The 72,089-nt window shown below is 37.6% G+C and overlaps 5 protein-coding genes, 1 long non-coding RNA gene and 1 pseudogene across 9 annotated transcripts; 4 read left to right on the plus strand and 3 right to left on the minus strand.

The window, feature by feature from the left end:
* Positions 1-9,514: 9,514 nt before the first annotated feature.
* LOC135648852 (uncharacterized) lies at positions 9,515-17,551 on the minus strand. 3 transcript variants are annotated; one of them, XR_010501113.1, is made up of 3 exons: positions 16,813-17,530; positions 15,683-16,428; positions 9,515-9,787 (listed from the first exon to the last, which is right to left on the minus strand). It is a non-coding gene; the product is annotated as an uncharacterized LOC135648852 (long non-coding RNA). The 3 variants fall into 3 exon arrangements; XR_010501114.1 differs by lacking the exon at positions 9,515-9,787 and having other exon boundaries at positions 15,562-16,428; positions 16,813-17,068; positions 17,170-17,525; XR_010501112.1 differs by lacking the exon at positions 9,515-9,787 and having other exon boundaries at positions 15,562-16,428; positions 16,813-17,551.
* Positions 17,552-17,939: 388 nt separating this feature from the next.
* LOC135648541 (uncharacterized) lies at positions 17,940-28,952 on the plus strand. Its single transcript, XM_065166307.1, has 10 exons — positions 17,940-18,295; positions 19,413-19,647; positions 19,919-20,005; positions 20,136-20,305; positions 22,894-23,024; positions 23,110-23,287; positions 23,401-23,989; positions 25,668-25,780; positions 26,702-26,945; positions 28,346-28,952. Exons 1-10 carry the CDS (start codon positions 18,150-18,152, stop codon positions 28,571-28,573), a joined length of 2,121 nt encoding a protein of 706 aa, XP_065022379.1. The 5' UTR covers positions 17,940-18,149; the 3' UTR covers positions 28,574-28,952.
* Positions 28,953-29,717: 765 nt separating this feature from the next.
* Positions 29,718-33,646, plus strand: LOC103998525 (putative disease resistance protein RGA3). The gene has a single exon (XM_018831514.2). It carries the CDS (start codon positions 30,192-30,194, stop codon positions 33,381-33,383), a length of 3,192 nt encoding a protein of 1,063 aa, XP_018687059.2. The 5' UTR covers positions 29,718-30,191; the 3' UTR covers positions 33,384-33,646.
* Positions 33,647-36,442: 2,796 nt separating this feature from the next.
* LOC103998511 (transcription factor SRM1) lies at positions 36,443-42,421 on the plus strand. Its single transcript, XM_009419998.3, has 3 exons — positions 36,443-36,923; positions 37,118-37,683; positions 41,617-42,421. Exons 2-3 carry the CDS (start codon positions 37,316-37,318, stop codon positions 42,113-42,115), a joined length of 867 nt encoding a protein of 288 aa, XP_009418273.2. The 5' UTR covers positions 36,443-36,923; positions 37,118-37,315; the 3' UTR covers positions 42,116-42,421.
* Positions 42,422-42,570: 149 nt separating this feature from the next.
* On the plus strand, positions 42,571-44,733 carry LOC135649486 (GEM-like protein 7). Its single transcript, XM_065167881.1, has 4 exons — positions 42,571-43,649; positions 43,732-43,809; positions 43,994-44,268; positions 44,372-44,733. Exons 1-4 carry the CDS (start codon positions 43,520-43,522, stop codon positions 44,558-44,560), a joined length of 672 nt encoding a protein of 223 aa, XP_065023953.1. The 5' UTR covers positions 42,571-43,519; the 3' UTR covers positions 44,561-44,733.
* A 611-nt stretch (positions 44,734-45,344) lies between these two features.
* LOC135649063 (uncharacterized) lies at positions 45,345-52,985 on the minus strand (annotated as a pseudogene).
* A 3,894-nt stretch (positions 52,986-56,879) lies between these two features.
* LOC135648464 (uncharacterized) lies at positions 56,880-58,426 on the minus strand. Of its 2 annotated transcripts, none has more exons than XM_065166193.1 (2): positions 57,293-58,426; positions 56,880-57,054 (listed from the first exon to the last, which is right to left on the minus strand). In XM_065166193.1, exon 1 carries the CDS (start codon positions 58,229-58,231, stop codon positions 57,425-57,427), a length of 807 nt encoding a protein of 268 aa, XP_065022265.1. In that variant the 5' UTR covers positions 58,232-58,426; the 3' UTR covers positions 56,880-57,054; positions 57,293-57,424. The 2 variants fall into 2 exon arrangements, with proteins under 2 accessions (XP_065022265.1, XP_065022264.1); XM_065166192.1 differs by having other exon boundaries at positions 56,880-57,034; positions 57,293-58,381.
* Positions 58,427-72,089: the final 13,663 nt, after the last annotated feature.

A 72,089-nucleotide genomic window follows, 5' to 3' on the forward strand; every position in this document is an offset into this window, starting at 1 on the left:
ATTTTAATTTATTTTTTAGTGTAATATTGTGTATCTCAAACTGTTACTAATCCACTAGGATATCAATCAGTCAGGATTAATATTTTTTATTTATAGAGAATTTTAGGATAATTAATTATCACTTTATGAAATATTTAGGATAAGTAAGTTCTATGAATGAATATATTTTAATTTATTTTCTAGTATAATTGGATCAACTTCCATCAAGCCAATTCAAACTTTTACAAAACATTAAGACATTATTCTACCATCACTAATATCAATTTTATATATTTTTAAAAATATTTTAGGATAACTAATTATGAAAAATATATTTTTTTAAATAGAAGAGAAGACGGAGGTAGATGAGGAAAAAGAAAAGGAAAGCTGAGTTAGGGGTTTAGAAATTTTATCCAGAATATAGATTAGATGATAAAAGCAGTTGAATTAATCAAGCAAAAATCCTAATAAAAATAAGTTGAAAAAGACCGTAGAATAGGATAAATGTCTCGGATCCTAAAACTATTATTATCTTACAATAAAAAGAGGAATAATTAAAAATATTTTTATAAATATAAATAAATAAGAAAATGAATAAGTAATATTAACTTCAATGGATGTTAAAATAGAAGCCGTTGAATCTCGTATTTTGATGATGAAACCAATTGATATATGCTTATGATTTAATCTGTGTTTTGAGTGACACAGGATGCTTCGATCAGGATGAGACAATAAAAGAAGGAAAAATCATGTTGGGTCGGAGGAACATATCAGAAGATTGGACGTCGGGCCGGTGGATAGATCGACGTATCGATAGAAGGCTTCGGGCCATGGATTCGGGCATCGGGCTAAGAAGAGCAGGTATTGCGCCAAGGATATTGGAGTTGCGGAGTTAACTGGCCGATTGGGCAATAGGCCGCAAGAGAGGACGATGCACCGAAGAGTTGGACGAAGCGTCGAGGGACCAATGACATACCGAACAACTTGATTAATTGCTTAGGATTAATTGTCTAGATCGAAGTGTGTTTTACATGTGCACGATTAACTACGATAGCAAGACATGAAGCAAAATGAAGTCCCGGAGTCAAGATTGAGATCACTTTGGGAGTTCGAGAGTTCGTCGGAAGTCTGAACGTTCGTCGGAAGTTCTATGGGAATTAGCCGAGAAGTCGCGGAGCTTGCCAGAGAAGCTCATCGGAACTCGTCAAAAAGATCGTTGTGAAGTCCAGGAGTTTGTTGGGAGTCCACCGGAACATTGCCGAGAGTTCGTCGGAGGTTCGTCGGAAGAATTGATATAGGGATTTGTTTAGCTTAGAATATGTCTTAGGAATCATAGTTAGCACGTAATTGGGATTAGATTTGGGCCAACCCAATTAGGGGCCAACTAGGCCCATGTAAGAATTGTGTTCGGCCCAATAAGAGGCCCAAACAATGCCCCAAGAAGACTCACCGTCATGACATAGTCTTCAAGACTATGTCAGGCGGTGGTACCGTAAGTCTGAGCGGTGGTACCGCCCAGCACTGGCTCCCAGGCGGTGGTACCACTAGACTTGGGTGGTGGTACCACCCAGGACTGTGTCAATCAAACTAACACTGGGCGGTGGTACCGCCCGTGCTTGGGGAACCTAGGATGGGAGAGTTTTAGGCTCCAAGTTTGAATCAACTTGAAGCCTATAAATACCCCTCCCATCACTGGTTAAAGACAACAAGCACAGAGAGTTTAAAAGTGAAGAATTGTTGCTGCAATCTCTTGAAAAATCCCTCCTCTAGCTTAAACATAGATTTCTGTTTAGAGATGAGTGAGTGAGTGCTTGTAAGGGTTATTTCCTAAACCCGGTAAAAGGAGAAGAGAGGTGTAAAAGGTGATTGACCTTCGCTTATTGAAGGAAAGCCTCTAGTGAACATCGATGACCTTGTTGGAGGAGGAAGCCGAAAGTGGATGTAGGTCATGTTTGACTGAACCACTCTAAAACTCTGGTTTACATTTACTTATTGCTATTACCTTACTAGAAACCCCTTCAATAGCTTACTGCCTTCAATACTTTTCCGTACGCTTTCAATCTAAGCATATTTTCAGAATCGATTTTCAATGTACGAAGAAATCTCTTAAATCGAGTTATTTTACCACTGCAATAATTCACCCCCCCTCTTAGTACCGACCCTGATCCTAACAATTGGTATCAGAGCATCATTTTCTATTTTGGTTTAACACCCAAATAGAAATGGCTCTTTTTGGCTTTCAAGAGGGTCACTCTCTCATTCGTCCTCCCTTTTTCAATGGGATGGACTACACTTATTGGAAAACTCGAATGAGAGTTTTCTTGCTTTCACTGAATCTCGATTTATGGCACATTGTCGAATCCGACTTTAAAAGGTCTTCTCTTCCAATGAAAGATTGGAATGATTTGGAGAAGAAGACTTTTTCTTTGAATGCTAGAGCTATGAATGCTCTATTTTGCGCCTTAGATAAAACGAAGTTTAATCGGGTTTCTTTGTGCGAAATGGCTTTCGAAATTTGGCATACTCTCGAAATCACACATAAAGGCACTAAAAATGTTAAAGATTCAAAAATTAATTTTTTAATGTATGATTTTGAACTTTTTCATATGAAACCAAGCGAATCCATTGTTGACATGTAGACCCATTTTACGGATGTTGTCAATAGTTTAAAAGTACTTGGCAGAAGTTTTTCGGATTTTGAACTTGTGAACAAGATTTTGCATTCTCTTTCCAAGAAGTGAGATTCAAAAGTAACGGCTTTACAAGAAACAAAAGATATAAATATTTTTCCACTTAAAGAACTTATCGGTACATTGATGACATATGAAATGGTACACAATGCACTTGATGAACATTATGAACAAAACTACCTTCCAAAGAATAGGAAGAATTTGGGACATAGAACGTTTGAAGACCACTCGAGCATAAGCTCAAGTGATGGTGAACTTAAACTACAAATGAAACAAAAATTAAAAAGCAAAAAAGAACGGAACTACTTGCTTTGAGCACAATAAGAAGAACAAAAATTGAGATAAATCAAGCTCCTCCGAAGATGAGGAGAAAATCAAGAAAGGCGAGGTGGCAAACTACGCCTTAACTGCTTTCAATGTTGAGGTAATCGAAATCCCTCTAATTTACTTTGAAATTACATAATACTTTTCATGATGCATTTTTTTTTTGTAATTTAGTTTTGAATTAATTTTCTTAAAAATTAAATATTTTTAAAAAATAAAAATGTAAAAAATTATGATCATGCTAGTAATTTCGAAAATGATAATAAAAACATATATTTTATGATAAACAAATAAAATAATTTTGATTGAAAATATGAAATCATGCTATATGTGGTTAAGAAGTAATAATGTGTATCATGTTGATTTCCATTGTTATTTTTTTATTTTGATTAAATAAAATCATGTTTGATTTGAAGAAATACATAATGATGTAATATTAAATATTTTGATACCATGATTGACAATTTTATGCATGAGATTTGAAGTTATACATGATGATTTTTGTGATTTATTGATCTTGATGGTTTTATGACGAAATTTATTTTTAGATCTTAAATGTTGATGCATGTTTTTATTTAACATAAATGAAAAAGCATGCTAACATGAAATCGATCACTTAAAATGAAATACATAAAAAAAAATATATTATTAATGAAATCATAAATCTACTTATATTATGAATTTTGTGAACCATAAAAATAATTTTGATGATTTGAATTTGAAATGAGTTTTATCAAAATCATGATCTTGATTTCTTGGAATAACATGAGATTTCCTTTGATAATTATTTCGATTATTTAAAAGGAGATTTGTAGAAATGATTCATGAAATTTTAGATTCATGACTTATCCTTCATTTGTTTATGAGATGGTTGAAATCCTTGTACCTTTGAATTCTTCCCTTCTCCTTTAGATTTTTGAATTTATATATGTTATATGTTGAAGATTTGAAATCATGTTTTGATAGCATGCATATCCAAGAAATGTTGATTTGACAAAATGAATGAATTGAAAATGAATGATGATTTTTTTCTTAAATATAACTTGTGATATTTTTTATGAATCATCATCTTGATTTCTCGATATTTGCTACATGAAATTTTATTATGAATCAAGAATTTTCTTTAATCGATCTTCGAAAATTTTCTTTTGATTATTTATGAGGAGGTTTTTCAAAAAGAAATCATGCCTTTTAATATTCACATGTTCTAATCTTTCATGATATAATTTTTATGTAATTCTTTGTATTCATGAAATATTTATCTCATCACCAAATAATTCTTCTTAATATTCCTTATGATATGAATGCATAAAATATTCATGAATTTATTTTGATGTATGTGATGCATATGATATGTATCATGAATGTTTTAAATGATGAATGTTTGATATCATAATCAACATGTTGATAAATGCTTAAAAATTTTAATGTTTTAGTATCATGTATGATATGCTCATAACAATAGTGTATGATATGATGTGTATCGTGCATGAAAAATAAAATATAAGATTTTAAAATTATGCATGTTTTAATTTAAAAATATAATTATGTACAAATAAGAGTAATACTTACCCTTGTCATGATTTGAAGATTAGAGTCAAGGGAAATGAATTACACTATTGTATTGTTATTCTCTTCAATTTGCTAGCTAGCAAGCTAGCTAGCTTGCAAATCTCAATAGAAGCAATGTGTGCTAAGTTACACATTTTGAGAAGAAATTACTATCTTGAAACATCACTAAGAGTTGCTAGCTTGAAATCTCAAGAAGAAGCAAAATATGCTAACATGCACATCTAGCAAACTTGCATATTTCAAGAAGCAAGAGTTGCTTTCTTGAATATTTCTAAATGTTGAATCTCGTATTTTGATGATGAAACTACTTGATATGTGTTTATGATTTAATCTGCGTTTTAAGTGACGTAGGATGTTTCGATTAGGATGAGACAATTAAAGCAAGAGGAATTGACGTTGCGCCGAAGGAGATCACGTCAGGATATTGGATGGCAAAACACTTCAGACATCGGGAATCGGGCCAAGGAGAGCGGAATTGCGTCAAGGATATTGGGGTTGCGGAGGTCAACCGCTGATTGGGCAACAAGCTGCAAGAGAGGACGATACGGTGAAGAATCGGACGAAGCGCCAACCAATGACGTGCTGGGCAATAAAATATCAATTTGCGTTGTAATAATTGTCTAGATCGGAGTAGAGTTTTGGCTTGTGTGTGCAGGATTAACTACGATAACGATGAAGACATAAAGTGAAACAAAGTGTCAGAGTCAAGCGCGAAGGGTTCGTTGCGAGTTCGAGAGTTCGACGGAAGTCCAAAGGTTCGTCGGGAATGTTGCCGGAACTAGTCGAGAATGAGTAGGGAGCTTACCGAAGGGTTTTTCGGAAGCTCGTCGAAGAGTTTGTTGGAAGTTCGCGGAGCTCACCGAGAAAGATCGGAGCTTGCTGAAGAAGCTCATTGGAAATCGCCAAGATCAAATCATGAAGCCTAGGATCTTGCCGGGAGTCCGCAGAATGGTTTCCTAGAGTTTATCGGAAGACCACCGAAAGTTCACCGGAAGCTCGCCGGAAGAAGTCTTGACTTGTGGACTTTGTAATAGCTTAGGAAATATCTTTAAATTCGTAGTTAGCATGTTAATTAGGGTTAGGATTATGTATTAATCTTATAATCCAAGTAGGGGCCAATTAGGCCCGAGTTCGGACTGGTTTGGGCTAAGTTTGGAGCCCAACCAGTGAGCTGAAATAGTGTAGGCGGTGGCACCGCTTAGAACCCAAGAACCAAGCGGTGGCATAGCTGGACTGAGCGGTGGCACCGCCTAGCACCCGAGAGGTCCGGCGGTGGCACCGCCGGACTGGGCGGTGGCACCGCCAGTACACTGTCAGTGTCCGACACTAACAGGCGGTGGCACCGCCAACCTCAGAAACCCAAGAGAATTCAAAATTTGGAGCCCAAATTTGAATCCTCTTGGGGCCTATAAATACCCCTCAATTCTCAGTTGAGATTACAACATTTGAGAAGCAAGAGATTGAGATAAAAGTCTTAGCAAAGCCTTTAGCAAGTTTTTGTTTTCAATAGCTTGAGTGTTCACCTCCCTCTTTCTCTTTGAAAATTTGTAAGAGTGTGAACCACTTATAAAAGGTTGTAAGAGGGGTATTTGTCCTTCCCCTTCAAAGTGATTTGCTCGTGGAAGTTGGGAGCCTCTTCGAAGAAGGCTTCGCAAGTGGATGTAGGTCATTTTGACCGAACCACTTTAAATTGGTGTGTTCTCTGGTTCGCATTTACTTATTGCGCTTTACCTTACTACAAACCTTCATACGTGCTTTACTTCCTTATTACTTTTGCTGCACACCTTTACGAATATGCTTTCAAGATAAGCACTTCCGAGTTCGATTTTTTATCGTACGAAAGATTTTTCCAAAACCGAAGTTTTAATCTGCTGCACTAATTCACCCCCCCCTCTTAGCGCCGCTCCGATTCTAACAATTGGTATCAGAGCCATGGTTTTCTACTTTGGTTTAACACCCAAATAGAAATGACTCTTTACGACTTTCAAGAGGGTCACTCTCTCATTCGTCCTCCCTTTTTTAATGGGACAGACTACACTTATTGAAAAACTCGAATGAGAGTTTTCTTACTTTCTTTGGATTTGAATTTATGGCATATAGTCGAAAATGGATTTGAAATGTCTTATCTTCCAATGAACCATTGGAATGATTTGGAGAAGAAGATGTTTTCTTTAAACGCAAAGGCTATGAATGCCTTATTTTGTGCTTTGGACAAAAATGAGTTCAATCGGATTTCTACATGCGAAACAACTTTTGATATTTGGCCAACACTTGAAATCACGCATGAGGGAATTAGTAGAGTCAAAGACTCGAAAGTTAACATTTTATTGCATGATTTTGAGCTTTTTCGAATGCAACCAAACGAGACTATAGGCGACATGTACACCCGTTTCACTGATGTCATCAATAATCTAAGAGTTCTTGGTAAATCTTTTTTAAATTTTGATCTCATAAGCAAGATCTTAAGATCCCTTCTAAAAAGGTGGGATCCTAAAATAACCGCAATACAAGAAACAAAAGATTTAAATATTTTTCCACTTGAAGAACTAATTGGTTTGTTGATGACATATGAAATGGTGCACAATATACATGATGAACATGATGAACAAAATCACCTTCCAAAGAACAAGAAGGATTTGAAACTCTGGACAAATGAATACCACTTGAGCGATGACTCAAGTGACGAGGACAATGATGAACTTGAACTTCGAACACTAAATCTTAATAAGTTTATTAAACAAAAATCTAAAATAAACAATGAACTTGAACGGAGAAAGAGGCCAAAGAAGACGAAGGCAACCAAGGATGAATCAAAAACTTCCAAAAGTGAAACGACGAATTGGGCTTTAACGAGTTTCGACTACAAGGTAAGTAACTCAACTCTCTTTTATTTTGAAATTACATAATACTTTTCATGAGTTATTTTTAATTTAGTTTAGGATTAATTACATGAAAATAAAAAAATTAGAAATCATGCTTATCATTCTAGTAATTTTAAAAATAATCATGAAAATTGTATGTTTATGATAAACAAAATGATTTTGATTAAAAATACCTTATGTAATATGATATCATGCCTAATAAATTTATTTTTTGAAGCTATGCACGATGATGATGAGTTTTGGGTAATTTATAGTTTATTGATTATTGATGATTTCCATAATGATCTTTTACGATTTATGGATTATCGATTTATACCATGATGAAAGTTGCTTTCGAAAATGATGCACGACTTTTGTATGCAAGCTAAGTATGAAAAGATAGATTCACCTAAAAAGAAAAATGTATGACTACAACAAATAACAAATGATTTTGGTTGAAAATACTTTATACTCAATGAAACCATCATTGATGAATATGCTTTATGTTTAGTAGTTTCTTTGGCTTATATGCTCTATCATGATAAATATTTTGAAAATAAATGAAATCATGTTTGATTTGAAGTAATGCATAATGATCATGCTTAATGATGCATTTTTTGATTTGACATAAAAGTGGCTTTAAAAAATGATGTATGTTTTGATTTGACATAAATGAAATAGGCATGCTTATATGAAATAGTGAAGTGTCATGCTTGACAATTGTATACTTAATGATGCATAAAGTTGTAATGAAAATATTAATATTTTAATACTATGATTTGACGATTTTATGCATGACATTGTAAAGTTATATATAATGATGCATAATGATGAAATTGTGTAATAAAAATATTAAACATTTTGAAACCATGTTTTAGTGTCATGCATATTGATCATGCTTAATAAATCTCGAAATTATGCATGATGAATCTTACGATTTATAGATTATTGATTTTTACCATAATAAAAGTACCTTATTGATCTTTGTTGTAATAAATCTTACTCTTTCAGTTTTAAACATGATACATGTTTTTATTTGGCATAAATGAAATAAAATCATATATTTTGAAACAATCGAAAAGAGGGAAACATTCTTGAAAATTATTTTGCTCAATCTTATTGATTTTGATGAATCCATTTGTATCATCTTTGTGAATCTCTTAGATTTTGATAATGATTTTGATGATTTAAATTTGAATAAATTTTTATCAAAATCACGATCTTGATCTCTTGAAATTTATAACATGAAATCCTTTATGAACCAAGATTGTTTTCTATTTAAAAGGAGATTTGTCGAAATGTTTCATAGTCTTTTAGTATTCATGATCTTGATAATTATGTTTTGAAACTTTATGTAAACCAAGAATGTTCATCATGATTCTCTCTTTGAATATTTAAAGAGGAGAATTTTCTAGATGAATCATGATTTTGATTATTGAATATTTGATGTGCATGAATTGAGATCTTGCTCTCCTACAATTCTTTTTGTTATTCACCAAAAGGAAGACTAATTCTAATAAATCATGATATGCTATATGAATTTTATTGTATTCATGAAGTAATATCTCATCACTAATTTTTGTTTATATTCCTTCATGTGATGATATGAATGTATGAAACACTTATGATATGATTTTTTATACAATTCCATGTATTCGTGAAATATTTATCTCATCACCCAATTAATTCCTCTTGATACTCCTAATGTGATGAAGTGAAATTATGCATGAAATACAAATGGGGAGAAGTTTTGATTATGCATGGTAGGATATAATTTGACAAATTGATACCATCATGATATGAAACATTTATGATTTGCAATGATGTATGCAATACTTGTGCCTTCTAATTATGATGTGATGTATTACATATGATGTAAATCATGATTTAAAATATTATGAGTTGTTGCTAAAATGATGTATTATAAATATTGATTTAATGTTTTGTATCATGAATACTCTAAATGATGAATGTTTGATATCATGATCAAAATGTTGACAAATAGTTAAAAATTTTAGTATCATGTATGATATCCTCATAATGTTGATCGATTTATTCAATATCGTGCATGAATGAATATAAGGTTTTTGAAAATGTGCATATTCTAATTTGTAAATATGATGATGCACAAATAAGATTGATACTTACCTTTGTCATAATTGATGTAAAGGGTCTTCCCTTCTTTTTGACAATGACAAAGGGGGAGATAGCTAGCTTGCACAAGTCAAGAAAATGCAAAAACTTGATTGCTAGCTTACCTATATTAAGTAGCAAAGATTGCTAACTTGCTTATTTCAAGAAGAAAAAGTTGTCTTCTTGAACATCACTATCTTGCCTATCTCAAGAAGCAAGACTTGCAACCTGCACATTACAATAGGAAGCAAGAATCGATAGCTTACACACTTCAACAAGAAAGCTATCTTGTATTTGCTTTCGAAATTTTTGCTAGCTTGTATGTTGTAAAACTTGCTTACTTTTTCAAACACTTTGCTAGCTTGCACTTTGTAAAGGAAGCGAAAATAGCACTTCTCAAAAGAGAAGAAAGAACTTACTATCTTGAACATCACAAAAATTTGCTACCTTGCATGATGTAAAATTTGCTAAGATCACTATCTCAAAAGAGTTGCTATCTCAAAAAAAACAAATGTGCTATCTTGCCTATCTCAAAATACAAAACATGCTAACTTGTTACGGAAGCAAAATTGCTAGCTCAAACATTGCAAAGGAAGCAAAAAATTGCTAGCTTGAAACTTGCATATCATGAAAATTGCTAGCTTGTAGTCTAGAGAGAAGCAATTAGTTGTTATCTCAAGAAAAACAAACATACTAAACTTACACATCTTTAATTGCTAGATTGCATGATGATAAAATTTGATACTATGTTTTTCATGCAATGTATGGAACTTTTTATCTCTAAACACATAAGAGTAGGAACTTCTCCTTTTTGTTGATGACAAAGGGGGAGAAGTATGATGACATGACATGTTATGCATAAGTTCATGATGACATGTTGTTTGGATTCTTGAATCCAAGAGTTTCTATCAATAAGCTATACTGATAGGGGGATTTTGTTTAAACTCCGGGAGTTAAGGTTAACTCCGTCATCAAGTGGTTGTCATCATCAAAAAGGGGGAGATTGTTGAATCTCGTATTTTGATGATAAAACCACTTAATATGTGTTTATGATTTAATCTGAGATTGTTGAATCTCGTATTTTGATGATAAAACCACTTAATATGTGTTTATGATTTAATCTGTGTTTTGAGTGACGCGGGATGCTTCGATCAGGATGAGACAAATAAAGCAAGAGGAATTGACGTTACGCCGGAGGAGATCACATCAAGATATTGGACGGCAGAACGCTTCAGACATCTGGCATCGGGCCAAGGAGAGCGGAATTGCGCCAAGGATATCGGGGTTGTAGAGGTCAACCGCTGATTGGGCAACAAGCCGCAAGAGAGGACGATGAGATGAAGAATCGGACGAAGCACCAACCAATGACGTGCCGGGCAACAGAATATCAATTCGCGTTGTAATAATTATCTAGATCGGAGTAGAGTTTTGGCTTGTGTGTGCAGGATTAACTACGATAACGACAAAGACATAAAGCGAAACAAAGTGTCAGAGTCAAGCGCGAAGGATTCATTGCGATTTCGAGAGTTCGACGGAAGTCCGAAGGTTCGTCGGGAATATTGCCGGAACTAGCCGAGAATGAGTAGGGAGCTTGCCGAAGGGTTTTTCGGAAGCTCGTCGGAGAGTTCGTTGGAAGTTCGTGGAGCTCACCGAGAAAGATCGGAGCTTACTGAAGAAGCTCATTGGAAATTGCCAAGATCAAATCGTGAAGTTTAGGAGCTTGCCGGGAGTCCGCAGAATGGTTTCCGAGAGTTTATCGGAAGACCGCCAAAAGTTCACCGAAAGCTCGCCGGAAGAAGTCTTGACTAGCGGACTTTGTAATAGCTTAGGAAATGTCTTTAAATTCGTAGTTAGCACGTTAATTAGGATTAGGATTATGTGTTAATCCTATAACCCAAGTAGGGGCCAATTAGGCCCGAGTTCGGACTGGTTTGGGCCAAGTTTGGAGCCCAACCAGTAAGCTGAAATAGTGTAGGCGGTGGCACCGCCTAAAACCCAAGAACCAAGCGGTGGCACCGCTGGACTGAGCGGTGGCACCGCCTAGCACCCGAGAGGTCCGGCGATGGCACGCAGTACACTATCAGTGTCTGACACTGACAGGCGATGGCACCGCCAACCTCGGAAACCCAAGAGAATTCAAAATTTGGAGCCCAAATTTGAATCCTCTTGGGACCTATAAATACCCCTCAATTCTCAGTTGAGATTACACCCTTTGAGAAGCAAGAGATTGAGATAAAAGTCTTAACAAAGCCTTTAGTAAGTTTTTGTTTTCAATAGCTTGAGTATTCACCTCCCTCTTTCTCTTTGAAAATTTGTAAGAGTGTGAACCACTTATAAAAGGTTATAAGAGGGGTATTTGTCCTTCCCCTTCAAAGTGATTTACTAGTGGAAGTTGGGAGCCTCTTCGAAGAAGGCTTCACAAGTAGATGTAGGTCATTTTGACCGAACCACTTTAAATTGGTGTGTTCTCTGGTTTGCATTTACTTATTGCTTTTTACCTTACTGCAAACCTTCATACGTGCTTTACTTCCTCATTACTTTTGCTGCACACCTTTACGAACATGCTTTCAAGATAAGCATTTTCGAGTTCGATTTTTTATCGTATGAAAGATTTTTCCAAAATCGAAGTTTTAATCCGCAGCACTAATTCACCCCCCCCCCCCCCCCCCCTCTTAGTGCCGCTCCGATCTTAACACTAAATTGCTAGCTTGCATGTTGTAACACTGCTAGCTTGCATGATGTAGAACTTGCTATCTTGAACATTACAAAGAAGTGTTATCTTACCTATCTCAAGAAGCAAAAATGCTAAACTTACACATCTAGCAAAATTTACAAACTTGCAAAAAAAACTCTAAATTTTTGCTAGCTTCAAATTGCATGATGATAAAACTTGATATTATATTTTTCATGCAATGAATTGACTTTTATATCTAAACACATGAGAGTTGGAACTTCTCCTTTTTGTTGATGACAAAGGGGGAGAAGTATGTTGATGTCATGTCATGATTTGATCATGACATGTTGCTTGGATTTTTGAATCCAAGAGTTTCTATCAATACGACATATTGATAGGGGGAGTTTGTTTAAACTCCGAGAGTTAAGGTTAACTTTGTCATCAATTGGTTGTCATCATAAAAAAAGAGAGATTGTTGACTCATGTATTTTGATGATGAAACCAATTGATATGTGTTTATGATTTAATCTATGTTTAGAGTGATGCAGGATGCTTCAATCAGGATGAGACAATTAAAGCAGGAAAAATCATGTTGGGCTGGAGGAACATATCAGAAGATTGGACGTCGGGCCGGTGGATCGGTCAACGTATTGATAGAAGGCTTCGGGTCATGGATTCGGGCATCGGGCCAAGAAAAGCAGGTATTGCGCTAAGGATATCGGAGTTGCGGAGTCAACTGACCGATTGAGCAATAGGCCGCAAGAGAGGACGATGCGCCGAAGAATCAGACGAAGCGTCGAGGGACCAATGACATGCCAGACAACTTGATTAATTACTTATGATTAATTGTCTAGATCGAAGTGTGTTTTATATGTGTAGGATTAACTACGATAGCAAGAAATGAAGCAAAATGAAGTCCCGGAGTTAAAATTGAGATCACATTGGGAGTTCGAGAGTTCGTTGAAAGTCCGAACGTCCGTCGGAAATTCTGCGGGAACCAACCGAGAAGTCACGGAGCTTGCTAGAGAAGCTCGTCGGAACTCGCCAAGAAGATCATCGTGAAGTCAAGGAGCTTGCCAGGAGTCCGCCAAAATATTGTCGAGAGTTCGTCGGAGGTTCGTTGGAAGCTCGCCAGAAGAATTGACATAAGGATTTGTTTAGCTTAGAATATGTCTTAGGAATCATAGTTAGTACGTAATTGGGATTAGATTTGGGCCAACCCAATTAGGGGCCAGCTAGGCCCATGTAAGAACTGTGTTGGGCCCAATAAGAGGCTCAAACAGTACCTCAAGAAGACTCACCGTCGTGGCACAATTTTCGATATTGTATCAGGCGGTACTGCCCAACGTAGGCAGTGGTACTGCCCGTGCTCGGGGAACTCGAGATGGGAGAGTTTTAGGCTCCAAGTTTGAATCAACTTGAAGCATATAAATACCCCTCTAATCTCTAATTAAAGACAACAAGCACAGAGAGTTTAAAAGTGAAGAATTACTACTGCAATCTCTTGAGAAATCCCTCCTCTAGCTTAAACCTTAAACGTAGATTTCTGTTTAGAGAGGAGTGAGTGAGTACTTGTATGGGTTATCTCCTAAACCCGGTAAAAGGAGAAGAGGGGTGTAAAAGGTGATTGGCCTTCACCTATTGAAGGAAGGCCTCTAGTGAACGTCGATGACCTCGTTAGAGGAGGAAGCCGAAAGTGGATGTAAGTTACGTTTGACCGAACCACTCTAAAACTTTGGTTTGCATTTACTTATTACTATTATCTTACTGCAAACCCCTTTAATAGTTTACTGCCTTCAATACTTTTCCGTACGCTTTCAATCTAAGCATATTTTCGGAATCGATTTTCAACGCACGAAGAAATTTCTTAAACCGAGTTATTTTACCACTGCACTAATTCACCCTCCCTCTTAGCCGACCCTGATCCTAACAGAAGCTACAATAAATACAATAATTATCTTTAGAATATGAACATATTATCATAAATTATAGTATTTTACTATAATAAAACACACAAAACTAGGCTAGTATATAGACTTGTCGACTATATTTATCCAAAATGTGTATAAGCTAGAATTCCAACATATCCAAAGAAAAGATGATAAAATATCTGAGTTCCTAAGTAAATAATTAATAAACCAATAAGAAACCATATTTGCTACCCATAATCAGTCCAAAGGTTTGTTCAACAAAATTTAAAATACGATATATTCGTATGCAAAAGAAAACATTTCTATTTGGTGTGAAGTAGAAACAGAAGAAAACAAAGAGGCATGATCAGTGAACTGAGAAATCAATAGAATTTGGAATCCAGATAGAAAAATCAAATAGAATATTTTTTATTTTAAATTAAAAAACGATAAATGAAAACTTATACTATGATAAGAAAAAGAATGAAAGAGAGTATTTTTTATATATGTGATATTTGTAAAAGTAAATTACATAAACAGTCAAAGAAACCATAGAAATAAAAGAAATACATGTAGGACTAAAATATTTACGTCTAAATCAAAATTTTGAAAACAAAGAATATCTTATGTGGGATAAACATAATAGTAAATTATTTTTATGACAAAGAAAAATAATAAACTATGTTATAACTCTATTTTTTAAGAAGACAAAAATGACCTCCCAAGGGTTCAAATCATTCAAAATTAGCTTTCTTTCACTAAAGGAAAAGTAATAATAAATAAAAATTTTAATTATCCATATTTTAGTCAGTATAGATCAATTATAATGTGTTTGCATAAATTAGCCATAAGAATGAGCACATATGGTAACAAACTTACAAAAGAAGAACATTGCATAAATATATATCTTAGCCAAAGTTACCCTACAGAGGATTTCTAAGAGAAAATGATCAATGTGACCTTAAAGTTTGTAAAAGAATTTAGAGTAAAAAAGACTACCATTTATATATGAGAGATAGCAAGAAAAGGGGCATGAAAGAAATTTTATAGTATCAATAAGAATTACATGAATTATCATTTTTAAAAGATAGAAACCCCTCTAGCAGTAACAATAATGTCATGGTCTCAAATAATAACCCAAATAATACCAAAGCCATTATGTCAATCCGGACTATAAAGACATGATCATAATAGATTATTTTGATATCAGAAATTTAAAAGTCAGGTATTTGTGTTGATACAATGAGTTGGATCATGCTTAAAGAAGAAAATCTATATCATATTATCTTAAAAGAGAATTAGTTGAAGAAATAAGCTTTTCATATGGATATATATATATATATATATATATATATATATATATATATTGTAATGATGGAGAACACTGCAAGAAGCTGTTGGTCCCTACAAACAACTACTAGAATAATATGTTTTCAATTTAACTACTAAAAAAATAAAATAAGGTTAATAATATGTTAATAATCAAAATAAGTCTATTTTTTTGCAGCAAAAAATCTAAACAAAATTAATTTAATTTACCTTGCGACTAAGCCACACGGCTGAGGAAGAAGCTTCGCCGGATGCTGGTGAAGTCGTCGAGGGCCCGAGAGCGCGCGATAGCCGCCGGGTCACTGGTGGGTCACTCGGGGTGGAGAGCACGACGGCAGAGGGGGGTTCGGGGCGGAGGGCCCGACAGCGCGACTATGCCAGAGGCTTCATCGGTGACGCAGGTGGGCGACCGAAGTGCGGGGGGCAGAGGATGCTGACGGGACACCGGTGGACGCGCCGTAGGTGGGGCAGGGCCCGCCTCTTCCACAGGTGGGGCGGGGGCAGAGGCATCGGCGTTGAGTAAGAAGGGAAGCCGATGAAGCAGAAAGGTCGGTCGGGGCAGCTCAAGACGCAGGTGGGGTATTGAACGCCGACGATCCATTCGTAAAAGGGAAGAAATCCTCCTGAATCCATGAGGAAGAAGGATTCCAGAGGTTTCAAGAGGCCTTCGCAGTCCGCTCGCGCTGAGGAATCCGACTTGCCGTGCTGTGTATCCATCAAAATTACGATTGAACACGTGTCCGACATGTGTTCGATCGAGTCGATGACGAATTCGTGTCCGACACATGTCGAACACGGCTATGCCACTGAAACTGCCATGTCCGAGCTTCCCACGAATGAATCGTCTTTTGAGCAAGGAAAGTCTTGTCAATTCCAACATCTCCTCGAGCAACCACGAAAGAATCGGTCTCCTTCAAAATTTGATCCAAGTTCATTACACCCTCCTGGTTCTCAACCTATGCGCACAAACAACAACAACAAAAAGGTAAAGATTGTTAAGGTTTTTGAAGAAAAAGTAAAAAATCATCTACAGCGAACAAAAATTCGCCACTGGACTAAAAATATCTGCATCATTAGTTTAAGCATCCCTAAATATGATCTCAGCTTTATGAGCAGAATCCGAAGACAAAAGAAGGATAAAAAAAGAAGAAACAAGAGAACAGATCGAAACAGAAAAAAGAGTCTTTAGCTAGAACGTGGAAAAGTACTTGTTGAAATGAAATTGGCTTGGATAAATTTATGCATAGAGCGATTTACTTTACTACTAAGGCTATTTCTGTATAAATATGAAACAAATCAAACACTTTTCTTTCAGGTAATTGAAATTTTATGTTGCTAACCAAGTAAAATGAAGAAATAGACCCATGAAGTTGTCGAGCATGACGGCACACAGGATTCCAGAGTTCTGCACAGCGATCCTAGGTTGTCGATGCTCTCCTGGTGGTACTCATGAAGTTGAACCTGGCGACGTTCGTGCCAGATCTCAGCAGCTTCTCCAGCATCGCCACCGATCTGGATGCCGGCCCCAGTGCGCACACTATCTTCGTCTTCGGCAACTCCTTCAAGATCCCGTCGATTCTATATTCGCCATCGATCCTACCAAACAACATCAACCACAATCGCCACAACAAGAAGACATAATCAAGAACCAAAGCCGAGGAAGGACTAATCAAGTTCGATCATTCCACTGAACATACAAAGATCTAGAGATAGAGATCGCTTCAAAGCGAGATCAGAGAGAATCAAGATCAGAGATCAGAGTTCTAGTCTTAAGCTGATCAGTGCTCTTGAAGCAGATATCGAGGTCATCAAAGATGAAAAACGAAAGAAGAATGACGCTTAAATGTCTAAGCTAACTTTCGGTCCTCCGCCTTCCCTTCTCCACCTCCCGAGTACAACGAATTGAATCGCGCTGCGTCGGCGACTTGTGAAAGAAGACGCGCGGCCACAAAAGATATCCGGCTCTTTAAGAGAAACGGTGTCCCGGAAACGAGAAGACAGGATTCCTTCACCTTTTAGACGGCGATTTCAACCATACCTCTATCGGAAACGTTTGATTCGGTGGGACTCTCAGTTGGAGAGATTTCAACTAACAGCAGCCGTCCAATGAGCTCCGTCGTGAGATATACTTTTAGATTATTTTCATATATATATATATACATATATATTTATATAAATATATATACATATATATATATATACATATATATACATACATATATATACATATATATACATACATATATATACATATATATACATACATATATATACATATATATACATATATATATATACTTGGGATGGGGAGACAAGGGCCAGGGCAGGAAACACGAAGTCTTCCTATGACAGTCAAAGAAACTGGTACGCCATTCAGGTTCATGACGTAAGATGAAGGGATCCAGGCCACCTGATCTCGTGATGCGCCGTTGATGACATCTACGATCGTATTGTGACGATGGGTCGTCGAGCACCCGCGCGACCCGCGAAGTTGGTGCTTTGTTCGGAGACGCTGGCAATGGCGAGGATTTCTCCTATTTGCTCGCCCGCTCACTCGATCCTTCGTTGCAGGGAGAAAGAGAGAGACAAAAGAGGAAGCTTCTGGTGGAGGAAGGAACAGTGGCCACATCCTGAGCCGGGAGAAGAATCGGCGGGGTAATGAACGCGACCTCACGGAATGGGATTTTTTGAGGACATCTTTCTCGGCGAGGACGAGAGGAAGAAGAAGGAGAATGCGGCGGAGATGGAGGGCGGTCCCTCCGAACCCCGTCTCATCCCCAACCTCTCCTCCATCGCAGATTCCGTCGTCCGCCGTTGCTCCAGGTTAGGACCCCCTCCACCTTTTAACTTTCTCGGTCGATTCTTTCTGTTACTTTTGCCGTCGGTTCCGAATCGTTGGAACTGTTATTGAAGATCTGATAATACTTTCTTTTTCCCCTCTCATTTTCTTTGGGCAAATTCTCGAGCAATTGACGACGATGTGAACGGCATTAATTATTTGGTAGTGTAAGCGGCATTGCCATGTGAAAAGAAGTCTGTTTTCGACAATTGACATTCACTGCCTGGATAGGTCGAGCAATTTATCATCTCCTGTAATTGTGATCATTACACAGTCTATAGGTTTATTGGAAATAAAGAAATCTTGTTTTAATGATTGCTAGTTGATCTGATGTCAACCCTCTGGATCGCAGGCCAAGCACAATTTTCAGACAAACCTTTTGTTGTTCAATCATGAAAGAGAATAGAAAAAGAGTGCAAAAAAGACAGCTTACAGCTTATGCACTCATGCAATTCCTAAGCACTAAGAATGCTAAACTGTGATCTTAACTTTAGATTCTTTTGGCATACAGAAACCTTTGCGAAAGATAAAATGAACCGAAGATTGTTTATAATTCTCTGTTTGATTCTTTTACAAGAGATTGCAGAACTGTGAACTCTTGTTCCTAAAATAATAGTACACAAACACAGTCATCCTAACATATACCTTTTCATTTACGAGTTCCATTGAAAGTCTAATGCAACTCATTGTTGGCCTTCTTTCGCTAATTTATGTAATGGTTTAGTCCCAACCTCCTTTTTGTTTTTAGCTATCTGACCATTTTATTATTTTTCCTAGAATCTTGTTCCTAAAATAATAGTACACAAACACAGTCATCCTAACATATACCTTTTCATTTATGAGTTCCAATCAAAGTCTAATGCAACTCATTGCTGGCCTTCTTTCGCTAATTTATGTAATGGTTTAGTCCCAACCTCCTTTTTGTTTTTAGCTATCTGACCATTTTATTATTTTTCCTAGAATCTTATTGGTGCTTCTTACTATTTTACTTCATACAAAAAGTTGCTCTGTTGAGGTTTATAGTAATAATTTGTTTTGTCAAGGTATTGAATTTTGTAGACCTATGGAATTCAGGGCATAATTTACAAACATATGTTTCAGGATTCTTCTCTTGTCGATGGAGCAACTGCAGCAGTCTTTTGAGGCTGAGATACCTGATCATTTTAAGCAACCAACATCTTATGCTAGGAACCTTGTGGAATACTGTTCTTACAAAGCTCTTTGTGTGGAAACTCAATGCCCAGATCATCTGGCTGATAAAGAGTTTTCCCTTTTAACTTTTGACATGATGCTTGCCTGGGAGGCACCCGATACAGAGACTGAATCCTTACTCAAAGTGAGACACTTAACCACTTTTACAGCAGGGTATTTGCAAGAACCTCTTGAATTTATCACATGGCTTTCTAATTCCATATTTTACTTCAATTTTTCATGTACAAGTCATGGTAAATATAAAACTATATACATATAAACACTCTCTTCTCTTTGCTTCTTTCTCTCTTCTTGTACTCCTTCCTTTATGTTGTGATTTGTATAACATAAATTCATGGTGGTTGAGATCTATAATTTCTTTTGTTATTGTAAAAGAAATTCGTTCACTGTAATAGGCAAATGCTTGCTCTAACCATCCAGAATTTGATGATGACAATGAGGGATCATTATTTTATGCATGTGCAACAAGAATGGCTAGCCAGGTTTGCCATTCCTCTTAAGTTATCCTCTATTTTTTCCACTTACTCCATAAAAGTATCATATCATATCATGTTTGACAGAATGCCTATGGAATATATGTAAACTTAATCTTTGGTGTCTCTCCTGTGTCAGATTGATGGCAAGATGACTGTTGGACTGGAAGCTTTTGCCCGAATAGCTTCTGCTTGTGCTTCTGTAGCAGATCCAATAACCGTTCACAATCTATTTGATGCACTTACCAGCTCCTCAGGTGGTTGCCTCCATTTTCTTATATATGACAAGTACCTCAAAAGCCTTTACAAGTATGCAGTCTCTTCTTTTTTCAAATATTGAATCTGTTGATTATCTTGTTTGTCAGAGGAACCGTACTGGATTTCTTTTTCATGATTCAATATCTTGAATTGATTAAAATTACCTTTGATTCACCAAGTTCTGGGTGCTGTTTCATGATCTTAAGTTTACAATATCGGTTGCTAGCTATTGGTATGAATCTACAATCAGAATCTCACAGTATCTATTTGGAGCTCGATGTTATAAGTAGCTCATCACATTCTCTCATGTCATGTGTAGACACACACAGAAACACACAAATGGAGTGAGAGAGAGAATCTTGACAATGAGCGAACAACTGAGCCCTGCAGACTTGGACTTGTACAATCCATTCCAAGATACTGCAACTGGGAAAAGTTCCTTGGAACATGTTGGCTTGTTACTTTCAGTCATGGCAGGCATACTTTACTGTAAAAAGAAAAGACCAGAAAAGGTGTAAGAGGGAAAATGCTTTACTGTGGATAGTTAGTTTTTATTCTGAAAATCTGCAAATATTTTGCATGCGGATGCTGAGTTGCATGCACATTCATGAAGTATACTGCAATTAGACAATAAAGGAAATATCCAATGAAACTGTCAGTTTGTTGGATAAGTCCAATGATGAAAGGAAATCAGCAAAGTAACCACAATAACGAACCCAGTGTTTTGACAATAGCAAGATTTTTTATCACCATAGAGCTCCAATCGGAGGTGTGTTGCTAGATAATCAAAAAATTAATTCTTTCTTTCTATTTCTAACAAAATTATTTTTGCAATCCCCATCTTTCTTGTCACCTCTATTCTATATTTTCTTATCTCATGTTTATCAATGAATTCATAGATTTCCTCTTGATATGTCCCACCATTTCAGTTGATTTTTCTTATTTTAATTGTCACTTGTATTATTGTTGAATTTTCATTAAAATAAGTGTTTTGTAGTCTATCTTTTCTGTTAACATTACATGTCACATCTCAATATCCTTATCTTCGCTGTCTAGCAATGTTTCTCTCTATATCATTAAAAGGAAAAAATGACAAATAAATTATAGAAAATTATATTTTTAGAAATTAGGATTTTGTGATTTCAGAAGAAGCATTTGGTTTTAAGTTTTTAACTATATACAATTAACTACATTTCTCTTTCTTAAAAGAAATTATGCTACTATCCATCTTTCCTCTGCAAAGTAGAGTGTGTATGCTTGTTTATAATGGCTTAACAGTCTCAGCTATAAATATAATTTTCTTTTTAATCCAAGAGGCATTTGACAAAGTACAACACTACAGATAAGCCTGTCTGTTTTATCATCTGTTTGTGACCATATCCTTATTCAATTCCCTTCTTGCTAAATAAGAGGCCCATTATTTAAAAAATTTGTACTTCCTTTACCATAACTTCTAAACGTATTGATCTTTTTTCTCCTCTAAGCCTGCATATTCATGTCTAATTTTTTGTATAACAAAACCGATGATTCTATTTTGAACTTCACGACTATACCTTTACCTGTATATATGAACTCTGACCACTTGCCCTATCTGCATATACAATTTAATAATTGTGAAATAGGAGCAAGGCATCACAAATTGATAAAATCCTATGTGAAAAATTGTGAAATAGGAATGAGATATCACAAGTTTATAGCTTTATAATTATCAATATTTTAAATTTACTCATAATAAAAATTGAAGGAAATTTACATAGATTTATAGTTGTATAATTAATTTTGATGGAAAAAAATTCTTTAATGGTAACAGTATTAAGTATTCTGGATATGATATTCGGTCGAAAGACAAGCTTGGTGAATCTGTTATTTATAGAGTTAAATCAAGATGATTTAATTGGAAAGGAGCATCAAGAATTTTGTTTATTTAGGATAATAGAAAAAAAATTTAGATAGCTATTTTATATCCAGTTATGTTTTATTATTTTCACTGTTGGACATTTAAATAGCAAGTTGTATAAGGAGTTAATATTGTATAAATAAGAATTTTAGTATCAAATACGTATGTAAAACTACTAAAGAAGAAAAATTAAGAAATTTTTACATTTGCAAACAACTAGATGTAGCTCTAGACAGGGATAAAATGAGGGAAAACTATTAAAAAAATCCATGTCCAAGGGAGATGTATCGATGCACCAACTAGACAAAATGAATTAATTATAGATAGTGGTGAGGAGAGGTAAAGGACCAAGAGACCTTTCCTTATCAACCCTAAAAAATGATTTGTTTGTTATTTGTTTGATTATTGATATTGCCCTGGACATAATTTATTAAGAAATATCTATGTAGGTCGCCTCATGTTGTTATAAGATTATTAATTTAGCTATTTTTAAAAAATAAATTCACTTTCTTCATAAGATTATAATAAAGATCAGTTCTTTATTATCTGTAATGCCACAGATATTATAGATGTTGATCATTTTCTAGACCAACCACCTCTTATATAAGTTTTTGGCTTATGCTAGTAAATATTTCTCGAAGTATGCTGAACCTTCACATTAATTATCATATGGCTGATGACTTCTCTAGAAGTTGTGTTTTTGGCTTGATCACATTACTTATGTGACTTCTGTTTATTGTAGGGTGTTCAAATCAATGAAGCATATATCAGGACAACACCGGAATTTAAATTTTAACCTTGCTGATGGAGAAATTATCCTAGAAGTTGATGCTAGATCTATTCTTCAACACAATGGGATATCTACAAGGCCTGGTTAAGCATCTTTTCCTGGTAGTCATTTTTTCTGCAGGATAACTGTTTATCAAAATAAGCTTCAGAAGGATGTTTTTAATGGCAGGAAGGCTGACACTTACCAGCCATGCTCTATATTTTGAAGCATCAGGCATTGGTTCATATGATAAAGCTGTCATATATAACTTGTCCAAGGACTCGAAGCAGGTGGTAAAGCGTGAGTTAACTGGACCATGGGGTGCTCGTCTCTTTGATAAGGCTGTTATGTACAAGTCTGATTCTGTGTAAGTGCAAGTGCCAAATTTTCTTGTTATGGTCTCTTAAATAATTGATAATAACTATAGTTGCCTTGGTAACTCAGAGAATTTAGTCTGCAATCTAAATCATTCTTTTGCAGAGCAGAGCCGATCTACTTAGAGTTCAGTGGCCACTCCCACAGGGACTACTGGTTTGCAATCATTCAGGAAGTCCTCAATGTTAATAAATTCATAAGGAAGTACAATCTTAGAAGTTTCCAAAAAGCAGAAGCGCTTTCTAAGGCTGCTTTAGGCATCTTTAGACATCATGCTCTGAAAGAAGCTTTTCATGTCACACCATCGCACTTTAAGAGTATACTTGCTTTTAACTTAGCTGAAAAACTTCCAAAAGGAGACAAAATCTTGGAAGCTTTATATAATCACTTGGAGCTCATGCAGGTTGGATATCAGAACAATGCTGACGTTGTCACTGCATCTGAGGAAAAGCCATTAGCAGGTCCTTTACCAGATTCATTGTATACACTTATAAGAATAGGCTTTCTGTTACCGAAGGAAGATAATCCTGAAGGAAATGATATTTTGGTTCATAATATCCATGTTGGTCAGACATGTCCATTACAGATGGCTGTTAGGGAATCAGTTTGTTACTCTGGCAGAGTTGAAGCAGCACGTGCAACATTATATCAGGTCAAAGTGGAGGATATTGATACAAATTTAGCTGTGATTAAGGTATACTGTAAGGATAGAGGCAATTTTCTGGCTTCTAAAATGTTCCATATGTATGTCTTAGAAGGAGTATTTCTGTACTCTGAATATCTAGGTCTTTTAAAGAATGCTGCGCACTTCCATAACCATATTTATTCCAGCTTAGACTTCTATAGTCATTTAGCTTATCCTTGAAAATGAAATAGAACGAAGCCGTTTGGAATCTTGTAGGTGATCTTAGAGGCAAAAGAAATCCTGTATGTGAATTATATTTAGACTACTAATTCTTGACATGGAAGTTCCTTTACTGCTTAGGTATTAGATTCTGCATATGGATAAAAACAATTTATTTCTTATCATGAGATATTTCTCTTTTACAGTATGTTTGTAATTCTTTACCACCAAAATAGTGCTAGAAAGACAATTATTTCGTGAAACATCGATTTTTTCCTGAGCCAAAGCAAGGTTTCTGTATTCTTGTGGGAATTTAACTTAATGTTTAGCTCAACTATGATACACTGCAGCTTTTATGGTGCTTGTACTAGCACTCTGCTGCGGCCACCTCGTTATATCAGGCTTCTTTTATTCGCTCTCTTGGTGTCTCATGACCATTTAAATTCGACCAAGACACCCTTGGAATAATTGTCCTTTTTAACTCTCATTAAAGAAATAATTGAGACACTTTCATACAAGGTATGCAATTTCGTATCGTACCGGAGTTTTGATGTTCGCTCGGTACGGTATGATACTATATACCGAGCGATATATCGTTTGGTATATATATATATATATATATATACATACATATATATATATATATATACATACATATATATATACATATATATACATACATATATATATACATATATATACATACATATATATATACATATATATACATACATATATATATACATATATATACATACATATATATATACATATATATACATACATATATATATACATATATATATATATATATAACATTTTTATAAAAGGCAACATGCCTTTTCCTTCTCCCACACGGGGCAACGTCGCCTCGTTTATATATATATATATATATATATATATATATATATATTTATTTATTTATTTATTTATTTATTTCGTTCCGTTCGATAATGGACGGTCCGTGTACCGATAAATTGACGGACCGGTACGTACCGCCCATACCGGACAGCATTATTCGAAATTTCATACCTTGCTTTCATATATGTTCATCAAGATGTGATAATAGAAGCAAAATATTAAAATGCTAAGTTAATCATGTGTGTTTTCGATTTTTTTTTCTCAGGAGCATATACTGCTATGACGTTTTTGGAATTTTGTCATGCTTAGTGAATTTTTAGTACTTAAAAAGTTTTAAATCTGCCACATTTTTTCATATCAGAAGATCAAATTGCTTGTAGCAATCATGGTTCAAATTTATTGTAAAAAGTAACTTTTAGATAACTTTGGACGAATTTTCACTTCTATAAAACTAACAGGGTTTAGGCTACTAGTATCCTTCGTTCTGTAGATATCCTTCTTTCTGTTCGATTTTTGAATCCTGAGAATTGCTTTTCTGAGTATCTGATGTGGTTTTTACTATGGTTGGATAATTTTATGGTCTTGAATTTAAAAGGTTGGGACCAATTATAGAATACTAAACATACATGGTAACAAGTTAATATTTGCCAATGATCTTTTAATGCAGGATTTACTCTTTCCTTTGTCTCAATTGGGCAAACTACTCAGTCATTTAGCTTCATGGGAAGATCCTTTCAAGTCAAAAGTCTTTCTGTTTTTGATCCTGTATCTCCTTTACAGGTATTGCTTCATTTTTTCTGAAAACTTACTATGTCATCATATAGATACAAATGGAGCATATTCATTTTAATTTTATATTTTGTCATTCTTCCATGTAGCAAATGTTATGAAGAATTAAATGATCTAGATTATTGTTGCTTGCCTTTTCTTGCAAATATTTTGGACAGATTTTCTTCCATGTAGTAAAGTGTTTTGCCAGAGAGTATGTGATATCTATATCTTTGTTCTGATAGTTTGGGATAAGAACAGGTGATCAATGATCCAAATCAGAAGCACAAAGGATTTCCTGAGTAAGGAGACAAATATCATGTTGTTCCTTTCATACCAGAACTAACATATTAGCTCTTCTGGCTTCTATTAGTTTTTCTCAGAAATAGTAGTTCTTCTAAGTTACTAATCTTCAAAATTAATTACTTGATGGAATTTGAATTACAACAAGTCTTTACTCCGCTAATTCCAGAAATCTGCCATGAACTCACTTTTATTTGGAAAATAATGCTGAGAGAATGAGCTGATTTTGACTAGGACTGTATAATAAAATCCATGCATTCGTCTCCATTAAAATTTTCACTAAGAACAGAAGAAATGGTTGAGAAAAATAGTTATCCTGCTTCTGTGAAATATGCTTGTGAAACTTATACCAGGAGAATGTGGATCATCTTGTTACCTTTGTACTTATAATTACACAGCTTCACTATCCATTTATCTTAAAATCTGAACTTTGGGCACATGTATTCTTTCTAGCTTGGTTTTATGTCTACCCTTGCTCTACTGGCAAGAGTAGCCTTGCTGTGTTGGTAAATCTCAGAGTTGCTCTGTTGGTTTTATTCAGTTTAATTACTGCACAAATATAACTATACAAATTCTTTCCTTTTTGCTTTACTTCCTTTCCTGAACTGATGCTTCTGACTGTGATCCTAGGGGTTGGGTTTGGTACATCTTGCCATGTGCTTTGGTATCTGCTGCCGTTTGCATGTTCTGGCATAAGCATCATGGCAGTGGAAAACCAATTAAAGCCTTCCAGGTTACACCTCCGCCGAATAGGAATCCTGTTGAGCTGCTCTTGATGTTACAAGATGGTGTTTCTCAACTTCAAACAAACGTCCAGGGAGGAACTATTGCTCTTCTTAAGCTAAGAGCTCTTCTTATAGCAGCATTTCCTCAGGTTTGTTTCCATAAATTGGATCAGACTAGAATTATTACTTTTACTATATGCTATTAAGATCATTTCATTGTTAAATTTTCTACTAACTGGACCTGCTGTGGATGTATTGTGTAAAATAGAGTACCAATTGCAGTGGTATGCAATTACTACAGATCATGTCATTGTTAAATTTTCTTGTTGCTTCAGATCTTTCTTCTGTTGTTTCTTGATCAAACAATATTATCCATCTTAGACATGTATCTAAGATAGATCTAATCATGGTGGCTTGTCTATGGTACAAATATCTGCCTGTGTACCAAAATTTAGTATGTGGATAGTTTTAACCTTGTGTAGGTGCTCAACTTGTTTAAGTTAGCATCAAGTGTTAAAAGTCCCTTGAAAAAATTACAAATTGCATTCTAAGCATCCTTTTCTATCAGAGGCTGAATTCTGCCAAAGGTTATAGTGGAATCCCTGGTAGAATCCTTTCGATAAGATAACACAACTCTCCGTTAGGCTAAAATTGGCATGATGAAAATCATACAAAAAAAAAAACCCAGAGTCATTAGTTGTAAAATGACTCAAAACAGTTCATAGTTAACCTAAAACAATTCACGTCATCAAATCATTGTTGAATAAACCCAATTATTTTTCGATCTAATCTCTTCCACTCATCATCTATCATAGTTGTGGGTTTTGCACTATCGTCCTGCAAAGGTCCATACAAATCTTTGTAATACAAGAGATCTTTCATTCTTGGTTTCCATATCATCCAATTGTTTCCATTTAAACTAATCATGTAAGAAACATTACTGGCCTCCATGTTCAAATAATATTATTCATCGTAGACATATATCTAGGATAGATCTAATCATGGTGGCTTGTCTATGATACAAAAATATGCCTGTGTACCAAAATTTAGTACGCGGATAGTTTTAACCTTATGTGGGTGCTCAACTTGTTTAAGTTAGCATCAAGTGCTAAAAGTCCCTTGAAATCATTGCAAATTACATTCTAAGCATCCTTTTCTATCCGAGTCTGAATTCTACGGAAGGTTATAGTGGAGTCCCTGGTAGAATCCTTTCGATAAGATAACACAATTCTCCGTTAGGCTAAAATTGGCATGATGAAAATCGTACAAAAAAAAACCCAGTCATTAGTTGTAAAATGACTCAAAACAGTTCATAGTTAACCTAAAACAATTCACGTCATCCGCCAAGCGAAGATGTTTCTAGTATTGTTGTGGCATGGGGGCAGGGTAGGTAAACAAATTATAGTTGGAGCTCCTCATCTTGAGGTGAAGATATTGCTTTTTCGGAGTCATATGACTGATAACTTTATGTCATGCTTCTTCCTTTTTTCTTTTTGTCTTAATGTGACTTGTGACTTAACCTTTGACTTTGAGATTTTTTGGATTTCAGACAACAAACAAAGTGGCTATTACCTTGGTCATCGTGGCAATAGCAGTCAGCCTGGTGCCTTTCAGACACCTGCTAGTTTTAGTGCTTTTGGAGATATACACAAGACACATGCCGCTGAGGAAAGAGAGCAGTGAGAAGTTGGTAAGGAGGATCAAGGAGTGGTGGAGCCGCATTCCTGCTGCCCCTATTCAGATAGGTGCACAAGAAGAGCACAATAATTCAAGATGATATAGCATAAACCATTACAATTTTGGCGATCACCTGTAAATGCATTATTACTCCACAGGGGAGTTTTGTTTTGGTTGCTTCTGTTACCTGAATCTGGTCCCTTCTTGGTCTATGTGGCAAATCCTATCTTCAGTAACTGGAGAAGAGACTGCTGCCAGAGGCAGAGGCAGTGGCAGTGGCAGTGGCAGTGGCAATGCCAGTGCACATTGGTTTAACTTGTATCCTACAATGTAATCCTTTCCCTGAAATTTGATAAATGGATACGAGTGACTTGAAGAGAAAATTCATAATCCTTCATTCTGTCTACAGAACAGATGTGCTTCTGCCATAATAAACACAGAGTTAAGCTGCACAAGACATCTCTCTTACAGTGACTTAATCTTTTACTTGCGTATCTTGGTCTTGACAAAAGAACAACAGCTGCTTCACGTTAAAAGGATGTCGTAGTTCAACATAAAAGAACAACAGCTGCTGACTCGAGATTTCTCAATGCAGACAAAAATTTGATCTTCGGCAGAACTCTTCATCTGCATCACAAAGTCTCTTCAGAGAAGTTTTCATCTCTTCACCAATCAGAATTGGACAAGTGCTTTGCATGTACTTCAGGATCACTTCACGGCAACAAGGTCATGGAAAGCAGCCGCCTACGTTACAAGCAATTGACAATTCCTCCATTTATTCACGTCACTAAACTCCCAGTCAAATGATACATATTGAATACAAACAGCAAAAGAAGCTTCCATTTATTGTGGTGATGGTGGAAAGCCTTAAAAGTCTGAATGATCCACCAACCTCGATCTATTTTGTATCAGGCACACCGAAACCTTCACCAAAGTCAAGATTGCATGCCCACAAAGCCCCCCCGCACCATGCGATACCATCCTTAAAAGCCAATGGAACAAATCTGAAGCGGAGGCTGCAAGAGCATAGCTTGAGAGTCCCGAACATGGCGGAGCAGCACAGAGTCCACCCGGTGGACGTCGAGTCTCCACCGCCGTCGGCACCGGAGGCTCCCAGCGTTATACCAGGGCCACAGAAACACGACGGTGCTGCACGTGTTGCTCGCCGGAGAAGCAAAGATCGGGAGCGAGTTGCTAACGGAGCTGCAGCAGCAGCAGCAGACCGGGACGATACCGTTGGCCGTCCGGGGAGTCGTGCCGGTGAGAGTGAAGCTTGGGAAGTTGAAGCTGTGGAAGGTGAGGTTCAAAGTGAGGTGCAGTCTGGTGGTGAACAGCCTCAGCGCCAGCGGCGATGTCAGCATCCGATCCAGCAGCTGCAAGTTCAAGCTGAAGCTCTGATTCTTATTTCTTGTTCGGTTGGAGCTCCGAGGATTCCTCGACGTTTTGGGATTTTGATTCTTTCTCTCTCTTGCTTCTCTTCTGTCCTCATCATATGAAATAAGAGATGTGGAGGTGGTAGCTTCATTGCATGAACTTCATGTATTCTTCCCGTGAATTGCACGGATATGCTTTGCTTGTGCATGGATATGCTTTACTTGTAGATTGATATGCAGCAGCAAGGAATCACACCTTTGCCTGCAAACAAGCAAAAGTACAGTCGTCGCTTCTATTTAAGTAAGAAGAGGTGACGCCATTTCCTCCATCACCGTCTCAAGAAAATGGCGATGTTCCTTGAGTTCTTTGTTTCAAGGTACCTTGGAAAACTAGCAGAGTTCGTCGAGGGAGAGGCATGCAAGGTGCTTGGTGCAAAGAAGGAGATCAAGAAGCTTCAGAGAAGGTTGGCGAGGATCCAACCTTATCTTGAGGATGCAGAGAAGAAGAGGCATGAAAATGAAGCCATCAAAGGTTGGGTGATGGATATGAAAGACCTCATGTACGACGCTGATGACGTGATTGATCTTTGCATGTTCGAAGGTGGAAAATTATTGGAGGCTCGGACATCAGCTTCTTCTTCAGGTGTATGCTTGCCTTTTCATTTGCTTTCTTCTTGTTTTACATGTATCAGATATCGTCATCAAGTAAGCAGTAGAATCAAAGAACTTAATGATAAGTTTAGAGAAATTACAGAGGATAGTCTGATAATATCTACATTAGTGAAGTCAGACCAAGGTTCCTCTTCCCAATCCCAAGATAACATGCTAAGGTCTCGCGAGACACATTCGCTGGAGGTTAAGTCGGACATTGTAGGAACACAAATCGAAGATGCAACCCAAAATCTAATTAATAAGATAATGCAGAATGACAAATCTAAGTGTCAGATCTTTGGAATCGTTGGGATGGGTGGGATCGGGAAGACCACACTAGCACGTAAGATATTCAACGATGAAAGGATCAAAACCAAGTTTCCAAAACGGATATGGTTGTATGTTTCTAAGAATTATGCTGAGAATGATTTGCTAAGCAAGATTATTAGGAGTGCCGGAGGAAGTGTTGAAGGAGGTGAAAGCAAAGAACAACTGGTAGAACAACTTGTGTCTCTCATTTCACAAGATTTCTTTGTGGTATTGGATGATGTATGGGGCACAGATGTATGGGAGAAATTACTCAGGGATCCTATGATGAGTGGAGTAGCTAGCAGTAGGATCGTAGTTACTAGCAGATACGAAGACGTGGTCAAAAGAATAGGAAATAAACATATCCACCATGTCGACAGAATGGATAACGAGAGTGGCTGGGCATTGCTCTGTAAAATAGTTTTTCGAGAAGAGGAGGATCATGAGATTGGGAGGTTAAAAGAAATAGGAAAGAAAATTGTCGAAAAATGTGATGGGCTTCCTCTTGCCATCAAGGCCGTGGGAGGAGTTTTAAGATCCAAGGAAACAAGTCAGGCAGAGTGGAAGAAAGTTTGTGAAAGTGATTGGTGGCATATGAAACAGATGGAAGAAGAAGTACCGAGGGCCTTATACTTAAGCTACGAGGATTTACCATATCATCTCAAACTCTGTTTTCTTTATTGTGCTCTTTACCCCTTAGATAATTCCCAACCACTTGCTCTACTTTGGGTGGCCGAAGGCTTTATAGCTGAACAGGGAGAGAGGTTAATGGAAGATATAGCTCTTGACTACTATATGGAGCTAATTCAGAGGAACCTATTGCAACTCGATCCTTATTCTGCGGACCAGGTAACATACGTCATGCATGATCTTCTGCGATCTCTTGGTAAAAGTTTGGTACAAGGAGAAAGCATTTGCATGATAGATGACGAAACGTTGAAAATGAACCCCCTGATGAAGATTCGCCGTTTGTCAATGTCAAATATGGGGGAAATATTAACACTCCCCGGTGAAGTCATGAGACAGAGTGATTGTTTGAGAACGTTGCTTCTCTTCGACAGCTACCAAACAAAGACCGTCGAGGATGATGTGCTCAAAAGATTAAGACATCTACGAGTCTTGGACTTGGCCTACACATCCATCGAGACAATTCCCGATACCATCGGAAAATTGATACATCTGAGATACCTACGCCTTGCAAGAACAAAGATCCATGAGATACCAGAAACCATAGGGCGCCTCGCAAACCTGCAAATGCTGTTGGTGCAGGGGTGCCAACAATTGCATGTACTACCCAAGGCCATCATCAGATTGCATAACCTACGATGTCTTGCTCTTTCTGATACTCCACTGACTCACATGCCCAAAGGAATAGGGAGATTGAAAAATCTTACCAGTATCACGGGATTTGTGGTTGGCCATGATGAGTCGAGGAGCAAGCCGGATGAGGAATGGTGTGACCTGGAGGAACTGCAATCCCTATCCAAGATGAGACATCTAAGCATTTATCAGTTGCAGAGGGCAACAATAAACGGAGTCTCTGTGCTCACAAGCATGTCCATGCTTAGGGAACTGACATTAGGATGGACGATGTACGTAGATCCGTGCAGCAGCGAAGATCAGATCCAAAGAGCGGAGAAGATATTCGACCAGCTCTCTCCTCCATCAAGCCTGCAAAAGCTGTCGATCGAAGGGTTTCCTGGTCGACGATTTCCCAGCTGGATGACGCCAAAGACGACTCCCATGGGTGATTCTTTGCCCAACCTGAAATTCTTATCTATTAGGAATCTTCCATCATGTGTGGAGCTCCCTCCAGTGAGCCGATTCCCCCAGCTCAAATGGTTTTACGTTAAACGAGCGAAAGCAATCAAAACTATCGGCCCTGAATTCCTCGGTCTGGGAGAAGCAGGAGGAGAACCCACGTGTCGCAAGCTTGAACATCTAAAATTCAAAGACATGCCCAACTGGGAAGAATGGGAGGAGGAGAAGGTCGATGGTGATGATGGCGGACGAGCCCTGAGGCTGAGGCCACTTCCTAATCTAAAATCTTGTCGGCTTGAATACTGTCCCAAGCTGAGAGCTCTTCCAGATGTCCTACGCCATGCTCCCAACTTAGAAATACTCGCCATCCGGAACAATCATTTCATGAGGGAAATTGATGATCTCCCATTCTTGGCGGATAAGCTAATAGTCGTACAAATGGAGATGCTGCAAAGGATATCCAACCTCCCCTCAGTCGAGGGGTTGCATATTCTTCACTGCCCACGATTGGAGTCGGTGGAGAATCTGAACATACTGCAACACCTGTGTCTTCTATGTCCACCGGAAACCGAGCACCTTCCCAAGTGGCTACCGGAACTGATAGAGCAACATCGAAGTGCACCTTCCGCTCGCCGGAGCTTCAAAAAATTTGAGCTCTACTGTGGCTTGCCACTACTCAGCAGCTGCCTCAAGGGGGAGCCAAATTGGCACATCATTCAACAGATTCCGGAGGTCAGAGTTCAAACCTATGACAAGAGGAATTTCTTATATGCAAAGGATCATGACATCTATGAAACAAATGTGGGTTCAGAATGAGCAGATTCAGCTTCCTCGATCCTAAGTTTGTGTGCCTCTCTTTCTCCCTTCGGTTGCTTGTAGCTGCTGCATATTATGCCGCGGTCTTCGTACCCACTCTCTCCTTCCTTGCAGGATCAATCGATAATTATTTGTGGTGGGCGTTTTATCAATAATTTGTAGGGGAGAGTGATCGAGTTTGAATGCTTCCTTCTATCATATTCGGCAGTTGTTATCTATGTGCAATCTTATTTCAATTCGAGAACAAATTTTATTTTCTTGCATTATTGTTATAATTATGAAAACATTATGATATTCATGATGTAATTACGAAAACAACAACAGTGTGATGGTGTCTGCAACTTTTTAGACAATAATATATTTTTCTTCGAATCATTCAAACAAAAAAATAAAATAAAATAAATGATGGTATCACTTTGCTCGAATTGCTTGTAATTTGGTATTCAACATCGTATTTAGAAAACAATTTATGTGATCAAGAAAAGCCTTGTGATTGCTTGTACATAGATGGTGTCATTCCTCGATAGCTTTGGATGTTTGCTCTTCAAATATGAATATCCATGTGCCAACTCATGTAGGTCACGATCATGAAAAGAAAAAATATATAAATATTCCATCAAGTTTTGTAGCGAAATTAATTTATTTTAAGAAATCTTATCTTGGCAATGTTGTAACTCGATATGTGTGGATCGAGTTCCCTCCAGTGAGATTCCTTGATACTTGTTAAGGGAACGGAGGCAATCAAAATTATCCGGCCTGAATTCGTCGATCAAGCAGGAGGAGGAGCAGCCGCATTTTCCAAGCCTGAATATATGAGATTCATGAGCATGCCCAACTCGGAAGAATGGGTGGGAGAAATGGTTGATGATGGTGGTGGACGAGCCCTGGATCTACTTACTGTTCTAGAATCATTGCTCTCTACTAGACTGACTGTCCCAAGCTGAGAGCTGTTCCGGACGTCCTACACCATGCATGCTCCCAACATGAAGGAACTCGTCACGGAGATCAACTTTTGCGTGAGAGAAATCAGTGACCTCCTATTTTTGACGGATTCGTTTGAAATCATGGTCCATTGGTTGGTGTAGTATTTATTGTATTGGTAGAGCGCTTGGAGATCAACTTTTGCGTGAGAGAAATTAGTGACCTCCCATTCGCTTCAAATCATGGTCCATTGGTTGGTGTAGTATTTATTGTATTGTATTGGTAGAGCGCTTGGATTTAAAAGTTTTCATCCTATTATTTCAGACGTTTGCTACTTGTGTGCTATATCAGATTCCAAATACTCTATTTTGATAACAATTTCATTTTTTTTGTATCATTCAATAAGTGCGATGTAATAACTATGCAAACAGTATGATATCCATTCGCACGAGTTGCTATGCATAGCTTAGCTGCAGGCAAGTCTAGCGAGTGCTAAAAGCATGCATATGATGTGATTTTCCGTGATAATTGTTTGTTATTTTTATCCTTCGAAAAACATAAGGGAATCATGAACATTGAACGAATTGCTTGTATCTGTATGTATGTATGTATGTATGTATGTATGTATGTATGTATTCCCTAATGTCAAAGCGTAAACTACTTACAGCATTTGATTTCAATATCGAATCTATATTCCTTGAATCACTTTGTACGGATTATTTATATTTCTTTTATTACTCAATCAAATATGATGTTATTATGGAGACACTAAGCTTTGGATGTCTGCTGGTCAATGATGGACTTCTTCGTGTGCCAACCCATCTAAAGCACAGTTATAGAAAAGAAAATTCATAAACTGGCTATCAGATTTTGCAGCTGTAATTATTTTTGGATTGTTTCTTAGTGTTTTAAATCGAAGTGATAGACATTTTGTATGACATGTGGTGCCACTAATCTTCTTCGTTCCGCTAATGGTCATCACCTCCGAGAACGGTTGCCTTTCATGAAGAAAAGGGAAGCTCCCATCTCCATTTTGTGACCGCTGCAGTACCTCCTCGATCGAGCCATGGCCTGAAGGATAGCATAATTACACATGCAAAGCCTAGAGAGATCTCCGGACTCAGCACGGAAGAAGACTTCCCTGCACCGTGAGTGGAAGGTATGATGATGAAATGGAGCTACCAGTTGCTTACGATGCCAGGGAGAGTTGCCTTTTACTCGGTTCTACTTGCTCCATGGATAAGATTTCCATGGTCGCAGATTAAAGATCATGGTGGAAATGTTGTGGATGCGTGTGCTTATGAAGCATACACGGATTTTAGCTTGACAATTGCAGTTTAAGCAGCCCATGACAGATCAACAAGTCTTAGACGGAATGACATGATTGGTGTTTAACGTATCAGAAAGTCTCAAATGATGCGTCCGACAAAGAGCCATTTCTATTGCACGGAATAGAGATGGTTGACCCTAGCGGCACCCCTGCACTCGTTCGTGCCTGTCGACGACCTACTCCACCGATCTACCTTCCTGGAGATTGAAGACAAAGAGTCAGCCGCGCCTGGGACGCAACTGGCTCGAAGCACCCGGCGGCATGTAGTCGTCGCGAGTAAGACTTTGCGGGTGGGACGAATCGATACACATGGACGCACAAATTAGAAAGCAAAGCGAACGCAATGATTCGGTTGTGATTTCTGAGCCTTCTTTGTTCAGATGTTAAGTTAAAATGAAGTAATGCTGCTTCACATTTATTATGCTTAATTATGGCAGCAGTCATTTGTTTTTCCTGAAATATAAATCTTAAACATCCCTACTTCATATTAATCGACATAAAGTTGCACCTCCATAATCAATAATTTCCATATTTATCTCTTTAAATTTATATTTTATACATAAATATTTATATATATAATACTTAATGTTCGAAGAATATATCCACTGTGTATCTTACACATAAGATAAGAGCGTGTGCGACACCCCGAGTTAAAGGAATCTCTGATGGCAAACATAATATTGTGGAGATTCCGAATGGCTAATGAGTCATTATACTTTGCATGGATCTTTCTAGCTTTTACTCTGGATTTTTTTGGATTGAGTTGGGTAGTCTTTATCCGCTCTGAAAGGGAATACAGAATCTGTTGGATCTAAGGGTTTGTCCAGTCTTTGGTGGGTGGACGAGCAGGTGGGGCCTCCTCCTCTGCCTCTGCTCCATGGATGATGATGATGATGATATCCGGAATTCACTTTGAGTGTGATGTACAACTGCTTGGTCTCATTTGTTTGGTTGGTCTCATCGTTTTGTGGAAGGAGGCTGAAATGGCGAATCAGATCTTCTATCACTACCCTTGAATGATTGAGTTGGTGATGGTTGTGTAGATGCGGCTTCTGGTACCAATCAGAGGGGGGGTGGCAAAAAATGCATCTTTTTGGTTGTTTGGGTAGGGAAAACTCTTGGTTTTTGCTGTGTAGGGAGGGTGAGGGATCATTCGGAATTCTTGTATTGATTTCTTTGGACTTGGGACCGTGAGCACAAAGATTTCCAATCATTTACAAGGTTCTTTATTGTTCTTTGTCTGGCTTCTCTGGTTCCCAATTTCCCTCTGGTTACCGCTGTGTCCTCAGGTGAGAATATTTTTCTTTCGTTTTAATCTTGGTTGATTGCAGAAAGCTCTCTTTTTGTTGTGGAGTGGTGATTTTTCTTCGTCTGTGTTGTTTCTTTGCATTCTGGCGTTGGTCCCTTCGATTCTTTCCCACATCTGTCCTTCCCCATGCCGGCAATATTACTTTACAATCTCCTTTCTGGATGATTTTTCCAGCTGCCAGTTAGCCAGCAGGTGTCGATTTGCTGTTCAAGACATAGTCCGGATCCAATTTTCCATCAGTTAATTCGAAATAATTTAGTGGGACGGCTGTTTCAAAGGAAAGATCCGATCATGTGCTCATAATTTGATGGATTTGGAGCATCCTTTTTGCCGCTTGATTTTCTAGTTATATGCTTAATTGGAGAGACGGCGATGGAAGAAGAAAGCTGCGGTTCATCATGGACGAGGGAGCAGGAAAAAGCATTCGAGAATGCCTTAGCAACTCACCCCGAGGATTGCAGTGACCGGTGGGAGAAGATTGCAGCTGATGTGCCTGGGAAAACCATCGAGGAAGTGAAGGACCACTATGAGCTTCTGGTTGAGGATATCAATGGCATCGAGTCTGGCAGAATCCCTCTACCCTGCTACCCCTCTTCCTCGGAAGGTGGTGACCATGCTAATGATGGTGGTAGTGGTAAAAAGGGAGGAAACCCACATGGTGATCACGGTCACACTGGGAAGGCATCGAGGTCAGATCAAGAACGCAGAAAGGGGATAGCTTGGACCGAGGATGAACACAGGTTAACTCTGTACTCTAAAATTGGTTGTATTTCTTCGATCTGTTTGCTTATTAGAGAATCATTTTTTCGCACGTAACCTCTAAAATATTGAGATAATAAGGGGAAAAAAAATCTGGCACCTGCTTTTGGATTCTTAGGTCAGGAAATGATTCTTATAACAAAAGACAGCAGAGGATAACTTTCTTGTCGAATGGAACTTGTGTGAGTACTATAAGCTTCAGAAGAGCTAGTTGATTTAGGACTCCCAAATAAATAGTGCTTTGTGTTTTATAGGGTGCATCTAGATTTGTTCTTATTGCTTCTGGGGCTAAGCAATGAATCAAGTTTGTGGATCTTGTGCACTGAGACTGAGCCAACACTCATACTATTATCTTCTCGAATTGTGTCTTCATGTTATTTTTTTAGTGGTAAGATAATGGTTATTCCCCTACGGAATGAAGACAAATGTTGGGTTTCTGCTGTAACTTATAATTGATATTAAGCTTGTAACTTCAACTATCTAATACAGGGTCTTGGATCGGTTGTGTTGTCACATGATTTGGTTATTATCCACTTGACTTCTGTGGACTTTGAAGATGTAACCACAGTATTTTGTCTACGATCATTAGAAACCCAAGATCTCTGTGGAAGGTTGTCACATACCATAGGTTCAAAAAGATGATGCATCCAAGAAATAAACTTAAGTTCTTGTTCAGACAAGCAACTATGAAAAGTCACATTAGCAACCTACAGGATCGATGTTGGGGTGAAAATTTGTTGATAATTCTTTTGCTTTCAATAATGGTATGCCACTGACTTCAGAATAAGTCATATCTAGTGTAAAATGAATATAAAATCAGTATATTTGCCCACTATGAAGACAATATTAGCAGAGTATCAATTTTTGCTTTTAGATGGAGTAGGATTCAGTGGTGTTTGACCAAGCTATGTCCTAATTCTCTTTCATGGAAAAAGGTTGATTTTGTTTGGGGACGATCTCCGCAGACTAGCCTGTTTCCATATATTGAGTAGGATTCATATTACAAGCCGAGCCATATCCTAGATCTCTTTCTTTGGAAAAAAATTCTGAGTTTTAGTTTTGGAATGTGAATATCCTTTTCATTAATTTAGCAATTTATTCTAGTCAAACTTCTTTTCCTTTACTTTCTTAAACCGGAGAAAAATATCTTTATGTCAGGTTCTGCCAAACATTCTACTCCAGGCAAGTAAGTTTGCTATACTTGTTCAATTGCATCCACATAGGGAGAAGGATGTTGATGCTTGTTCTGATGTGCTAAAGTCAAGCCAACTATTTTGAGACTGAATCTCTCTGCAACCTAAGTTGCCCTCCTCACCATAACTTAAGGTGTGCAATTAAACTATGTTACCCAATTTTATCATTCAGAAAAAAAAAAAACAGCAAGACTACTTGGTAATTGTTTAAGAACAAGAAAAGAGTAATCCTGTTAATAAATGTCCCAGTGTTGAGGAAGTCTTTAAGAGACAATATGTTTGCTCCAATGGTCCTCTCTTGTGTATTGTACATGCTCACATATAGTCAACTGGATTCTTTGAGAAGATTTGCAGATTCCAAATGCCATTTTCTACCATTATTGTAACCATCACCTTAAATCCTCATTTACGATGCCTCCTCATAACAGAGAAATGCTGATACAACTCCATTTTAATAATCCAACAGCAACGAGGAACAAAAAACAATAGTTTTTTTTTAGCACTTCTCATGTTTACTAATTTGTCATGTATTCTGTTAAAATTATAGCATGGTGTACCACGCACTAACTGTTTGTGAAGGCTGTCATGGAGAATTATAGCATGATCTAGTAACTGAAAGCAGGACTATAATCATGATCTAAAGATGCCAGTGGTCTACTAGTTATGGATTAAAAACGTCCAATAATGTTTAGCTACTATAAAGATGCCAGTGGTCTACTAGTTATGGATTAAAAACGTATTGCTTTGTGAGCAGGTAAATGTAAGTAATAACAACTAACTTTATTGTTATATGATTTGAGAGATTATCAATGGATAATTGCTTCTTATTTTATGTGTTATTAATGCCAAATGGCTTGATTCAACTTTTATACTATATTTTGGTGGATATGATATGTCTTCTAGGCATCTTGCATTACATTCATAGTTTTCATGTGCTATGAACTTTTGTCTTTTTCATCATATGATTTATTTCTACCAGAGACAAGACAACCTTTTCTTAATGCTGTGAGATTGATCTGTTGTCAGTATCTTGCTTCTCTTGTTCGCATGGTGGGGAGTGTAATCTCCATCGTAATGTTCTCCATGCTTGCTTTACCCTTTAGAAGTATTAAAATTCTGTCTGGACCAGTTTGCTCTATAAAGCAGATAGGCGAGTAAGCCAACTGCTTATGTTGCTTTTCCATGGAAGTGCCTGTGTGATCAGATATTTAGTTGGGGCATTTCTCTAAGTAAGTTTGTTTAGAAATTTGTTGACATAAAATTGGAACCTTATAATTTGTTGAATCCATGATTTAAGGTAGACTGCCAACCCTGATTTGTTACACAGCCTCAAGAATTGTCTACATTACCTTCAGATTTAGTGGCATATTTATCCTACTCATGTTGTGACTTCAGTTGAGATACCATCGCATGGCACTTGGATTCTGCCTTCTTCTATGATGAACTTTGACCTTTGGGATTATTTATTCATTTTCAAAACTAAGGAAAAATACTTAATTGATATAGGATTTCACTCCTAAAAGAACTGAGAAGGAAGATGATATAATGTCTCAGCTGTTCAGACATTTGCTTGTTCTAACACTGTCTACCACACAAATATTGGTCTTACAAATTTATGTTGTTCGATGGTGGTACACCCAAATGTAATTCATATTTGACTAAGGACCATACAGCTTGTATGGTGGTCCTTGGTAAGTTGGTATTTAATGAATTGACACAGAATAAATTTGACAATCATTGGAAACTATATGGAAGGCCTTACTAGGGGAAGCCTGCAAGGAAAGCTCAAACCAGGACTACGGCTTCTCAAGTGGCATGCTAGTTTCTTGACTAAGGTTCCCTGACCAAGCAAGTCTGACATAGGCATATATTATTATTTGGAGTTATCTCATGAAATAAACTTTTCTCATGTGAGCAGCAAATTTTATTTTTTGTTCTGTGGGCCAAAACTCTTTGTGGTTTGTAAGGGTAGACTGCTTTTGATGTAAGTTCAGTATATCGATTTATGAATTGTAGGTTTGAACCATTAAGCCATGGCCTAGTTTTGCTCAGACCATGGAATTCACATATGAGATGGGGTATTGAAATAGCAAATCTGTTAGGTTTCAGATCCCTTCTTTTGTTATCATGGAATCCACATATGAGAATGGGTATTAAAATAGCAAATCTGTCGGGTTTCAGATCCTTTTTTTTTCCCTAGTTGTATCTTAAAAGCATATTACAACTAGCTGTAGTGGGAACCAGAGATTATAATGCTCTCTCACCTTCATGAAGAGAAGTATAACATGTCCTGAGTCTTATCCCTACAAGATATATTTTACTTGTACTTCTGGATTGTCAACTAAGCAGTAAATCATTTGTGGTTTTACTGTTTACTGAATTCACCGAGTTACACAAGTCAAAATTAGGGGTCAAGAAGGCCTCTGACTACAACATTTTGGTTTCTTCTTAGCTTATTATTCCTTAAAATGTCAGTTATTGGTCCAGCGCTAGTATAAGATAGAAACTTCTCATGAGTGTTGACTGCTTCACATGAGGTAACACAAGCTATATGAACAAGCTTTCTAACACTTGCAAAAGCCTAATAGTCAGCAATATGCTTCCATGTTTTGTTTTAGACACTAAAATGTTTTTTCGTCTTTGTAGTAGCAACTTATTCATTATGTTTGACATCTAAACTGAAGCAGTTAAAATCTATTACTATTGATGGATCTTCTACAGATTGTTTCTTCTTGGACTTGAAAAATATGGCAAAGGTGATTGGAGGAGCATTTCTCGAAACTTTGTAATATCGAGAACACCTACGCAGGTCGCAAGCCATGCACAGAAATACTTCATTCGTTTGAATTCCATGAACAAAGAGCGCCGAAGGACCAGCATCCATGATATCACCAGTGTCGTCAATGGCGATGTATCAGCTCCTCAGGGGCCAATCACCGGACAGAATATCGGGTCGGTTGCAAGTACAGGGAAATCTATCAAGCAATCTCCTCAGTCATCAAGTGGTGCTCCTGGTGTTGGCATGTATGGAACCACCATTGGACAGCCTGTTGGTGGTCCTCTCACAGCAGTAGGTACTCCAGTTAATCTTCCTGTTCCTGGAGCACCTCATATGGCCTACGGCATGCGGGCCCCAGTTTCTGGAACTGTGGTCCCTGGTGCCCCAGTGAACACCCCACCAATTCCACACCCAATGCCTCCAGCATCATCCAACAGATAGTAGCAGTATGTTCTTGTGGACAGAAGACAGGAAGGGCTACTTGGTCTCATGCATTCTCATCATCATCAATTCAGATCAACTGATAGGTACAAGGACATATTCTTCTAGTTATGTTGTAGTCTCAGAGTTAGATATTGTTTAATTGTTTCATGTCTAAATGGCAAGGGGAACGTCGATTTATGTACTTGATGTGTTCAAGAGTGGCTGCAGATAAAGACAGACAAGAGCAGCTCTTAGACTAATGTTAATCCTGTCTCTTGTATGGTGGCTCTTTGATCCTAATGCAGAAACAGAAGTGCAGGTTCAGATGCTGTTGCACCAGTCAATTTTTCGAGACCTTTTTTTGTCTCAACTCCAATAAGACTAAATCATATACAATATATATGTAGAGATTGCACTATTAATCTCTGGTTATGTTCTGGTTTTAGTCTCACAAACTGAAATAAAATGAATAGGTTCCAATTACCTCAACATACAGAAATAAAGATGACTGGACAACTCTCTGCAGTAATTTATGGGTCCCATGGATGATTTATGAACTGATAAAGATAACAATGGTTCAGACATGGGTGTTAATTGTGGCCCCAACAAATCTTATCTAGACTTTTATATTTCTTGGTTGGAAGAGACAAGTTCTAGTGGGAGGCCTTTAGGATACCCTTCCCAAATGCAGATGGATAGAGAAATATTTGTGTTGGGTCTCACAGTGCATCTGGTTTTTCTGTTTCCACAGATTGATCACAATCAGTTTCCTTTCATCAGAAGTCTGCCTTGATCACTTCCTTCCACCAATCTGATTCAGCATGAACTATTTACACTTCTCTCCAGCTAAGCAAAGAAATCTGAGTCTAATCTCTGGCTGAAAAGCTTCTACAAAGTCACCAAACAAGGACAGCTTAGTGAGCTGCTGACTCACTCTTGGGTCAGCCATGCTGCATGCTGCCATGGAGCATAATATGATGACTTCAAGTAATTAGTTTCAAAAAGAGACTGGAGGTGCCTTTGCTCGATGTAAGCACATGGCATGTCTCTCTATGTTATGAGCAAGAGACTTTATCTATTTCTAACTTCATAATAAGATGAGAAGATTCATCAATGCTAGCTGGATGCTTTGATGAGAACATGTTCACTTGATTAATGCTGCAGGGTTGATGATGAAGATCAAGCGCATGAGAGCTTTGGGGACTTTCCTTTTCTTCTCTTGAAAGTTTCTTTAGCTGATGATGAATTGATGATTCACCTTTATTTTTCTTTTCTGGCTTCATCATATTGCCTTTATAGCTGATGACCCCATGCTGACTCTGCTTCACCTTATAAAAGACTTCCTCACTGGTCTATTGGATTCAAGAATCTCTTCCTCTCTCCTCTCTACTAGTGGAAGCAGTTCTGGTGCATCATCTCAGCATGAAGAACACAAACCATGATCAAGCTGTAGGCATTCCTATTAGGTCGATCACAGCAGAAATGGTTGGAAAATCTCAGCTCAACAGACTCTGTCTGCAATCCACTTCATACAACTCCCAGTATGAACAAAGTAATATCATCTTTCTCATATGAAGTTGTTTACATATTATTTATATTGTGTTGGAGAAACTCAAAGAGTTACTTTGATGCAGAAGTGGATTCACCTATTGCTTGGATGAGCAAGTTCAGCAAAAAGGCAGACAGCTATGTTAAGGGCATCAAAGATCATGGTGAGTTTACAGCTTCCCTACGGTGAAATGTTCTGCAATGCTGTCTTTAGTATGTTTTGTGTGGCAACTACTTGGGAGTTCATGTTTAGAGGTAGAAAACAATTAGTCCTGTCAAAGATAGTTTCCAAGTAGCAAGAGACTAGCATCAGTGACTCGCATCTTTTAATTTCATGTAAAATTGCAGTGAGTTTAGGACCCAAAATCTCAGAGATTGTGAAGGGAAAACTGAGCCTGGGTGCAAAGATTCTTCAAGCCGGAGGTATTGAGAGAGTTTACAGGCAAAATTTCTCAGTTGAAAAAGGAGAAAAGCTGCTGCAAGCATTCCAGTGCTATCTGTCAACCACAGCTGGTCCTATAGCAGGACTGCTCTTTATTTCAACACACAAGATTGCTTTCAGGAGTGATAGATCCATCAGAATCACTTCTCCCAGAGGAACTTTGGCCAGAGTTCCTTACAAGGTACTTCCTTTTGGAATCCAATCTTGGTGAGGCTATGATTGTAGGAAACAGAGCTGAAAATTGTTCTGAAAGTTCAACTGAATTCAATGACTTCCATTCACAGGTTTTGATCCCAGTAGGCAGGGTGAAAAGAGCCAGCCTCTGTGAGGACTCACAAAAGCCTAACCAAAAATATATCCAAGTAGTGACTGTGGATGAATTTGAGTTCTGGTTTATGGGATTCCTCAGCTACCAAAGATCCTTGAAGTATCTAAGAAGAGCAATTTCAAGATCACAAGGAGTTCTGCAGTAAAACTATTCACTAGATTTTGGAAGCTGCTTTCCTTCATTCTACTCTTTTTGTACATGTAAGAGGTGAAAGTATCATTTCTTCTTCTTGTACTTCCTACTGAAACTACTTTCGGTTTTCGGAAAGTCAGGTTCAGTTCCATTCAGAGAATAGAATCCTTCATCCATCTCCTGCAACCACTAATGCATAATGCTTAATCATGTAAAACTTCAACTTGTCCTTGGTAGAGTTCATGCTGACAATTTGTGGGACACTTCAATCTTAAGAATTAGGTAGAGAAAAAGAGTGGTAACAGACACAACAAGAGAAGACCATTGATTACAGCCATATTTACAGCCAAGAGAAGACCATTGATTAGTGGTAACACAGAGAAAGTGTGATTGCCATATTTACAGCCAACTAATGGATGAATTTCACAAAAGAGAAGACAATTTGATTAGTCATTAATAGGATGCAGATGACAGCATAAACAGTGTTCAATTGTTTTTTATCATAATTGATACAAGTTCAGACATATGGCAGGCAATTGTCTTTGTACTTCATCTTACTTCAATACAACCTCAAGTATCTGCAAACTTCACTAAGCTCTTTCCTTTTTCTACTCCACTAGTTAATTATTCTCACCAGCATTAACAAATGACACATTTCCAAGTTCTACACATATCGTACTTGTATGTCCGGCAAATGGTTTGCCACTCTGATAACACCCACTCGTTTCTCCATTCAATAAAACGCATGCAATAACATCAATTAAGAGAGCACTGCAACAATTTCAAGAGCAACAAAAAGTTCAATAGGAAAGCGAGAATCTTTCTTCTTTTGAATAAATGTTCTAAAAGTATTCACCAAAAGAAATGGTTTTCTGTAATCTGATGATGCCTGGCATGTGTAAATTAATAGCCAGGAAAAGAATGATATCAATGTAAAAGACAAATCATGATAAAACACTTTTTTATGAAGAATCTCTGCAACAAGTGATAACACAATCCTCCAGAAAGTTGACAAGCTGAGAACTGTAGAGACCTGGATGGCTTCTGAAGTGATCAACATGAGGCTACGACAAAAAATCACATGCCCTGACCTCATGCCCAGCTCTTCTTTGTCTTTCTACAAAGGACTCCACAGATTTTGCAGGAATAACTCTGTCAGCAGAGCTATATATATACAACTGAGGGCACTTTGGTTGCTCTGATGTTAGTAAATTTAGCACATCAGACAATCTCCTGTAGAAGTTGCCAGAAAACCATCAATTAGTTACTGGATTTCCATGATTTAGCAGTGGACAAAGATCATAGCACACAAATGACAGCAAATGTTATCAAATATTCAAATGTTCCCATGGCAACAACCTAAACATCTCAGTTTACACGATTTATCCCTTCAAGACTACTTTTAATTTACGATCAATTTATTTGCATGCGATGTCTAGACTCCTCCAGATTGTTTGAGCTTCCAAAGAATTATTCCACCCTCATATTAGCAATTAAGATGAATCATATAATAGATGCTGATAATTTGCTTGCAGATGAAGACCACACCATTCAATCTGAAAATAATTTCTACCTGTTGATAGTGGGAAAGTCTAGAACCACCTCGAAGAACTTCTTCAAGGCCACTAACAAAGCAGTTTCGGTGACTGTAGGTTTAGGATCCCCATATGAACCATCAGCAGTTGTCGTGCCCCTTCCTGTAACATCTGAACTCACCATTCCCTTTGTTGCTACACACACATCTTTTTCAAAAGAGCAGCAGAAAAGCCTGAAGCCCAAACCTACACCATTCATGGGTGAAATACTGTTGGGTCCAGCCCATATGTGCTTGGACAATTGGGCCTTTTGAGCCCAAATCATTAATTAAAAGGCAAAAGAGATATAGGGCAAAAAAAGAAAGAAAATGGCAGTACGCGAACGTGCAGTAGCGGCGGCACACAGAGAGAGAGAAAGAGAAAGATTAGGATCTTGAGTTTTCTGCTTGACGATCAGTGGCCAAACGTTATCAGTTTTGGCCCAAATTTTATGTAGAGAATCCTTGCAGCAAGCTCTACAATCCTAACGGTGTTGATCTGCAGTTTACCCTCTTCGAGGTACTTTCCTACTATATCCACTTTGTGAGACCTAGAATTCTCTTTTGATGAGATCTATCATATGTGATGAAGATATGCTATTCTTGAGCCAAGATATATGATCTTGTTGTTATTGTGATCCTTTTACTATTTTAGAGAAGACTTATTGTAAACCTGTTATCATTACTATTGATAGTGGAAGTTTGAGGTGGACTACGGTCCCGTGGGTTTTCCACGTTAAAAATTTGGTCTCACTGTGTGATTGATTTATTGCTCTACTGTTTATATTGTTCTGGTTAATATTAGCATTTTGATATCAAGTTAGTATTTTGATAAGGAACTCATTTTGATACACAAAGAGAGAAAAGAATTATTCCGCTTTAACAGGTTTTTTCCCAACAAGTGGTATGATTAAATTGAACTCATCAAATTATTCCACTTGAAAGCATATTGATGAAAAATTTACTCTATTGCAAAGATTTGTATAAGCCTATCAATGGTAAAGATAAACCTTTTACTATGAACGATAAAGAATGAGAAGTTCAACATAGAAAAGCTATTGCCTATATTAGAAGATGGATGGATATAAACTTACATGAGCATATTTTTGATGAAACCAGAGCTGATGTTGTTTGGCAAAAGTCAGAAAACTTCTTTGTGAAAAAGATAGTGGGAAATAGAATTTCTCTCCTTAGAAGGCTTGTAAATTTAAAGTATAAAGATGATGGTAATATTGTTAAGCACATAAACCTATTTCAGAGTCTTGCAAATAAGCTGGTTGCTATGAAAATGAATATAAATGATAAGATGCAAGGATTATTACTTCTCAACTCTTTACCAGAAAGTTGGGAAACGTATGTGGTGATAATTTGTAACTCTACGCCAAAGGGGACTATAACTATAGATATGGTTAAAGACATTTTGCTAAATGAAGATGCCAGAAGGAAAGAACAGGGTGAATCTTCTTCTGGTGCATTTGTTACTGAAAAATAAGAAAGGCGTAGAAGAAGTCATAACAGAAATCCACATTGTTATAGAGGAAGATCTAAATCTAGAAGAGATATCAAATGTTTTCACTGTAATAGGCCAGTTCACATGAAAAAAAAGTATAGGTTTTGGAAGCGAGAACAGAATGAAATGAAGAAAAATGAGAAAGAGACCAATACAGTTGCTGCTAAAGGTAATATCACTATTGTTTGTGATGATGGTTGTGTCAGTCTTATAACTCAAGACAGTAACTGCGTGATTGACTCTGGTACTTCAGTTCATGTCACTTCTCATGGTGATTTTTTCAGATCTTACACTGCTGGTGATTTTGGTAATGTTAGAATGGGAAACAGTGGTACATCTAAGATTATGGGTATTAGAGATATTTGCTTAGAGACCAGTATTGGGAACAAATTGATACTCAAAGATGTTAGGCATGTTCCATATATTCGTCTTAACTTGATATCTATAGTTAAACTTGATGATGAGGGATTTGCACATTATATTGGTGAAAGCAAATGGAAACTCACTAAAGGTTTTCTAATTATGGCAAGAGAAAAGAAACTTAACTCTTTTTATGTCATGGAAGCTAAGCTACACAAAGGAGAGATTAATGCAATTCAGAATGGTAAATGTATAGATCTTTGGCACAAGAAGCTTGGTCATATCAGCGAGAAGGGACTTCAAACTCTTACTAGAAAGCAGTTCTTACCAGAGTTACAAGGTACATCTCTTAAATATTGTGATTATTGCGTAGCTAGAAAAACATATAAAGTTGCATTTCATACATATCCATCATCTGGAAGATCAGATGTTATTGATTTGATTCATACTGATGTATGTACTATGCAAACTAGAACTCTTAGAGGTGCTCTTTATTTGGTTATTTTTATTGATGACCATTCTAGAAAAGTATGAGCTTTTGATTTGAAATCTAAAGACCAGGTACTCGATGTTTTCAAAGAGTTACATGTCAGTGTTGAAAGAGAAACTGACAAAAAGCTAAAGTGTGTTCGATCATATAATGGTGACGAGTATAAGGGTCCTTTTGAGAATTATTGCAGGTTCCTTAGTATCAGGCTTGAGAAAACAGTTCCTAAAACTCCTCAGCAGAACGGTGTGGTAGAAAGGATGAACAAAACCATTGAAGAAATGATTAGGTTTAGGCTTTCCCACGCCAAGTTACCGAAGTCATTTTGGGGGGAGGCTATAAGAACTACAGTTGATCTGATAAATCTTTCTCCATCAATTCCTCTGAAATGTGATGTTCCAGATAGAGTATAGAAAGGAAAAAATATATCTTATAATCCCTTGAGAGTCTTTGGGTATAAAGCATTTGTTCATATTCCCAAAGATGAGAAGTCCAAGCTTGATGATAAGGCAAAAGCATGTATTTTCTTGGGATATGGTCATGAAGAATTTGGGTATAGATTATGGGATCTAGTGAACAAGAAGATTATTAGAAGAAGAGATGTTATGTTTCTTGAAGACCAATTATTTGATGATGGTGATAATGTTGAGAAGCCAGAAACCTCTGTTTATATTCCTTAGAGTTTGGGTCTAATTCCTTCACCTGTAGTTCATGATAATCATGGGGGAGATGAACAAGAAGATTGTGGTGAGAATGCAAGTGATGATACTCCTATAGTTGATGGTGCTTAACCAACTGAACAAGCACCTCCACCACCAGTTGAGATTCCATTGAGAAGATCCACTAGAGAGAGACAACCATCTACCAGATATCCTCTACATGAGTATGTTATGCTTACTGACGGGGGAGAGCCAGAAACTTACCAAGAAGTTATTCTACATGAGCATAAGAATGAGTGGATTAAAGTCATGCAAGAAGAAATGAGATCCTTGCTTGAGAACCATACCTATGACTTGGTAAAGTTGCCTAAAAAGAAGAAAGCTCTCAAGAATAAATGGGTTTACAAATTGAAGTCTGAAAATAATAGCTTACAATAAAGATATAAGGCACGACTAGTTGTAAAATGATTCAGTCAGAAGAAAGGTATTAACTTTGAAGAAATATTTTCTCCAGTTATGAAAATGTCCTTTATCTGAGTTGTTCTTGGTTTGACTGTCCGTTTAAATTTAGAAGTTGAGTAACTTGATGTAAAAACAACATTTCCTCATGGTGACTTAGAAGAAGAAATTTACATGGAGCAACCAGAAGGTTTCAAAGTCAAGAGAAAAGAAAATCTAGTGTGTAAGCTTAAGAAAAGCTTATATGGACTCAAACAGGCACCTAGACAGTGGTACAAGAAGTTTAATTCCTTTATGATGAGTCAAAGGTATGATAGAACCATATCTGATCATTGTGTGTTTATGAAGAAATACTGTAGCAACACTGTATCAGAACTGTAGCAACACTGTAGCTGAGTGTACCGCTCGGTACACCATACCGTACCGGTACCGAGCCCGGGTCGAAACGCCAGTACGGTACGAAACGACAGACCTTGCCTGTAAGGAAGCTTTATTGATAAAAAAGTTTCTACAGGAATTGGGCTTGAAATAGGAAGGATATACTGTTTACTGTGATAGTCAAAGCGTCATTCACCTCTCTAAGAATTCAACATACCATTCTAGATCTAAGCATATTGATGTGAGATATCACTGGATTCGTGATGTACTTGAGTTGAAAGAATTACAATTGGAAAAGGTACATACCAATGATAATAAATCAGATATGTTGATAAAGTCTTTACCTAAGAAAAAACTTGAAGCATATAGGCGAAGAGCAGGCTTAGTATAGCCCACCATATAAGCTGGAGGGGGAGAATTGTTGGGTCCAGCCCATATGTGGGCTTAGACAATTGGGCCTTGTGAGCCCAAATCATTAATTAAAAGGCAAAAGAGATATAGGGCAAAAAACGAAAGAAAGTGGCAACAAGCGAACGCGTGCAGTAGTGGCGGCACGCAAAGAGAGAGAAACGAACAGAGAGAGAAAGATTAGGATGTTGAGTTTTTTGCTTTACGATTAATGGCCAAACATTGTCAGTTTTGGCCCAAATTTTATGTAGAGAATCCTTGCAGCAAGCTCTACAATCCTAACGATGTTGATCTGCAGTTTACCCTCTCTGAGGTACTTTCCTGTTATATCCACTTTGTGAGACCTAAAATTTTGAGATCTATCCTATGTGATGAAGATATGCTATTCTTGAGTAAAGATATATGATCTTGATGTTATTGTGATCCTCTTACTATTTTAGAGAAAACTTATTGTATACCTGTTATCATTACTATTGATAGTGGAAGTTTGAGGTGGACTACGGTTCCGTGGTTTTTCCCGCATTGGGTTTTCCACGTTAAAAATTTGGTCTCACTGTGTAATTGATTTATTGCTCTACTGTTTATATTGTTCTAGTTGATATTAGCATTTTGATATCAAATTGATATTTTGTTGACGAAACCATTTTGATACACAATGAGGGAAAAGAATTATTCTGCTTTAACATGTCTTTTCCCAACAAATACTTAGCTCACCAATTTGCAAGAACTAGCAACAATACCAAAAACTGCACCATGACCCTTTCCCCAAAAAATTGCTAGCATAAGCAGATAGCACACATAATGTGTCCTTATATTTGAGCATGACAAAGCTTAGCTTAGTACCAATAAAACATAGGTGAACTTTCTAGATGTGTAACCATTGGCAATAAAAAATAAAGACAATCAACAAAAGCATGATAAATATAGTAAGTCAATTTTATTGAACAATATCAGTCATTTTTTTCTTTCAGAGAAACATCACTAATTGGAAAATGATAGAAGCTGACAATACAACAAATAACAAGAACAAGTTATAACATCTCAACTATGTGCGATTGACTACATATATCATTGGCCATTGAGTTCTATACAAAGCAATGTCCTTAGTGATATTAAGGATATTTAAATCCTTATTTATAGTTTACAATAAAGTCTTGTTAGTTTTTCCTCTACCTCTATCTCTGCTCAAACCACTACTACTACTTGTCTCACCTCTTCTAACTACAACATTTTATCCCCTGATAAGGAGATAAGTCTAGACACAGACAGCGATAAAGAGAAAAGGATATGTCTGAGTTATGACATAAATCTACAAGGCAAGTCTAGAATTGAAGTGAACACAAGCAGATTGCCATTGAACTATACACTAATTATCACAGGTCACACCAATGCAAAACATCAACATTGAATACCCGACTAATACTCAAATCGAATGAAGCATAAATCAGAAAACTAGTCCAAATAAAGCCATTACCTTAGGATCGAGCGCGGCAACGGGAGCTGAGTCCACAATGCAACCTTTGATCTTTCCAATTACAGAGGGTTCCTGCTTCTGAAACTTCTCGAGTAATACACCATATCTACGATGCGAAAGGAAAGCATGTCAACAGCAAAATCTCCCGGAAAAAGAAGAAAAAGGAAAATGCAAGATTCGTGAGAGGACACACATCAACCAGCCTGTGTTACTGAAGGTGTGGAAAAGCAAGCTCTTGCCACTCTCCTCCGAGACCCAATCCACCAGATGCTCAGCAAGCAATTCCACGTTCTGCTCAATGTTGCTCCCAACCTTGTAGCTCACGATATCGGACAAGGGGAGCGTGAAAGAGACGACATGAAACCCCCTCGAAGTGTACCAATCTGCATACTTCTTCAGATGCTTCTGCTTAGCTCCAAGCCACCCGAGCAAGATCACCGCAGTCTGAGACTTTGCTTTCGAGCACCCGTTGCTCTCCGCGACTCCGTAGGCTTTGGGGTCGGGCAGATGCCATCGGTAGAGACCATCTGGTTGCGAAGACGCAAGGGTCAGTGAGCACTCGTCTTTCTTTCGAGGGTTAGCTAGCTTCGCGTACTGGTACGGGGTGAGTAAGACAGCCGGCGAAGCAATGGTAAAGGAGGAGCGGACGGAGCGCTTGTTATCGGCGAGCAAGAGCGAGACGTCGGAAATAGATGTTCGACAGGCTGCAGGCTTCGAACACGGTGCTGGGACAGCCGGAGGCAAGGCGTCGGGCTCGGACTGCTTGGAGAGGGAGAAGACGTGGTCGGGCAGCGCCGTGGCGACGGCGACGGCGGCCGCGGCGGAGAGGGGCCGGTGCAGAAGCCCGTACAGGGAAGCCAAGAAGACCCAGCGAGAGACAAGTCGCTCAACTACTCGGCACGGAGAATGCAACCACCGACCTGCTCGTGTAGGAGAAAGAGATCGATGTTTGCTCAAATGGGTTGATAGATTTGAGCGTCGGTTGGGGGGAACGGCGACTCGCTCGAGGGAATCGGGGGCTTCTAGGAAGAGCGGATGTACAAGGACTAGCTGTCACAGGATGTTGACAGCCAAGCCCAGCGTCGCCGTACCCAACTACACCTCGAAGACCTCTCCTTCTCCACCGCCATCCGGCAAACGAAAAAGGCAGATGAAATCGATTGAAACAAATCCAATCAAATAAACAAAAAAGGAATCGAAGTATTATCCAGAACAATCACGCATCTCATCAGAATCCGAATCAGACACAGAGAACACAAAAGAATCGGATGATCCTATGGTCTTTTAATTATTTTAATGGAAAAATATGGTCTTTTTAATTGTTTTCGACTCAAAAATGTATTTTATTGGGACAGTGAATCTGTTTTTGTTCGCACGAAGCAGATTTGACGGTGGCGGGGCGACAGTGACACATCATGCATCTCCAAGATCTCATAGACCGCTGGATTTTAATCGGACGGCTAAAGTAGAAGCTAATCCCCGACATAGAATACCTCTTCCCCTTTGTCGTCGTCGGAGGAATAAAGATTAGAAAAATAAGCAAATTTAAAGGTTAATTTAATAGGATTAAAATACCATATTTACCCTTTTAATTATATATATATATATATATACACACTTTTAAATATTTAAAAGCTTCCCTGGAAATTAATTATTCAATATGAACATAAATGTCATGCATGTATATATTATAATAATATTTTACTAAATATCATACATATATGGAGGGAATCAGATGTAGGATAGTAAATTGGCTTAACCTCCCTTCTCCTTTTGATAAACAAGAGATTAGGTGTTATAGAATCTTGAAGAAATAAATTTATTTTTTAAAAAAAGAAGAATTTAAAGACTATTGCATACTTAGATCCCTCATAGTCTATTGTCTTTGGTTGATTTGGAAGAACAAAAAATGAGCCAACCTTCAATGGTGTTAAGATTAACCCTTAAATGATTTTGCTTAAGATAATACCCTATGTGTAAATATTCATAATTATCTGATGAAAAAGGAAGAAAAATCATATCCTTATAACTCAACAATGAGTGGATTAAACTCAATGCTTGTGATAAGCAAGAGGAGGGTGAAGCTATCGATGATCAATGAGTGGATAAAACTCACACTTGATTGACTATGTCAAGATTATTTGCATCAAGCATAGTATTTTCAAGGATATTCTTTTGATCATATTTTCTGGGAAGAGAACCAACTTATTAGCACATTTTGTTAGGAACAACAAATATCTTTTTAGCCATTTTTTGTGCCCCAATAATACACCTTTATTTTATATTTTTAAAATTATATTTTTCTTTTTCTTTGAAAAATATATATGTAAAGGCTTTCCAATATGTGTCACTCTCATTAACATCCATCCAATAATATTAACTCAAAGAAACTAATATTAACTAAATTTTAATTATCTAAAATACCTTTCACTATTTTAACTAGTTATTTAATCTCAATTTTTCTAGATATTATTATACATGGATTTCAACATCATTATACTAATGGATTGAGATAGTTCGACGATAATTGAATTTCTGTAATGCAATATATGCTCAACTAAACTTTAAATTGATAAATACAATATATAACTATCAGTTAATTATAACAAGCAAAACTCCACATTATTATCAGGTGATTTAAGCATTTATATATCCTTTTAATTCAAACCAGTTAATGTCAACTATAATTACATGTGATCAACCTGATTTTTAGATGGATGTTAATGGAAGGAATGCATATGAATGCTATATTAAAAATCTGTAAGGACACATATAGGAAAACTATATGATCCGAAATACTTTCTCATTTATTAATGACATGTACTCATTATTAATCCAAAATCGTTGTTTTAGTACTTACACGTGAGTACAAACACCATAACGTTTGCAAACTATGGCATACAATATTTGCAAACACCGTAATTGATGTTATCATTTATTTATATTGTATAGCAAGACACAAAGGTTGTATCATTAAAACATGAATGGCATTCGTCATAAAGATTAAAATGATTAAAACATGATAAAAAATTATATTAGATTTTTTTGTTATGAAAGTAAAATATTTAATCATGTTTCTTCTCACACAGAAATACCACATGTATTCAGTGGTAAATCGAAGTGAGGTTGAGTCAGCATGTACTCAATGGTAAATCCTATAGTATTTTTTTCAACAAAGTTAATAGCATGAGAAAAACAAAGTTAAATATTTGACCTTCATAAGTTTAAAGTTCCCTATATAACTTTTGAAAATATAATAATCGAAATACTAAAAATAACTAATTAAATAGGATAATATATAATTAGTACTTAAAAAAATAAAAAAAAAGGTGATGGTGACTCTATTAATAGCCTTTTCATTATTACTTATTTATTTATTTTATGACTATTAATAACCTTAAAAATGCAAATAAATTAATTCAAGTCTCATTTACAATGTAGGATTATCACTATATATATATACATTTATATATATATATATATATACATTTATATATATATATATACATTTATATATATACATATATATATATATATACATATATATATATATATATATATATATATATATATATATATATATATATATATGTGTGTGTGTGTGTGTGTGTGTGTGTGTGTGTGTGTACATATATATATATATATAATATACATATACATATATATGTGTATACACATACATATATATACACATACATGTTTATATATATGTATACAATTCCTTATTTTGGAGGGATATAAGGAAGACAGTGATACCTAAATGTAGCATGAAATGAGAAGCTGTCCTGAACTAGCTAATGTTGAGAATATTCTTGTCATGATGGATGATCAAGGCAGACTTTGATGGGCAGAAGAAACCAAACAATCAAAGAAATGACCTCTTGTGCACACCTCTCTCACAGATGTCTTCTCAGATGTTGTTCCTAAAATTACACAAGAATCTTCTAAAAGAGTTGAAAACAGATGAATTTAAAGTAGTTCTCTTCTGAACAAAATAAGTGTAAAAGCACAAAACAATAGTTCATTCAAGAACACACATAAAATGTATCTTTAGGACACAAGTAGTAAACAAAGGTTCAAAGCTTCTGAAGACCACTTTATGCTCAGAAAAATATGCCAAGGACAATCTTATAAGTACTGTCATCTAGTAAATGCATTTATCTGCAAATTAAATCAATCAACCTTAGTTCCAGAAATTAGGAAGAAGATATATTCCTCTCACCTGCTGTAAATAGGTCAATGGACGACGGCAGTCAGTGCTAAAGAAACTAGAAAGTTGTAATTCACCTCAGGACTAAGGAAAAGATTACACTGGCAATTTTTTGTCTAACATCAAATACTGGACATATTAGTTTCTGGAGCTTCTCTTCATTGGCTTTGCTGGTATTTGAAACATGTTCTACCTAATCAATGTCCATCAATCATTTTCATCTTTCATGTCGATTATATACATCTGATTGGTACGATCAGTGCATGATGATATCAAGCTCTAGTATCTTCTTTCAAGGAAGCATTTGCATGGAAAGAATGATAAATTTGGACTACAACGACAGTATGGATGCTCAATTTTATGTTCATGCTTTCCTCGATGAGTTCATATGTTGATGTGTGGTGACTGCAATGAAAGAGTTCCTCGGTCTAAGAGGGGTAGCAGGTCAGATGGGTTTTAGATGATATCATGTGTAAGAGGAATTACCACCTCAAGTGATTGCAGCAGTAGTCCCCCCCTTTTCAGTTCAACCCAAATGCTTCAAATCAATAGGAGGTGAACTGCTTGTACCGAATAGTATATATCATAGTGTCTGACAATGTAATATAAACAGAAATAAAAGCATGTCTGACAAAAGCCAAGACATCAAAATCTAGGACCATAATCAAATATGGAAAAATGTGCTGCAAAAGCCTTAATCTAAAAGCAGAAAAACCACACAGTAAATTAGATACAACCAACTTATATCCATAATTGCAGTGTTCTAAATGCACTTCAAATCATTGTCTGGACATAATCCTGTATCATTTAGTAAGCAAAACTACATCAAACAGTAAGCTCAAAGTACCAAGCAGAAGACCAAAAGGTGAGACTGAAGGCTACCAAACACCCCCATCTATCAGCACAAACCACTAGCCAGTCTAATCAGCAACACCAGTCCAAAAGCAAGTCCAGCATATCAAAAAGAACCTGCAATTCCCGCATCTCATCTGTCAGAGTAACACAGAAGAAAGAAGGCATCACAACATATGGAAGAGGCAATTCATTCAAATTTTGAATGCTTTACTTCAACTCGAGTAAGCAGAAAGAGAACAGAAAAGAGGGCAAGATGACTGAGAGCAATCAATTATGTCTGTCTGAAAGCAATGAAATCTCTGGCATAACCAGGAAGTAGCAGCGTTCAATGGCTAAAAGTGTTCATTGGCCAATGAATCATACAGTAATTACCTGAAAAATTGGATTTTTAGCGGCAGAGCAGCCTCCCTCCTCCACTGGAAGCTTTCATAAGAAGAGCTTAACGAGCTAGTAAGAAGATTAAGCTAATGGAAATCGGTATAACATGTGATTTGCCGTTTCCGGCTACCGCCGCCGGCTATTGAGAAGCCGAATCTGCTCGTGGTTCTTCTTGATGAAATCGTCGAATCGCCGGTTTAAATCGTCGTGACCCGTGGATGGGGGAGGCGGCTCCGGTTGCCTAGCGTATTGCCTCGACTTCGCCGCCGCCGGTGGCACCGCTGCTGCCCGAGATGACTTCTTCGCGATCGCTTTCCATGTGACCTCCATGGAGTCATTCGCCATCCCTGCCACAGTCGCCGCAGCTACCGCCTCATCCTCCTCTTCCATCACCGTAATGCTGCTCTTGGACTCTGGTTCGGCGCTCTTTTTGGCCATAAACGCGGACGAAGCCGTGGACCTCTCGCCGGACTCCGTCGTGATGCATGACGCTTCGGACGTCGAGGACTCACCGGGATCCACCGACGGAACCCCCACCTTCGTCGCAGACGGCCAGATCTCCGGCGTGGGCTTGCGTAGAAGGGGCGCCGTATGCGAACGGTTGAAGGATTCGACCTTTGCAGGATTCCCAGAATCCGTAATGTGCTCCTCCACCGCCCATTCCTCGCAGTGATGCTGGTGCTGCTGCTGTTTTTGATCAGAGAGCTTCCAGATGACGAGGATTATGAAGTGGACGGCAATGAATAGGTACGGCCGTGCGAGCCAGGACCGGAGCGACCCCCAGAAGCCGGGTACGGCGGAGGCCAGGGCGCCGGCAGCGACAGGGACGGCGGCGCAAAAGGAGAGAATGCCGATGACGCAAAAAGCGATCTTGGCGGCCCAAATCGCGGTTCCGTATCCATTTTTCTGAGAATTCCATCGCGGATTCGCCATCTCCGTGAGCAATCTTACGAAGAACAAGAAAACGCTCGAAGCCAAGAAAGACTCAAGAAGAAAAAGATACAATACGACGCCAAGTCTAACAGCAGGAGAGTGCCATTGGCATCGGAGAATGGAAGGGAGCCGGGCAACCCTCGATCCTTGGCTGGGTTCGAGAGAAAAGGATAATTCGAGTTGATGGAAGCAGCGTGTGGGCTATTTATCACGGAGACAGAGACAGAGAGAGACGGAGACGGAGGGAGGTGTTCCTTTGATTACTGCGCAAAGAAGAAACATGAATACGAAATGCCTATCTATATTAACATCGGTCAATAGGAACCGTTGGATGATCGATGGACGGCTGATAAAATTTGACGGGAGTGTTTAGAACTAAAAAAAGCGAAAAAGAAAAAAAATAATCTGATGCTGATGTCGATGAATACTATATTTTAATTAATTCACAATATAATAAAAATATAATCCCTGATCATAACTTGGTCAAGAAACGAATCAAGAACAGTAAGCTGGAGGATGGTGAAAACCCAAGCAACAAAGTGAGGAGGAATGAGTGACTGACCATATGTAATTATAAGTTACCGAATATCCTAAATCTTACATAAAATATTGTATCGCTTTAATGAATATCCTATGCATACATGACAGCGTTGTTTATGCATTGTATTACAAGTATGAGAGAGAATAACCAAATGAGAAGTAAAGTTCATACATACATTATATAGCTCAGACACAAATGCACGCCATCTGAAAGCCTTTCCTGCCACATCAGTGAAGCCATTTCGATCTGAAACTGCAAATATTAATTACGATCATCGTTTTCTCTCTGTTATTCCTTATCAATCCATTAACAAGTAGGAGAAAGAATGATCAGATGAACATACATTATATATAGTCTTCTGAGCTAAAGACACAATGCAGGCCATCTGAAGTCTTTCCTCCGCAGCATTAGTGAAGACACTTTGTCTTTCTTCCTTAAACAATCCCAATAATAAGTAGGAGAGGAAAAATAATTCAGATGAACAGGAAAGTTAATACATTATACTCTTCTGAAGTCTGTCGTCCAGCATCAGTTCTGAAGGCACTTTGACACACTTTTATCTTTATTCCTTGCTTGGCACTGGATTGACAAGTAGCAGAAAGACCGATCACATGAAAACAATCAGTACCCCGCTCACTAATACTCTCTTTCCTTTGCACCAAAGTGGGCACTCTATTAGTGGGGTCAGTTGCATGCAGCCACCATGGCTGAAAAGTGAGGAGGAAGACAAGGCCGGTGGCTCTTTTCTTCTCCAACTTCCTCCTCCTCCCTACTTTATGTGATTGGTTCAGAAATAGGAACCCTAATCTATCAACCATTTACTATTCCAGAATGGTGTATAATTTACCTTCGGTTATATCCATCGTACGTATGTATAGGATTTCTTAATTTAAGACTGATCTCATTTAATAAGTTTTATTAATTCTATTAGGATTTCAAACTATTAATCAACTAAGAAAAGCTCATGACTTGGACTTCATTGTGTTTTAGAGAACAAGGCAATGGCTATAGAACAGGAATCACAATTAAGTTACAGCTATAAACCTAAGGGTGGGGGGAACATCTAATGATGCTTCCCTCCCAACCAGCAATTATTTATGGACGAAGAGGATTCTTCTTCTTTAACTGTGTCATTGACACAAAAGCACTAGAATTCACAAGCAATCTATACCCTACTTGTTCTATGATACAAACTTCATCCAACGCCTATGTTTCTGTTGTCTTCTTCACAAAGAATATAATGTTTTAAAGACAGTTCAAAAGAAGCCATTGATGCAGCGGCCAAGGAGGGAAATGTTACATAGAAGAAAACATCTGCAATCATTTGATTTAGTTTGGTGCAGAAGCTCTTTGGCCAAGGGAGTACTGTGGGGATATATACTGAGGGAACCGTTGTTATTACTCTGATCTAATCACAAGTGAATCATGAGACCCAGCATCCAAGGGGGGACATGGGTAGAGTCCAAAGCTTGTTGGATTCCATGTTATTACATCTTGCCTACTGCAAATGACAACATAATAGAGCAAGAAAGAAGGAGATGATGTGCATGCTTGATCATAAAACTAGTCTGATCTGATAAGGCCAACAAGCAACTGTTAGGAACCATAGGATAAATATAATGATTCAAAGTGATAGTGATGACAGCACAGACTATGATAACAAGCAGAAAAGAAAGCAAAAAATTCATCGGTTTCAGAAACAAGCAATGTTGATATCTCAACAACTGAAGCCACTCATGCAGCAGCTTTGTTGGTGTCTGTTCATCATCTTCTGAATGATACAGAAACTTGCCATGGTTTCATCTCCATCGAAGAATTACCAGCATTTTATGCCATACAAATGCAAACAAGCCGGTCGTTGGCTAACAAGCATTTGGGTGAAGGAATATGGCATATACATTTACTTCTGCAGCTGGAAATAAACCTAACAAGCCATTGATGTAGCGATTAAATATTTAAGCAAGTGTGTAAAAGAACACTTGCATGCAAAAACCTACGTGCAGTCACAGGTTTTAGTATCTTTCCTTCATCATGGAAAGTATGCAACTTGCCAAAGGAAAAGCTATTTAAACTATTCGGAAGAGTATTATTTTTAGAGTTAATTGTATTCGAACTGTTCGGATGAGTCTTAATTGTATTTAAATTAGGAAGAGTTTTTACATAATTAATATTTATTCATATAAATACACTTTGAGTCTAAAAAATCTTGATGAAAGAGAAAGGAAGAGGCAAAGTACTTTGGGTGCCCTTGAGAGTTTTTCTCTAGTGAATTTAGAAAGAGTTGAGAGAAAAATTCTTCATATTTACATAACAGAATATGCAAAGGGATTGTTCGGATAATTTAAAGGTCTTGTAATTGATCTCTATTGAAAAATTTAGTTTTCTTCGTGGATGTAAGTAGAGAGTTGTCGTTAAATCTTGCATCGACTTTTTTAGTATATTTTTATTATTAATCTTTAGAATAATTCTTTTAGTTTTGATTTTTATTTTCTCTCCCTCTTTAACAAAGTGGTATCAGAGTCCAAAAGATTCGATGATTAGATATTCAATTAAGATGTTGATGGTTGATCTCACTGAGTTTACTATGAAGAAATTTGATAGAAGAAATAGTTTTATCTTATGATAAAGAAGGATAAAAGATCTTCTTAATTGATAAGGCTTAGCAAGAACGTTAAAGGAACAAATAGACAAATAAAAAAAGATGAGCAATAAAAATTTAGTGAAACATAAGATAAGTGTGTCAGTATTATTTGTCTTTGTATCGCCAATAATATTATGAATAATTTTATTAATGATAACTCTATTGTGATTAATTAGGATAAATTTAAAAAAAAATTATTGGGCTAAAAGTTTAACTAATCAATTATATCTATTGTAGAAATTATACAGATTGATGATAGAGGAAGGTAGAGACTTAGTAAAACATCAAAACATATTCAAAGAAATATTTGATAAATTAAAGAAAGTTAATATGAAGATTAATAAAGAAGATAAGGGCTATTTTTTTTACATCGCTAACTAGCTCTTATGATAACTTTTTGGAAATAAATTCTATGAGGATGGTATAGTAACTTTAAAATAAGTTTAAAAAGTTTTATTATCTCATGCTACTAGGAAAAAAATATAAATATGTGAACATAGATTATGAGGTAATAGTTGCTTAAGGTACAGGTTGACAAGGATGATTTTCTAATGGAAGTAGATATTAGTGTGGTAGGTTGAGATCAAGAGTTAAGTTTTTGGATAATATTCTATAGTATAAATGTAAAAAGTACAAACATATCAAGCAAATTTATCCAAGAAAAAAGAAACAAGAAGAAGAGACTAGTGAGTGTTTGATGAATGGTAATGAAGATGTCTTTACAATCGTCAAAGGTAACAATGTAATTTTTTTAGAAGAATTAATTTTTAGATTTTGTTTGTGTACTCTTGCACTCAGAATAATTATTTTAATTTATTAAATGATAAGTTGACTAGTAAATTGATTCTGACGAATGATTCAATAATGAAGGTCATAGGTGTCAATTAAGTAAAAATAAAAATATTAGATTTCTAGAGTTATGTCTATAAGCTAGAGGTGGAGTTTCAAAAGTTACTAAGATTGCATGATCTTGATGAAAGAAAGATTGTATAAAAAATTATATATTATACCTTATAATTAACTACATTTAGCATCCTGGTCCATACACTTTCAAAAGTTATATTGAGATCCTTAATACTTATGAAAGTGAAACATTCAACCTCGTTTCTTCTCACGCCGTAGACTCTATTAATGGAAATATCGTACGTACTCCATGGTAAACTAAAGTTAGGTAAAGTCAACATGTACTCAATGATAAACTCTATGATATTTTCATCAATAGAGTCGATGCCGTAAGAGACAATGTGATTAAATATTTTATTTTCATAAGTATAAGGATCCTAATATAACTTTTGAAAGCATAGTGACTAAGATGCTAAAGGTACTAATTACAGGAGATAATATGTAATTAGTGTTAGAACCAAAATCGGTACTAAGAGGGGTGAATTAGTGCTTTCGTAAAACTTCCAACGATTCAAAATTTTCATTCAATAAAGCTCGTATCGGAAAAATATTTAACTTGAAAACGTTCGTAAGAGTAATGAGCATAGTAAGCAAGTAAATCAGTTAACAATATGAATGAAAATTATAATAGAAATGCAAACCGAGTTTTATAGTGGTTCGGTCATCGCGATCTATGTCCACTCCCGATTCCTCTTCTGTTGAGGCCACTGACATTCACTAACGATCTTCTTTCAATAGGTGAAGATCAACTACCCTTTTACAACTCTTTCTTCTTTTCACAGGTTTAGGAGACAATCTTTACAAGCCTCACACCTCTCGTAGACTAAGCCCGAAACTAAAAGAGAATGAGGACACTTAGCACTTTTTCAACTCAGAATAACAACCCCTTTCTACTCTTTTTTCTTGCTTCCCAAGTAGGAAAGAGTAGAGTATTTATAGACCTCAAATGGATTCAAATTTGAAGTCAACAAGGGTCTCATCCCAGGTTTTCGGGGTACTAGCGGTACTACTACCAGTACTGGGCGGTACCATTGCCTATAGACTGATACTAGGTGGTACCACTGCCTAGTTTGACAGTACCACTGCCTGACAGCCTCGGAGATCGGGCTCTTGGAGATTAAGCCTCTAGCGGTTCCACCGCCTGGTCTAGCGGTGCCACCGCTTGACCCAACATTTGAGTCACACTAAATGAGCATCCCAATGGGCCTAAATCAGCCCTAGATCAGGCCCAATGGACTCTTAATTGAGTTGGTCTAATTATGTTTAAAACTAACTCAATTACAACTTAGACTACTTCAATTAAGACTTTATTGAATACAAGCATGAATCACATGTTGTTCGGCATATTATTGGTTTATTTGGTGCTTCGTCCGACCCTTCAACACTTCGTCCAACCTTTTGATGCATCGTTCTCTCCTTCGGCATATTGCCCAATCGGTATGTTGACCTCCACAATATCCGATCTCCTTGGTGTAATTTTTAATCCCTCTGACCTGATGCCCGAACTCATAGCATGAAGCCTTCTGCCAATAGGTCAACCAGTCCTTTGGCCCAACATCCAATCTTCTAACATATTCCATTCTGACTCAAACTCTAATTCTACTGCTTTAATCGATTTGTCTTTTTTTGATTGAAGCTAGTCCTACGTCACTTAGACATATATTAGATCATAACTTTATCAATTAGTTTCATCATCAAAATCTGAGATTCAACAATCTCCCCCTTTTTGATGATGATAACTAATTAATGATAAAGTTTAACTAAACTCCCCCAATCAATATGTTATATTGATAGAACCTTTGAATTCATGAGTATTTCATCATTTAGTGCAAGAAGTTAACATGCAATAATCTCATTTTTTAAAATTTTAAATTCATTAAAAATAGAAGCATGATCCTTTTTTAACAACCTATATTTTTTACTAACTAGTTTACATTCATCAAATAAATCATGGAAAGCATCATCAGTTGAGTTGTATACCTTATCGTCAAAAGTCATTAAGGCGTAGTTCGCCACTTTGTCTTTGTTAGTTTGTTTATCGTCTTCGGATGTACTTGATTCATCCCAAGCCACAGAATACTTTCTTTTTCTTTGGTAACTTCTTCTTTTTAAGTTTATTTTTATTTTTTGATTCTTATTTTATGAACCTTTTAAATTTACTTGTGAGGAGTTCAAAGTTATCATCATCATAGCTTTCGCTCGAGTGGTTTTCTTTTGATCTAAGTGTCAAATCCTTCTTGTTCTTTGGAAGGTTATTCTCAAGTTCATCTTTTATCATACAAGTCATTTCATATGTCATTAATGAACCGATAAGTTCTTTCAGTGAAAAATTATTTAAGTCATTTACTTTTTGTATTGTAATTACTTTCGAATCCTAATTTTCAGAAAGAGATCGTAAAACTTTATTAACAAGTTCAAGATTCAAAAAATATTTTCTAAGAGCTTTTAAACTATTGATAACATTTGTAAAACGGATGTACATATCAACAATAGTTTCGCTTGGTTTCATTTGAAATAATTCAAAATCATAGATTTATTTTAGGCACTTTTACTCTATTCATGCCTTTATGAGTTACTTCTAGTGTGTGCTAAATCTCATATACAGTTTTGTATATAGAAATATAATTAAATTTATTTTTATAAAGCACAAAATAAAACGTTCATCGCTTTAGCATTCACAGAAAAAGTTTTCTTCTCCAAATCATTCCATTCATTCATTGGATTAAAAGACTTTTAAAAATCACTTTCGACAATATTTCATAAATTCAAATCCATAGAAAGCAAGAAAACTCTTATCCAAGTTTTTCGATAAGTATAGTCCATCCCATTGAACATAGGAGGGTGAATGATCGAATGGCCATCTAGATTGCCAAAAAAAGCCATATCTCTTAGGTGTTAAACCAACAGAGAGAAACGTGGCTCTGATATTAACTGTTAGGACCAAAATCGGCACTAAGAAGGGGGGTAAATTAGTGCTTTCATAAAACTTCCGACTATTCAAAAATTTTATTCGATAAAGCTCGTATCAAAAAAATATTTAACTTAAAAATGTTTGTAAGAGTAATGAGCATAGTAAGAAAGTAAATCTGTTAGCAATATAAATAAAAAGCATAATAAAAATGCAAACCAAGTTTTATAGTGGTTCGGTCGTCGCGACTTACTATCACGGACAAACTTCGAAACAGGATATTTGATGTAATGCTTATGTATGTCCGTGTCTTTTGGTATGTTCATGCTTTGTACAGCATGTAGAGGGATGGCCGAAGGCTTAATAGTCTCATTTTAGTTAGGTTGGTGGCCGCTTTAGGCTTGTAAATAAAGGTTGTGTCATGTGGACACGTGTGAGAGATTCTCGGTCTATAATGGACCATTTTACCCTTTATTGTGCAACTGTTCAGAGCTTGTAAAGTATGTTTGTAATTTGCATTGTCTATGAAGTGTTTTCGGAGATGTTTGCTTGTGGATCCCGAATGAGGCATTTTCTCTAACCCGTTCTCTCTTTGTGGGTCCTAAGGGACATGGGAGGCTTCGGGGAGGCTGACCTTTACGGACCGACACGCAAGGGTACCGCACGACTTAGGCAAAACCAGCTAAGTCCATGACAGATGGTATCAGAGCGGGACAAGCACTCATAGAAACACTTAGCATGCAAATGTGGGGGGACCTAGTGGGGTTGCGTTGAGGACAGTCAGCACATGCGCGACCGTTTGGGGGAAAACGGGCATGGAGATGTAGGGAAAAGAAGTCGCTTGGAGGAGTGGGCATCTGGCATTGGCATTCAGAGGAATGGCCAACCCTTCGCACAAGAGGCACCATGAGAACAGGCAAGCTTGGAAGAATGCGGAGCACACAAAGGTTGGGATGGCTGAGTTTAAGCTATGGCTCAATGTTGATAACAATACTTGATGGTGCTCAAGGCAAGCGAGGCACTTGGTAAAGGATGAGACCATGCAAGGTGGAATGAGTTACTAAATGACCAAAAGAGTTATGCAAAGCTCACAGAGGTGAGGGGAATTGCTAGCTCGAAGAATTTGGTACTCATGCATGGGCTTGTATGCGGACGATGGAATGTTCATGGCCATCCCAAGGCGATCGAAACTCGGTGCCATGGAGCATTGAAACTTTCTCTTCGGCATGTGAAGGATACGTCCGTAGGAGGTTGAAGTGTGCAACGAGTTTAGCATGTTGCTAGGCCTTGAGTGGTGCAGCAGGGGTTGTATTGACGTGGAGGCGTCATCTAGCAAGTGCATTTGCAGGAGGCAGAACAATACACAATTTGTTCAGCAGATCGGAGTAGTCCAAGGGAATGGTGGTCTCCGAAACGAAGAGAGATGTTGCTCTAACGGAACAGTTATCTAGGAGGAATAAGTCCCCTGACTCTCTAGAGGGAGAATCATGTGGGACAGACCTCACAAATTGAGGAGGAGTACCTCAACAAACAACAACTCCACAAAGCTTAATGGACTGAGCAAGCGGCGAGGAGTCGTCGCATGATCTCGCTCGAGAGAATGCATTGGTAGATGCATTGCGAGATCAAGTGGGGGAGTGACCCAAAGCAACACAAATGAAGGCACACTTGGAGTCGATATGGAGATCAGACTTAAGGGAGGGCTGACCCGTGGAATGGTGACGTAAGGACCACCATCAACTCAATGCAAAAACGAGGAGCGGAGCAACTTACGTATAACTTGGTGAAGTACCCAAGCCGCATGAATGGAGCCAGCATAGAAGATGGAACATGGAGCGAAGGCATAGTACTTTCCTTGGACAGATGTCAAGGACATGAACTCTTGCAGAGGCAAGAGCAGGATCATGTTATTCCATGAGTCATTTATTCTAACGGAGCGGACTCATCTTGCATGGTGCCAAAGACGAAGGGAGCTTCTGGGCACATGCACCTTATCTTGGAAAAGCATTTGATGGAGGAACTAAGGCGACTCAATTTGCGGAGGCGAACTTGGGTTTAGAAGGCCTTGGCACGGGATAAGAGGACACGAAGGTGGGTACTCTTGAAGAATATGCCATAGTGTTGCCATTCAAGTTGCCAGGCAGGAAGCGGTGCGTAGCGGAGATTGCGCTGGTAGGGGCAGAAGCCCAGGATCCAGACAATGGTGCACTAATTGCAGCGAAGTCGGGGGACTTCGGGAGCTACTATGCGATGGACTGTCCTAGAGCGATGCTTCATCTAGGTGTGACCCAAGAGTGGGTGGATGAATGTCGATTGCCAAAGGAGCGAACAAAATCGAAGGTGAAAGAGACCCTATGATGTACCACACATAGAGGGATCACAATTTGAGTTCATCCCACAAGGATCAGAATGCAATAGAGATGTCACCAGGAGGCGACATAATGCAGCGGATCGTGGTGGAATAGTTCGTGACAATGCGATACACAGACATAGTCCCGTGAGGGACTAGATCATATGGAGGTATGATTGGGAGTTACTATAAGCTCCACTTCGGTGAACAACATGATGGCAAGAAGGGCTATGGATTCAAGGAGTGAAGGCCATGGTACTGCAGAGATGGGTCTTCCGTGCATGCATCGAATTTTGCATCGGATGAAAACCTTGGTCATCAGCATATGGGGGCTGGGTTCTACCAAGGAAAAAGTTCGAATGCAAGTACCAGTGAGTCCCATGGGAGGGACTTGATCATACAGAGGTATGATCGAAGCAGTTGGAGAGTTGGACTGCTCCAGAGCTCATATTCGCTTAAGGGAGCCCGACATGTCAGAGGACAAGGTCGAGTAAGCAAATGTTACTACCAAGGAAGCTAAGGAGAACAGAATCGATGCAAACCCTATAATGCGATGGCAGAGGCCATGCATGGGAGTTGCAGTCTATCTTTCCATCGACCAAAGGAAGCTGCTTGGAGAACACAGAGGTGTTGAAGTAAGGGGTCGAAAGGGGCGAGGAAGCGACGACGAGTCCAGAGGGACTTAGCTACCTAAAATCAAGCATCAGTTAGAATGGAGGTGGACTCAAAGGAGTGCCACAGAGACATATCTACTGATCGTGAAGAAAAGTGATGCAGATGCGAGGCGACGGATAGTAGGGCCATGGGCATGACAGCGCCATGGTACCACAGAGGTGGGACTTCCGTGAAAGTCATTGATCCCTTGCTCTCATGGAGGGAGAGTGCTTGGTCGTGAAAGGGGCTGAAGGGTAGAGGCCAAGGAACTTCGTAAGACCGGTGTCAACGAGCTTCTCATCAAGATAGCCGAAAGTGAAGGACTTCGAGTCATGTAAGAGTGCATGACCAAGGAACGAAGCAGGCAGTACGTGGTGCTGTTCCTTTACTACTCAGGGGACTAGGCGACAAGGTTGATGGAGAAGATGATACAATCTCAGAGGCGACCAAATCTATTAGAGAATTACTCCAAGTTGGGGTGAAAACTTCCTGCATTCCAGAAGTTCGATGGTATTGAGAAGGTGAATCACAGTAACTGACTCAACGCAAGGAGTGCAAACACTTCAAGTGTTTCAGAAGTGTGAGCAAAGAGCAGGCGAAGGCCAGTAACCAGCTCGATGCATGAAGTACAACCTCGAGGAGGCGGGCGAAGTTAAGTAACCTTTGCCTTCTCAACTCTTAAGAGAATGGGCGAAACCGAGTACCCCAATTCTCTTATCTATCCAGCAGAGGAGCTCTGCACATGTTCAAAGACCCTTCGAAGATAATGGAAGATAATGGTTGTCAAATCCTTACCAACGGTGATCAGTGTTATTGAGATTAGATTGTCCACTTCATTTCCCGACGAAATGCCAATCGAAAGCGGAAGTGATGCGAACCTACTTGGAAGTGACAACTAAGTGAAAGAAGAGTCAATGGGTAAATTTTATGGAGGAAGGACCTAAAACTTCAGAAGTTTACGAGATGATGCTCATTAAAGCTCCAACAAGCATCCACCCAATTCAAGCAGTATGAGGCATTTGAGAGACTGGCACAATAAGGATGGTCTTTTCCTTAATCTGGAGGATCCGCAGGAACCAACAGGGATCAACACAACTCAGCCAACCCTACACTAGAGTCAGTGTCATTGGCGAGTTGAAGCAGATGGCGGATCAAAGGTTCGACTACTAAAAAAAAAATAGCAACGAAGAGCAATTGGGAGCCAAGAGGCGCATTGTAGTTGGAGCAGAAGGTTGAAGACTCAACAAAGGCGAGGAGTTGTAGCGTCGATAAAGGCTTCGATGAGAACGTCGAAGGAATAAGTGGGGGAGAATGTCACGGACAAACTTCGAAACAGGATATTTGATGTAATGCTTATATATGTCCGTGTCTTTTGGTATGTTCATACTTTGTACAGCATGTAGAGAGACGACCGAAGGCTTAATAGTCCCATTTTAGTTAGGTTGGTGGCTGCTTTAGGCTTGTAAATAAAGGTTATGTCATGTGGACACGTGTGAGAGATTCTCGATCTGTAATGGACCATTTTACCCTTTGTTGTGCAACTATTCAGAGCTTGTAAAGTTTGTTTGTAATTTGCATTGTCTATGAAGTGTTTTCAGAGATGTTTGCTTGTGGATCCCGAATGAGGCATTTTCTCTAACTCGTTCTCTCTTTGTGGGTCCTAAGGGACATGGGAGGCTGACCTTTGCGGACGGACACGCAAGGGTGCCGCACGACTTAGGCAAAACCAGCTAAGTCCGTAACATTACATCTACTCTCGATTCCTCTTCTGTCGATGCAATCAGCATTCACTAACGATTTACTTTTAATGGGCGAAGATCAACTATTCTTTTATAACTCTTTCTCCTTTTCATAGGTTTAAGAGATAACATTTATAAGCCTTTTACCTCTCTTAGACTAAGCCTGAAACTTAAAGAGGAGGAGGATACTTAGCACTTTTTTAATTCAGAATAACAATCTCTTTCTACTCTTATTTCTTTCTTCCCCCAGCAAGAAAAAGTAGGGTACTTATAGACCCAAAATGGATTCAAATTTGGAGTCAAAAAATATCTCATCCTGGGTTTCATGGGTATTGGTGGTACCATTGTCAATATTGGGTGGTACCACTGTTTGTAGACTAACACTGGATGATACCACCGTCCGGTCTGACGGTGCCACCACCTGACAGCCTCGGAGATTAGGCTCTTGTAGGCTGAGCTTCTAGCGGTTCCATTACTTGGTCTAGCGGTGCCACCGCCTGACCCAACTTTTAGGTCACTAAATGAGCCTCCCAATGGGCCCAAATTAGCCCTAGATCAGAATCAATAGGCCCCTAATTGAGTTGGTCTAATTACGTTCAAAACCAACTCAATTATAACCTAGACTACTTCAATTAAGACATAATTAATTACAACCATGAATCACATGTTGTCCGGCATATTATGGGTTCATCCAATGCTTCGTCTGACCCTTCGGCTCTTCACCCTCTCCTTCAGTGTATTACTCAATCGATATGTTGACCTTCGCAATATCCAATCACCTTGGTGTAATTTTCGATCCTTCTGGCTTAATGCTTGAACTCATGACACAAAGCCTTCTACCAATAGGTCAACCAGTCCTCGGCCCGATGTTTAATCTTCTAACATATTCCATTCCAGCCCAACCTTTGATTTCACTATTTTAATCGATTTATCTTTCCCTAATTGAAGTTAATCTTACGTTACTTAAATGCACATTAGATCATAACTTTATCAATTGGTTTCATCATCAAAATCTGATATTCAACAATTAGCTCAAAATTATACTATCTAAAAGAAAGTATAATAAAGACCTCAAAAGGTTAAAAATAAGTTGCACATACAGGAGATGGTAGGTACCTATGATAAGTGAGCTTCGTTCGTGATGCAAAAATGAATGATGATATTCATGGTTTCTAGGATAGAGATGATTATAAGAAAAAAAAATCATGCTGATGGTAAAATGGTGAGATCAAGGTCTTTCTTTGAAATCAAATAATATCATTGATTCGGTTCTAACTATACATGATGCATCGATAGATTTATTAAAATCTAAGTATTGGACCAGGAACTAATGCTACGATGAATTCTTTAAACCAATGATTTAGTTTATATAGAAGGCACAGAGTGAAAAAATAATTAGCAATCCTAATTATTTTCAAACTACTACCTAACTCATTGTTAGATTAGAGATTTGTTTATATAGATACACTTTGAGTCTCTCTCTAGTGAGAGATTATTCTTAAGTGGGATAAATTAAAAATCTTGTAATTGATCTTATTGAAGAATTTAATTTTTTTATGGTGGATATAAGTGGGGAGTTATCTAACCATGTTAAATCTTATGTTAACTTCATGATATATTCTTTGATTCTTGATCTTTAGATTTATTCTTTTGAATCTGGTTTTGGTTTTTCTGCCTCCCTTCCCAATTGAAATAATCAAAACTATCTTGGTTGATGTACATTTATATTTGAAGTTTCTATGGCTATTTGAAAAGTTGGTATCAAGTAATACATGGTAGTTAGTGTTCACGCAAGTATGTAGATGTTCTTTTATGTTAATATTAATTTATGTAGGTGAGAGTTGGATGCCGTGCATCTTTGTCGGCCAAGCACCCCCAACCTTCGGTGAACCAACCTAGGTTTTGGGCCAACTGGCTTACGAAGACCACGAGAGTGAGAGAATGGCCACTAAACTCTGCCATTTAGGACAAACTGAATAGAATATAGGAGGAATCAGGTGTTCACTTGGAACTTAGATCTTGCCAGAGTTTCCTCCGCGAGGGAGGCCTGGAGATGCTACCTCTATGGTAAGTTCTTAAGCAAACTCTCCCTCTCCCTCTAGAAGCCCGTAAAACTATCCTT

Source organism: Musa acuminata, chromosome BXJ3-9 (genome assembly GCF_036884655.1).
Source record: "Musa acuminata AAA Group cultivar baxijiao chromosome BXJ3-9, Cavendish_Baxijiao_AAA, whole genome shotgun sequence".
Classification (NCBI taxonomy): domain Eukaryota; kingdom Viridiplantae; phylum Streptophyta; class Magnoliopsida; order Zingiberales; family Musaceae; genus Musa; species Musa acuminata.

Excerpts from the sequence above, each read along its gene's own strand:
- LOC135648541 (XM_065166307.1), top strand. The coding sequence starts at position 18,150 with ATGGGATTTTTTGAGGACATCTTTCTCGGCGAGGACGAGAGGAAGAAG. Across the intron at positions 18,296-19,412 it reads GTCGTCCGCCGTTGCTCCAG|GATTCTTCTCTTGTCGATGG; the intron begins GTTAGGACCCCC and ends CATATGTTTCAG. Across the intron at positions 19,648-19,918 it reads AGACTGAATCCTTACTCAAA|GCAAATGCTTGCTCTAACCA; the intron begins GTGAGACACTTA and ends TCACTGTAATAG.
- LOC103998525 (XM_018831514.2), top strand. The coding sequence starts at position 30,192 with ATGGCGATGTTCCTTGAGTTCTTTGTTTCAAGGTACCTTGGAAAACTA.
- LOC103998511 (XM_009419998.3), top strand. The coding sequence starts at position 37,316 with ATGGAAGAAGAAAGCTGCGGTTCATCATGGACGAGGGAGCAGGAAAAA. Across the intron at positions 37,684-41,616 it reads TGGACCGAGGATGAACACAG|ATTGTTTCTTCTTGGACTTG; the intron begins GTTAACTCTGTA and ends GATCTTCTACAG.
- LOC135649486 (XM_065167881.1), top strand. The coding sequence starts at position 43,520 with ATGAAGAACACAAACCATGATCAAGCTGTAGGCATTCCTATTAGGTCG. Across the intron at positions 43,810-43,993 it reads TAAGGGCATCAAAGATCATG|TGAGTTTAGGACCCAAAATC; the intron begins GTGAGTTTACAG and ends GTAAAATTGCAG. Across the intron at positions 44,269-44,371 it reads TGGCCAGAGTTCCTTACAAG|GTTTTGATCCCAGTAGGCAG; the intron begins GTACTTCCTTTT and ends TTCCATTCACAG.
- LOC135648464 (XM_065166193.1), bottom strand. The coding sequence starts at position 58,231 with ATGGCGAATCCGCGATGGAATTCTCAGAAAAATGGATACGGAACCGCG.